The sequence below is a fragment of the Oncorhynchus mykiss genome, chromosome 30, assembly GCF_013265735.2.
Source record: "Oncorhynchus mykiss isolate Arlee chromosome 30, USDA_OmykA_1.1, whole genome shotgun sequence".
Taxonomy (NCBI): Eukaryota; Metazoa; Chordata; class Actinopteri; order Salmoniformes; family Salmonidae; genus Oncorhynchus; species Oncorhynchus mykiss.
Genome location: NC_050570.1, coordinates 3267372 through 3339460, shown reverse-complemented (window position 1 = coordinate 3339460; position 72089 = coordinate 3267372). Strand labels below are relative to the sequence as shown.

Genomic DNA, 72089 nt, shown 5'->3' with positions numbered 1-72089 from the left:
TATAATATAAATTGTATTATTTTGACGTGTCGAATTAAAACAATTATTTAACTATGACGCGTTAAATAACTTTTTTTTTTTGTAGCGTTATCAAAGTGTTATTTGACATGCAAAGCCCCAAACGGCGTTTCATACATACTCAGTAACAGCCTCCTCACTGCCTGATAGTCCGCAGCAGCAAGTCACAGAGAAATTACTATATATATTTTTTTAAGAGAAATGCCATGGCGGCCAAAGTGTAATATAGAAATAGCTCCCCCCCAAAAAACGTACAACCCGCGACCAATACATGTTTTACCTGCAACATAGTTTTCCAAACAGGAAAATATCTGACATGGCAACCCTACAGACGGCTGTGTGTGACATCACGCATTCAGTAAGGCTCAACCAATCAGCCGACGGGGTTCTGTTTCGAATTTGCCACCCTCCTTCTACCGAAGGACATTTTGTGGACGGGAGACAAGTTTACGTTCTCAGCCTGTGTGATGTAGGATATGAAATCTGACACCATTTGAAGCTGGGCTGTCCCTCATTCCATTTAATTTGCTCTTCCGACTGGGAATCGATAGTTTTTTTATTTTAACCATAAACTTTTGACTGAACCTTACGTCACAGCCAATGACAAAGCACATGCCTGCAATCCTTATATCATAGCGCCCGCAGGAGAGTGGTTTCGTCACTTTCAGAGATCGATTTATAGCCAACTTGATTAAAGTAATCTAAAATAATTCATAGATTTTAAAAACAAAACAAAAAACACTTTGTCATAGACGGACAAGATGAATGTGAGAAAGTGTTCCTATCGCGTTCAGGAAGGTAGAGCTCAGTGTTCACAGTGGGGGGGGGGGGGGGGGGGGGGGGGATCTAAAGGAAATATGCACATTTTCTCTAACACTTAAAATACAACACTCTTGGCATTCTCTCTTCATTCCCTTGAATGAGTAGCTGTGTCCAAACTTTTGACTGGTACTGTCAGTTATCACACCCCTTTGCCATGACACGCCAAATTGAGCTGAGGTGCATCCAACTTCCTGTGATCGTCCTTGAGATGATCTATAACATGAAACTAAACTCGGCAAAAAAAGGACCCTGTCTTTAAAAAATTATTCTTAAAAATCCCCAAAAAACTTCACAGATCTTCATTGTAAAGGGTTTAAACACTGTTTCCCGTGCTTGGTCAATGAACCATAAACAATTAATGAACATGCACCTGTGGAACGGTCGTTAAGACACAACCAGCTTACAGACTGTAGGCAATTAAGGTCACAGTTATGAAAACTTAGGACACTAAAGAGACCTTTCTACTGACTCTGAAAAACACCAAAAGAAAGATGCCCAGGGTCCCTGCTCATCTGCGTGAACGTGCCTTAGGCATGCTGCAAGGAGGCATGAGGACTGCAGATGTGGCCAGGGCAATAAATTGCAATGTCCGTACTGTGAGAGGCCTAAGACAGCGCTACAGGGAGACAGGACGGACAGCTGATCGTCCTCGCAGTGGCAGACCACATGTAACAACAGCTGCACAGGATCAGTACATCCGATCATCACACCTGCAGGACAGGTACAGGATGGCAACAACTGCCTGAGTTACGCCAGGAACGCACAATCCCTCCATCAGTGCTCAGACTGTCTGCAACAGGCTGAGAGAGGCTGGACTGAGGGCTTGTAAGCCAGTTGTAAGGCAGGTCCTCACCAGACATCACCGGCAACAACGTCGCCTATGGGCACAAACCCACGTTGCTGGACCAGACAGGACTGGCAAAAAGTGCTCTTCACTGACAAGTCACGGTTTTGTCTCACCAGGGGTGATGGTCGGATTCGCGCTCATCATCGAAGGAATGAGCGTTACACCGAGGCCTGTACTCTGGAGCGGGATCGATTTGGAGGTGGAGGGTCCGTCATGGTCTGGGGCGGTGTGTCACAGCATCATCGGACTGAGCTTGTTGTCATTGCAGGCAATCTCAATGCTGTGTGTTACAGGGAAGACCTCCTCCCTCATGTGGTACACTTCCTGCAGGCTCATCCTGACATGACCCTCCAGAATGACAATGCCACCAGCCATACTGCTCGTTCTGTGCATGATTTCCTGCAAGAGAGGAATGTCAGTGTTCTGCCATGGCCAGCGAAGAGCCCGGATCTCAATCCCATTGAGCACGTCTGGGACCTGTTGGATCGGAGGGTGAGGTCAAGGGCCATTCGCAGTTGACATTGATAGGACGTTTTTGGTGAGTTTACATAATTATCAAAAAGCCGTTGCAATTGATATGCATTGGGAGCTCATTTAAATATTGTTATAGTTAGTCTAAATGCTATCAAAAAATGAATTCTCAAGGAACCCGAGTTGGGGCAGTCTGGATTTCAAGAAGTACGTTTTGTGTTAATAGTTTTAAGTTCTAGAGCGAGGGGGAAAAAAAAAAATAATATCCGGGTATCACCAAGCTCCTATTTCAGAAACAGTAAAAAGGCATCAAAACCTCACCATCATATTCAATCTACACACCATACCCCATAATGACATCACAATACCCCATAATGACATCACAATACCCCATAATGACATCACAATACCCCATAATGACATCACAATACCCCATAATGACATCACCATACCCCATAATGACATCACCATACCCCATAATGACATCACAATACCCCATAATGACTTCACCATACCCCATAATGACATCACAATACTCCATAATGACCTCACAATATCTCATAATGACATCACAATAACCCAATAATGACATCACAATACTCCATAATGACCTCACAATATCTCATAATGACATCACCATACCCCATAATGACATCACAATACCCCATAATGACATCACAATACCCCATAATGACATCACAATACCCCATAATGACTTCACCATACCCCATAATGACATCACAATACCCCATAATGACATCACAATACCCCATAATGACATCACAATACCCCATAATGACTTCACCATACCCCATAGGCTTAAAATCCGAGAAGCAGTCAAGAACAGAAACATAATTACTTCTGCAAAAAGCACCTTGATTCAAACACCCACAGACCCACATGACTCGACTGTATAGTATACAGTACAAACAGGTTGATTCAACCCCTCAACCACCCACAGACCCACATGATTCGACTGTATAGTATACAGTACAAACAGGTTGATTCAACCCCTCAAACACCCACATGATTCGACTGTATAGTATACAGTACAAACAGGTTGATTCAACCCCTCAAACACCCACATGACTCGACTGTATAGTATACAGTACAAACAGGTTGATTCAACCCCTCAAACACCCACATGACTCGACTGTATAGTATACAGTACAAACAGGTTGATTCAACCCCTCAAACACCCACATGATTCGACTGTCTAGTATACAGTACAAACAGGTTGATTCAACCCCTCAAACACCCACATGACTCGACTGTATAGTATACAGTACAAACAGGTTGATTCAACCCCTCAAACACCCACATGATTCGACTGTATAGTATACAGTACAAACAGGTTGATTCAACCCCTCAAACACCCACAGACGCACACGATTCGACTGTATAGCCATGTTTTTTGAGGCATACTGTCACTTGGTTGTCGTCGTCTCCGTTTAATTTAACCAGTCAAAAGTTTGGACACATTCAAGGGTTTTTCTTCGTTTTGAATATTTTCTACATTTGTAGAATACTAAGTGAAGACGTCAAAAAGTATGAAATTACACATATCATGTAGTAACCCCTAAAAAGTGTTAATAAACAAATCAAAACATATTTCATTTCAGATTCTTCAAAGTAGCCACCCTTTGTCTTGACAGTTTTACACACTCTTGGCATTCTCTTAACCAGCTTCATGAAGTAGTCACCTGGAATGGGTTTCAATTAACAGCTGTGCCTTCTTAAAAGTTCATTTGTGGAATTTCTTTCTTTCTTAATGCGTTTCAGCCAATCAGTTGTGTTGTGACAAGGTAGGGGTGGTATACAGAAGACAGCTCTGTTTGGTAAAAGACCAAGTTCATATTACGGCAAGAACAGCTCAAATAAGCAATTAGAAACGACAGTCCATCATTACTTTAAGACATGAAGGTCAGTCAATGCAGAACATTTCAAGAACTTTGAAAGTTTCTTCAAGTGCAGTCGCAAAAACCATCAAGCGCTGTGATGAAACTGGCTCTCATGAGGACCGCCACTGGAAAGGAAGACCCAGAGTTACCTCTGCTGCAGAGGATACCAGCCTCAGTTACCAGCCTCAGAAATTGTAGCCCAAATAAATGCTTCAGAGTTCAAGTAACAGAAACATCTCAACATCAACTCTTCAGAGCAGACTGCATGAAATCAGGCCTTCATGGTCAAATTGCTGAAAAGAAACCACTACTAAAGGACACAGAAGAAGAAGAGACTTGCTTGGGCCAAGAAACATGAGCAATGGACATTAGACCAGTGGAAATCTGTCCTTTGGTTTGATGAGTCCAAATGTGAGATTTTTGGTTCCAACCTCCGTGTCTTTGTGAGACGCAGAGTAGGTGAACAGATGATCTCTGCATGTGTGGTTCCCAACGTGAAGCATGGAGGAGGTGGTGTCATGGTGTGGGGGTGCTTTGCTGGTGACACTGTCTGTGATTTATTTAGAATTCAAGGCACACTTAACCAGCATGTCTACCACAGCATTCTGCAGGAATACGCCATCCCATCTGGTTTGTGCTTAGTGGGACTATCATTTGTTTTTCAGCAGGACAATGACCCAAAACACACCTCCAGGCTGTGAAAGGGCTATTTGACCAAGAAGGAGATTGATGATGCTGCATCAGATGACCTACCCTCCATAATCACCCGACCTCAACCCAATTGAGATGGTTTTAGATGAGTTGGGCCACAGAGTGAAGAAAAAGCATACGTGGGAACTCCCTTCAAGACTGTTGGAAAAGCATTCCAGGTGAAGCTGGTTGAGAGAATGCCAAGAGTGTGCAACGCTGTCATCAAGGCAAAGGGTGGATACTTTGAAGAATCTCAAATCTAAAATTATATTTGGATTTGTTTAACACTGTTTTTGGTTACTAAATGATTCCTTGTGTTATTTCAAAGTGTTGATGTCTTCACTATTATTCTACAAATGTAGAAAATAGTAAAAATAAAATAAAAACTTGTGAATGAGTAAGTGTGTGTACAAATATTTCACTGGCACTGTATACAATTATCAACAGCACAGTAGAATAGCCCTTGATCATGACTCGGTTCCATTACATTTAGCCTTGACCGAGTTCTCAACAACCGGATAATCTGGTTTGCCGTGGAAATGGAAAGAGAGCCTGTGAATAGACTTCTGATTTTTTTTCCCCCTCACTGTGACACTCCATCTTAACTCCTCCTCCACGTGTACTGGATTGGTTGAACAGTGCAGAAGAGAACCTAAGACAGTTTTTTCCCCTTCTCGTCAAGACCAGTATGTAGAGAGGGGGGGGGGGTGGATCTAGTGTCGGTCCAGTATGTAGAGGGGGGGGGGGATCTAGTGTCAGACCAGTATGTAGAGGGGGGGGGGGATCTAGTGTCAGACCAGTATGTAGAGGGGGGGGGGGGGGGGGGGATCTAGTGTCAGACCAGTATGTAGAGGGGGGGGGGGGGGGGGGGGGCTGTAGGATGGAGGCTGTATGGATCTGTACCTGCTACAGTGTAGTTTAGTAGGATGGAGGCTGTATGGATCTGTAACTACTACAGTGTAGTTTAGTAGGATGGAGGCTGTATGGATCTGTAACTGCTACAGTGTAGTTTAGTAGGATGGAGGCTGTATGGGTCTGTAACTACTACAGTGTAGTTTAGTAGGATGGAGGCTGTATTGATCTGTTACTACTACAGTGTAGTTTAGTAGGATGGAGGCTGTGTGGATCTGTAACTACTACAGTGTAGTTTAGTAGGATGGAGGCTGTATTGATCTGTTACTACTACAGTGTAGTTTAGTAGGATGGAGGCTGTGTGGATCTGTAACTGCTACAGTGTAGTTTAGTAGGATGGAGGCTGTATGGGTCTGTAACTACTACAGTGTAGTTTAGTAGGATGGAGGCTGTATGGGTCTGTAACTACTACAGTGTAGTTTAGTAGGATGGAGGCTGTATGGGTCTGTAACTACTACAGTGTAGTTTAGTAGGATGGAGGCTGTATGGATCTGTAACTACTACAGTGTAGTTTAGTAGGATGGAGGCTGTATGGGTCTGTAACTACTACAGTGTAGTTTAGTAGGATGGAGGCTGTATGGGTCTGTAACTACTACAGTGTAGTTTAGTAGGATGGAGGCTGTATGGGTCTGTAACTACTACAGTGTAGTTTAGTAGGATGGAGGCTGTATGGATCTGTAACTACTACAGTGTAGTTTAGTAGGATGGAGGCTGTATGGGTCTGTAACTACTACAGTGTAGTTTAGTAGGATGGAGGCTGTATGGGTGTGTAACTACTACAGTGTAGTTTAGTAGGATGGAGGCTGTATGGGTCTGTAACTGCTACAGTGTAGTTTAGTAGGATGGAGGCTGTATGGATCTGTAACTACTACAGTGTAGTTTAGTAGGATGGAGGCTGTATGGATCTGTAACTACTACAGTGTAGTTTAGTAGGATGGAGGCTGTATGGGTCTGTAACTACTACAGTGTAGTTTAGTAGGATGGAGGCTGTATGGGTCTGTAACTACTACAGTGTAGTTTAGTAGGATGGAGGCTGTATGGGTCTGTAACTACTACAGTGTAGTTTAGTAGGATGGAGGCTGTATGGATCTGTAACTACTACAGTGTAGTTTAGTAGGATGGAGGCTGTATGGGTCTGTAACTACTACAGTGTAGTTTAGTAGGATGGAGGCTGTATGGATCTGTAACTACTACAGTGTAGTCTAGTAGGATGGAGGCTGTATGGATCTGTACCTGCTACAGTGTAGTTTAGTAGGATGGAGGCTGTATGGATCTGTTACTACTACAGTGTAGTTTAGTAGGATGGAGGCTGTATGGATCTGTAACTACTACAGTGTAGTTTAGTAGGATGGAGGCTGTATGGATCTGTAACTGATACAGTGTAGTTTAGTAGGATGGAGGCTGTATGGCTCTGTAACTACTACAGTGTATATTTTTATTGTAAAGATATCTTCTCACTGATGAAAGATAAGGTCCACATGTTACAAAAAGCAGTATCGCAAACAATGACCGACGTTTCTAAACATTAAAACCACAGTGTTGTGTAGTGCACGTGAGCCATTCGTCGGGCAGCGCTGAGCACTGAAAACTGTAGGGAGAAGGCCACCTGCAGTTTGAGAGCCAAGTAGAGCAAGACCCAAAGGGACAGTCAGAAAGCCTCTGTGGTGATATTGACATCGTTCAATAGTCAAAACAGACAGAAGAAAGAAACACAGAACACTGATGCATATCAAGCAGCAAGTGTCTTTTAAATAGCATGAATCATAGAATTACTAAAGCAATATCATATACAATGACTCCACCAACAATAAAAAGGAAAGAAATACTAACCGTGAACACAGGAAGGGGAAAGAGGGGACTACCAGAACTTACACAGGAAGGGGAGAGAGGGGACTACCAGAACTTACACAGGAAGGGGAGAGAGGGGACTACCAGAACTTACACAGGAAGGGGAGAGAGGGGACTACCAGAACTTACACAGGAAGGGAAGAGAGGGGACTACCAGAACTTACACAGGAAGGGAAGGGAAGAGAGGAGACTACCAGAACTTACACAGGAAGTGAAGAGAAGAGAGGGGACTACCAGAACTTACACAGGAAGGGAAGTGAAGAGAGGGACTACCAGAACTTACACAGGAAGGGGAGAGAGGGGACTACCAGAACTTACACAGGAAGGGAAGAGAGGGGACTACCAGAACTTACACAGGAAGAGAAGAGACGGGACTACCAGAACTTACACAGGAAGGGAAGGGAGGAGAGGGGACTACCAGAACTTACACAGGAAGAGAAGAGAGGGGACTACCAGAACTTACACAGGAAGTGAAGAGAAGAGAGGGGACTACCAGAACTTACACAGGAAGGGAAGAGAGGGGACTACCAGAACTTACACAGGAAGAGAAGAGACGGGACTACCAGAACTTACACAGGAAGGGAAGGGAGGAGAGGGGACTACCAGAACTTACACAGGAAGAGAAGAGAGGGGACTACCAGAACTTACACAGGAAGTGAAGAGAGGGGACTACCAGAACTTACACAGGAAGGGAAGAGAGGGGACTACCAGAACTTACACAGGAAGGGAAGAGAGGGGACTACCAGAACTTACACAGGAAGAGAAGAGAGGGGACTACCAGAACTTACACAGGAAGGGAAGAGAGGGGACTACCAGAACTTACACAGGAAGGGGAGAGAGGGGACTACCAGAACTTACACAGGAAGAGAAGAGAAGAGAGGGGACTACCAGAACTTACACAGGAAGGGAAGAGAGGGGACTACCAGAACTTACACAGGAAGAGAAGAGAAGAGAGGGGACTACCAGAACTTACACAGGAAGGGGAGAGAGGGGACTACCAGAACTTACACAGGAAGGGAAGAGAGGGGACTACCAGAACTTACACAGGAAGGGAAGGAAAGAGAGGGGACTACCAGAACTTACACAGGAAGGGAAGAGAGGGGACTACCAGAACTTACACAGGAAGGGAAGAGAGGGGACTACCAGAACTTACACAGGAAGGGAAGAGAGGGGACTACCAGAACTTACACAGGAAGAGAAGAGAGGGGACTACCAGAAATTACACAGGAAGGGAAGAGAGGGGACTACCAGAACTTACACAGGAAGAGAAGAGAGGGGACTACCAGAACTTACACAGGAAGAGAAGAGAGGGGACTACCAGAACTTACACAGGAAGGGAAGAGAGGGGACTACCAGAACTTACACAGGAAGGGAAGAGAGGGGACTACCAGAACTTACACAGGAAGAGAAGAGAGGGGACTACCAGAACTTACACAGGAAGAGAAGAGAGGGGACTACCAGAACTTACACAGGAAGGGAAGAGAGGGGACTACCAGAACTTACACAGGAAGGGAAGAGAGGGGACTACCAGAACTTACACAGGAAAGGAAGGGAGGGGACTACCAGAACTTACACAGGAAGGGAAGAGAGGGGACTACCAGAACTTGCACAGGAAGAGAAGAGAGGGGACTACCAGAACTTATACAGGAAGGGAAGAGAGGGGACTACCAGAACTTACACAGGAAGTGAAGAGAAGAGAGGGGACTACCAGAACTTACACAGGAAGGGAAGAGAGGGGACTACCAGAACTTACACAGGAAGAGAAGAGACGGGACTACCAGAACTTACACAGGAAGGGAAGGGAGGAGAGGGGACTACCAGAACTTACACAGGAAGAGAAGAGAGGGGACTACCAGAACTTACACAGGAAGTGAAGAGAAGAGAGGGGACTACCAGAACTTACACAGGAAGGGAAGAGAGGGGACTACCAGAACTTACACAGGAAGGGAAGAGAGGGGACTACCAGAACTTACACAGGAAGAGAAGAGAGGGGACTACCAGAACTTACACAGGAAGGGAAGAGAGGGGACTACCAGAACTTACACAGGAAGGGGAGAGAGGGGACTACCAGAACTTACACAGGAAGGGGAGAGAGGGGACTACCAGAACTTACACAGGAAGAGAAGAGAAGAGAGGGGACTACCAGAACTTACACAGGAAGGGAAGAGAGGGGACTACCAGAACTTACACAGGAAGAGAAGAGAAGAGAGGGGACTACCAGAACTTACACAGGAAGGGGAGAGAGGGGACTACCAGAACTTACACAGGAAGGGGAGAGAGGGGACTACCAGAACTTACACAGGAAGGGAAGAGAGGGGACTACCAGAACTTACACAGGAAGGGAAGGAAAGAGAGGGGACTACCAGAACTTACACAGGAAGGGAAGAGAGGGGACTACCAGAACTTACACAGGAAGGGAAGAGAGGGGACTACCAGAACTTACACAGGAAGGGAAGAGAGGGGACTACCAGAACTTACACAGGAAGAGAAGAGAGGGGACTACCAGAAATTACACAGGAAGGGAAGAGAGGGGACTACCAGAACTTACACAGGAAGAGAAGAGAGGGGACTACCAGAACTTACACAGGAAGAGAAGAGAGGGGACTACCAGAACTTACACAGGAAGGGAAGAGAGGGGACTACCAGAACTTACACAGGAAGGGAAGAGAGGGGACTACCAGAACTTACACAGGAAGAGAAGAGAGGGGACTACCAGAACTTACACAGGAAGAGAAGAGAGGGGACTACCAGAACTTACACAGGAAGGGAAGAGAGGGGACTACCAGAACTTACACAGAAAGGGAAGAGAGGGGACTACCAGAACTTACACAGGAAGGGAAGAGAGGGGACTACCAGAACTTACACAGGAAGATAAGAGAGGGGACTAGTAGAACTTACACAGGAAGGGAAGAGAGGGGTCTACCAGAACTTACACAGGAAGAGAAGAGAGGGGACTACCAGAACTTACACAGGAAAGGAAGGGAGGGGACTACCAGAACTTACACAGGAAGGGAAGAGAGGGGACTACCAGAACTTGCACAGGAAGAGAAGAGAGGGGACTACCAGAACTTATACAGGAAGGGAAGAGAGGGGACTACCAGAACTTACACAGGAAGGGAAGAGAGGGGACTACCAGAACTTACACAGGAAGGGAAGAGAGGGGACTACCAGAACTTACACAGGAAGGGAAGGGAAGAGAGGAGACTACCAGAACTTACACAGGAAGTGAAGAGAAGAGAGGGGACTACCAGAACTTACACAGGAAGGGAAGTGAAGAGAGGGACTACCAGAACTTACACAGGAAGGGGAGAGAGGGGACTACCAGAACTTACACAGGAAGGGAAGAGAGGGGACTACCAGAACTTACACAGGAAGAGAAGAGACGGGACTACCAGAACTTACACAGGAAGGGAAGGGAGGAGAGGGGACTACCAGAACTTACACAGGAAGAGAAGAGAGGGGACTACCAGAACTTACACAGGAAGTGAAGAGAAGAGAGGGGACTACCAGAACTTACACAGGAAGTGAAGAGAAGGGACTACCAGAACTTACACAGGAAGTGAAGAGAGGGGACTACCAGAACTTACACAGGAAGAGAAGAGAGGGGACTACCAGAACTTACACAGGAAGGGAAGAGAGGGGACTACCAGAACTTACACAGGAAGGGAAGAGAGGGGACTACCAGAACTTACACAGGAAGAGAAGAGAGGGGACTACCAGAACTTACACAGGAAGGGAAGAGAGGGGACTACCAGAACTTACACAGGAAGGGGAGAGAGGGGACTACCAGAACTTACACAGGAAGAGAAGAGAAGAGAGGGGACTACCAGAACTTACACAGGAAGGGAAGAGAGGGGACTACCAGAACTTACACAGGAAGAGAAGAGAAGAGAGGGGACTACCAGAACTTACACAGGAAGGGGAGAGAGGGGACTACCAGAACTTACACAGGAAGGGAAGAGAGGGGACTACCAGAACTTACACAGGAAGGGAAGGAAAGAGAGGGGACTACCAGAACTTACACAGGAAGGGAAGAGAGGGGACTACCAGAACTTACACAGGAAGGGAAGAGAGGGGACTACCAGAACTTACACAGGAAGAGAAGAGAGGGGACTACCAGAAATTACACAGGAAGGGAAGAGAGGGGACTACCAGAACTTACACAGGAAGGGAAGGAAAGAGAGGGGACTACCAGAACTTACACAGGAAGGGAAGAGAGGGGACTACCAGAACTTACACAGGAAGGGAAGAGAGGGGACTACCAGAACTTACACAGGAAGAGAAGAGAGGGGACTACCAGAAATTACACAGGAAGGGAAGAGAGGGGACTACCAGAAATTACACAGGAAGGGAAGAGAGGGGACTACCAGAACTTACACAGGAAGAGAAGAGAGGGGACTACCAGAACTTACACAGGAAGAGAAGAGAGGGGACTACCAGAACTTACACAGGAAGAGAAGAGAGGGGACTACCAGAACTTACACAGGAAGGGAAGAGAGGGGACTACCAGAACTTACACAGGAAGGGAAGAGAGGGGACTACCAGAACTTACACAGGAAGGGAAGAGAGGGGACTACCAGAACTTACACAGGAAGAGAAGAGAGGGGACTACCAGAACTTACACAGGAAGGGAAGAGAGGGGACTACCAGAACTTACACAGAAAGGGAAGAGAGGGGACTACCAGAACTTACACAGGAAGGGAAGAGAGGGGACTACCAGAACTTACACAGGAAGATAAGAGAGGGGACTAGTAGAACTTACACAGGAAGGGAAGAGAGGGGTCTACCAGAACTTACACAGGAAGAGAAGAGAGGGGACTACCAGAACTTACACAGGAAAGGAAGGGAGGGGACTACCAGAACTTACACAGGAAGGGAAGAGAGGGGACTACCAGAACTTGCACAGGAAGAGAAGAGAGGGGACTACCAGAACTTATACAGGAAGGGAAGAGAGGGGACTACCAGAACTTACACAGGAAGGGAAGAGAGGGGACTACCAGAACTTACACAGGAAGGGAAGAGAGGGGACTACCAGAACTTACACAGGAAGGGAAGGGAAGAGAGGAGACTACCAGAACTTACACAGGAAGTGAAGAGAAGAGAGGGGACTACCAGAACTTACACAGGAAGGGAAGTGAAGAGAGGGACTACCAGAACTTACACAGGAAGGGGAGAGAGGGGACTACCAGAACTTACACAGGAAGGGAAGAGAGGGGACTACCAGAACTTACACAGGAAGAGAAGAGACGGGACTACCAGAACTTACACAGGAAGGGAAGGGAGGAGAGGGGACTACCAGAACTTACACAGGAAGAGAAGAGAGGGGACTACCAGAACTTACACAGGAAGTGAAGAGAAGAGAGGGGACTACCAGAACTTACACAGGAAGTGAAGAGAAGGGACTACCAGAACTTACACAGGAAGTGAAGAGAGGGGACTACCAGAACTTACACAGGAAGAGAAGAGAGGGGACTACCAGAACTTACACAGGAAGGGAAGAGAGGGGACTACCAGAACTTACACAGGAAGGGAAGAGAGGGGACTACCAGAACTTACACAGGAAGGGAAGGAAAGAGAGGGGACTACCAGAACTTACACAGGAAGGGAAGGAAAGAGAGGGGACTACCAGAACTTACACAGGAAGGGAAGAGAGGGGACTACCAGAACTTACACAGGAAGGGAAGAGAGGGGACTACCAGAACTTACACAGGAAGGGAAGAGAGGGGACTACCAGAACTTACACAGGAAGAGAAGAGAGGGGACTACCAGAAATTACACAGGAAGGGAAGAGAGGGGACTACCAGAACTTACACAGGAAGAGAAGAGAGGGGACTACCAGAACTTACACAGGAAGAGAAGAGAGGGGACTACCAGAACTTACACAGGAAGGGAAGAGAGGGGACTACCAGAACTTACACAGGAAGGGAAGAGAGGGGACTACCAGAACTTACACAGGAAGAGAAGAGAGGGGACTACCAGAACTTACACAGGAAGTGAAGAGAGGGGACTACCAGAACTTACACAGGAAGAGAAGAGAAGAGAGGGGACTACCAGAACTTACACAGGAAGGGGAGAGAGGGGACTACCAGAACTTACACAGGAAGGGAAGAGAGGGGACTACCAGAACTTACACAGGAAGGGAAGAGAGGGGACTACCAGAACTTACACAGGAAGGGAAGAGAGGGGACTACCAGAACTTACACAGGAAGGGAAGAGAGGGGACTACCAGAACTTACACAGGAAGAGAAGAGAGGGGACTACCAGAACTTACACAGGAAGGGAAGAGAGGGGACTACCAGAACTTACACAGGAAGAGAAGAGAGGGGACTACCAGAACTTACACAGGAAGTGAAGAGAGGGGACTAATACTTTAGGATGGCATAATAGAAGCGGTGACTTCAGGAATAGAAACCAACCTCACCATGGTCCATTCCACGGGGTCAATCTGAGCCAAGCTCTACTGTGTTCTCCTGGTTCCACATCCAGCATAGTTGCTAAACGGGCAATGTGAAAATATAAAAATCAGAGCCAGCACAGTATGGTTCAGGATGACCCCATCAGGATGACCCCATCAGGATGACCCCATCAGGCGTACGATGCTGCCGTCAGGTATTCAACAGTCACATTGAGCAACAATTCATCAGACCCACAAGGGCACGGCATGGCGATTACAGATCCACTGTGGTGACCGAACACGAGAGGCTTTGAGACGGAGAGATGTGTAAAAGGAGAGTACCACTTCTTCCCGATTCGGGCTCACATGGAGCCTCAAACCCAGGACCACTGCCTCACAAAACACACGTGACCCCGTCGTCCTGAAGGGTCGTGACCCCGTCGTCCTGAAGGTTCGTACCCAGTCGTGTTACAGAAAAGCCCGTTTAAAAATATAAAAATAAATTGAAATCGGGCATCGCGAGTTGGGAGACACTTCAAGGAGTGAGTGTTACAGATCCCATCTCCAAAGCATTTAAAAAAGTATGTTTTATTCAACAACAACAAAAAAACAACGTTTGTGAATAGTGAGAAAGTGGAATGATGGCACAAACTGACTGGCACCCAGGCTATACACGGGCTGGTTATAGATCCACTACTGTGGGTTGTTTGTGAATAGTGAGAAAGTGGAATGATGGCACAAACTGACTGGCACCCAGGCTATACACGGGCTGGTTATAGATCCACTACTGTGGGTTGTCTGGTTTGTGCTCCTCTCTCATCTCTATTTGGCTGAGGAAACCTTATTTTCCTGCCGAGTTCATCTTGTAGTTGTTTTCACGTAAGAAATACCATGCTGTATTGTCTGGTAAAAATAGTGTTGAATGGAAGATGCACCTTGCATGAAAAGGTAAAATGCTTCCATTTAATATAATAATAAACTGAATTAAAATCATATTATGTCTTCCTTATCCCCCAAAATGGACGCACGGCGGCTATTTCAACACTATTTTTACCAGACAATACAGCATGGTATTTCTTACGTGAAAACAACTACAAGATGAACTCGGCAGGAAAATAAGGTTTCCTCAGCCAAATAGAGATGAGAGAGGAGCACAAACCAGACAACCCACAGTAGTATATAACCAGCCCGTGTATAGCCTGGGTGCCAGTCAGTTTGTGCCATCATTCCACTCCTCAACCACAGTAGTGGATCTATAACCAGCCCGTGTATAGCCTGGGTGCCAGTCAGTTTGTGCCATCATTCCACTCCTCAACCACAGTAGTGGATCTATAACCAGCCCGTGTATAGCCTGGGTGCCAGTCAGTTTGTGCCATCATTCCACTCCTCAACCACAGTAGTGGATCTATAACCAGCCCGTGTATAGCCTGGGTGCCAGTCAGTTTGTGCCATCATTCCACTCCTCAACCACAGTAGTGGATCTATAACCAGCCCGTGCATAGCCTGGGTGCCAGTCAGTTTGTGCCATCATTCCACTCCTCAACCACTTATTGTTTGGTCATGACGAGGAGTGGAATGATGGCACAAACAGACTTGGTATCCAGGCTAGCCTGTGTAATCCTAGCGACAACAATAACATGTAGAGGGAGGTGGTGGGGGGGGAGAGAAAAGAAGAAGCAATGCTTTTTAAAAAACGGCACACATTGATCTAACATAACTTAAAAGCATCATAAATAATACCTTGAAAATAATAAAAGAAATACAATAGAATTTGACCACAGAATGTTTTGACAGAAAATACAATCCACAGTGATGACGAAAACAGAAAAAAAAAAAAAACGGACAGATTCTCTTTTCGCGCCGAAGCGCAGTAAAAACACGCGTTTTGAGACAAGAAATAATGCCGTTGACAGGGGGTAAATATTGAAATAAAAACAGTGAAAACGAAGTACAAAAAGGTCATATATAATATCATATAATCAAAACGGGGAAAACGTGACGAGGCTGTTTTTTAAAAAACCACAGAAGAAGAAAAAAAAAAAAAAAAAAATCAATTGAAGTTACTCATCATCATCAGGATTTTGTTTACGGTAACATTTAAAATAGATATTTTTTCCTCTCTGTACATAGCACTGTTTCTTTCCCTTTTAGTTGTCTATTTACAAAACAAAACTCCGGTTTCTATTTTCTCCCTCCAGTTGTTTTTCCCGCCGGTTCTGTACGGACAGATGCCCCATCCCTTCAGTCTAGTGAGATCACGTCTGGTACGGAGCCATATATGACTGTCGCCACTGCGTTCGACCTGCTGTCCCTTTCCCTATCCCGATCCCTCTCTCTCAAACTACTTGACGACACCAGACTGGAGCTGCTACCGCTGTTGCTGCCCCCGTTGGCTGCTGCCAGGGCGCTGCTCACACCGCCGGGGGTCCCTGATTGGTCCAGGAACATCTGGGAGGAGCTATAGGGCAGGAAGCGGTTCAGGAGCAAGTCGTGGTCATCGGAGGCTGAGGCCGCCGCAGCTGCGGCCATCACCATGTTGTAATGCTATAGAGAGAGAGAGAGAGAGGAGTGTCAAATAAATCATAATTATTTATTAAGACTTTTTTTTACATCAACAGTTACAGCAATGTGGCCAGACCGCAACGAGCAGAAGCAACTTGGGCCAGACCGCAACGAGCAGAAGCAACTTGGGCCAGACCGAAATGTGGGCCAGACCGCAACGTGGGCCAGACCGCAACGTGGACCAGACCGCAATGAGCAGAAGCAACGTGGGCCAGACCGAAATGTGGGCCAGACCGCAACGTGGGCCAGACCGCAACATGGGCCAGACCGCAATGAGCAGAAACAACGGGGCCAGACCGAAACGTGGACCAGACCGCAATGAGCAGAAGCAACGTGGGCCAGACCGCAACGTGGGCCAGACCACAACGAGCAGAAGCAACGTGGGCCAGACCGCAACGAGCAGAAGAAACGTGGGCCAGACCGCAACGAGCAGAAGCAACGTGGGCCAGACCGCAACGAGCAGAAGCAACATGGGCCAGACCACAACGAGCAGAAGCAACGTGGCCAGACCGCAACGTGGGCCAGACCGCAACGAGCAGAAGCAACGTGGGCCAGACCGCAACGAGCAGAAGCAACGTGGGCCAGACCACACAGAGCAAAAGCAACGTGGGCCAGACCGCAACGAGCAGAAGCAACGTGGGCCGGACCACAACGAGCAGAAGCAACGTGGGGCAGACCGCAACGAGCAGAAGCAACGTGGGCCAGACCGCAACGTGGGCCAGACCACAACGAGCAAAAAGCAATGTGGCCAAACCGTAACGAGCAGAAGCAACGTGGGCCAGACCACAACGTGGGCCAGACCACAACGAGCAGAAGCAACGTGGGCCAGACCACAACGAGCAGAAGCAACGTGGGCCAGACCACAACGAGCAGAAGCAACGTGGGCCAGACCGCAACGTGGGCCAGACCACAACGAGCAGAAGCAATGTGGCCAAACCGTAACGAGCAGAAGCAACGTGGGCCAGACCGCAACGTGGGCCAGACCACAACGAGCAGAAGCAACGTGGGCCAGACCGCAACGTGGGCCAGACCACAACGAGCAGAAGCAACGTGGGCCAGACCGCAACGTGGGCCAGACCGCAACGAGCAGAAGAAACGTGGGCCAGACCGCAACGTGGGCCAGACCGCAACGTGGGCCAGACCACAACGAGCAGAAGCAATGTGGCCAAACCATAACAAGCAGAAGCAACGTGGGCCAGACCGCAACGTGGGCCAGATCGCAACGAGCAGAAGCAACGTGGGCCAGACCGCAACGTGGGCCAGACCACAACGAGCAGAAGCAACGTGGGCCAGACCGCAACGTGGGCCAGACCGCAACGAGCAGAAGCAACTTGGGCCAGACCGAAATGTGGGCCAGACCGCAACGTGGGACAGACCGCAACGTGGACCAGACCGCAATGAGCAGAAGCAACGTGGGCCAGACCGCAACGTGGGCCAGTGAGCAGAAGCAACGCAATGAGCAGAAGCAACGTGGGCCAGACCGCAACGTGGGCCAGACCACAACGAGCAGAAGCAACGTGGGCCAGACCGCAACGAGCAGAAGAAACGTGGGCCAGACAGCAACGAGCAGAAGCAACGTGGGCCAGACCGCAACGAGCAGAAGAAACATGGGCCAGACCACAACGAGCAGAAGCAACGTGGGCCAGACCGCAACGAGCAGAAGAAACATGGGCCAGACCACAACGAGCAGAAGCAACGTGGGCCAGACCGCAACGTGGGCCAGACCACAACGAGCAGAAGCAATGTGGCCAAACCGTAACGAGCAGAAGCAACGTGGGCCAGACCGCAACGTGGGCCAGACCGCAACGAGCAGAAGAAACGTGGGCCAGACCGCAACGTGGGCCAGACCACAACGAGCAGAAGCAATGTGGCCAAACCATAACAAGCAGAAGCAACGTGGGCCAGACCGCAACGTGGGCCAGATCGCAACGAGCAGAAGCAACGTGGGCCAGACCGCAACGTGGGCCAGACCGCAACGAGCAGAAGCAACTTGGGCCAGACCGAAATGTGGGCCAGACCGCAACGTGGGCCAGACCGCAACGTGGACCAGACCGCAATAAGCAGAAGCAACGTGGGCCAGACCGCAACGTGGGCCAGTGAGCAGAAGCAACGCAATGAGCAGAAGCAACGTGGGCCAGACCGCAACGTGGGCCAGACCACAACGAGCAGAAGCAACGTGGGCCAGACCGCAACGTGGGCCAGACCACAACGAGCAGAAGCAACGTGGGCCAGACCGCAACGAGCAGAAGAAACGTGGGCCAGACCGCAACGAGCAGAAGCAACGTGGGCCAGACCGCAACGAGCAGAAGCAACATGGGCCAGACCACAACGAGCAGAAGCAACGTGGCCAGACCGCAACGTGGGCCAGACCGCAACGAGCAGAAGCAACGTGGGCCAGACCGCAACGAGCAGAAGCAACGTGGGCCAGACCACACAGAGCAAAAGCAACGTGGGCCAGACCGCAACGAGCAGAAGCAACGTGGGCCGGACCACAACGAGCAGAAGCAACGTGGGGCAGACCGCAACGAGCAGAAGCAACGTGGGCCAGACCGCAACGTGGGCCAGACCACAACGAGCAAAAAGCAATGTGGCCAAACCGTAACGAGCAGAAGCAACGTGGGCCAGACCACAACGTGGGCCAGACCACAACGAGCAGAAGCAACGTGGGCCAGACCACAACGAGCAGAAGCAACGTGGGCCAGACCACAACGAGCAGAAGCAACGTGGGCCAGACCGCAACGTGGGCCAGACCACAACGAGCAGAAGCAATGTGGCCAAACCGTAACGAGCAGAAGCAACGTGGGCCAGACCGCAACGTGGGCCAGACCACAACGAGCAGAAGCAACGTGGGCCAGACCGCAACGTGGGCCAGACCACAACGAGCAGAAGCAACGTGGGCCAGACCGCAACGTGGGCCAGACCGCAACGAGCAGAAGAAACGTGGGCCAGACCGCAACGTGGGCCAGACCACAACGAGCAGAAGCAATGTGGCCAAACCATAACAAGCAGAAGCAACGTGGGCCAGACCGCAACGTGGGCCAGATCGCAACGAGCAGAAGCAACGTGGGCCAGACCGCAACGTGGGCCAGACCACAACGAGCAGAAGCAACGTGGGCCAGACCGCAACGTGGGCCAGACCGCAACGAGCAGAAGCAACTTGGGCCAGACCGAAATGTGGGCCAGACCGCAACGTGGGCCAGACCGCAACGTGGACCAGACCGCAATGAGCAGAAGCAACGTGGGCCAGACCGCAACGTGGGCCAGTGAGCAGAAGCAACGCAATGAGCAGAAGCAACGTGGGCCAGACCGCAACGTGGGCCAGACCACAACGAGCAGAAGCAACGTGGGCCAGACCGCAACGAGCAGAAGAAACGTGGGCCAGACAGCAACGAGCAGAAGCAACGTGGGCCAGACCGCAACGAGCAGAAGAAACATGGGCCAGACCACAACGAGCAGAAGCAACGTGGGCCAGACCGCAACGTGGGCCAGACCACAACGAGCAGAAGCAATGTGGCCAAACCGTAACGAACAGAAGCAACGTGGGCCAGACCGCAACGTGGGCCAGACCACAACGAGCAGAAGCAACGTGGGCCAGACCGCAACGTGGGCCAGACCACAACGAGCAGAAGCAACGTGGGCCAGACCGCAACGTGGGCCAGACCGCAACGAGCAGAAGAAACGTGGGCCAGACCGCAACGTGGGCCAGACCACAACGAGCAGAAGCAACGTGGGCCAGACCGCAACGTGGGCCAGACCGCAACGAGCAGAAGCAACTTGGGCCAGACCGAAATGTGGGCCAGACCGCAACGTGGGCCAGACCGCAACGTGGACCAGACCGCAATGAGCAGAAGCAACGTGGGCCAGACCGCAACGTGGGCCAGACCGCAACGTGGGCCAGACCGCAATGAGCAGAAACAACGTGGGCCAGACCGAAACGTGGACCAGACCGCAATGAGCAGAAGCAACGTGGGCCAGACCGCAACGTGGGCCAGACCACAACGAGCAGAAGCAACGTGGGCCAGACCGCAACGAGCAGAAGAAACGTGGGCCGGACCACAACGATCAGAAGCAACGTGGGGCAGACCGCAACGAGCAGAAGCAACGTGGGCCAGACCGCAACGTGGGCCAGACCACAACGAGCAAAAGCAATGTGGCCAAACCGTAACGAGCAGAAGCAACGTGGGCCAGACCACAACGTGGGCCAGACCACAACGAGCAGAAGCAACGTGGGCCAGACCACAACGAGCAGAAGCAACGTGGGCCAGACCACAACGAGCAGAAGCAATGTGGGCCAGACCGCAACGTGGGCCAGACCACAACGAGCAGAAGCAATGTGGCCAAACCGTAACGAGCAGAAGCAACGTGGGCCAGACCGCAACGTGGGCCAGACCACAACGAGCAGAAGCAACGTGGGCCAGACCGCAACGTGGGCCAGACCACAACGAGCAGAAGCAACGTGGGCCAGACCGCAACGTGGGCCAGACCGCAACGAGCAGAAGAAACGTGGGCCAGACCGCAACGTGGGCCAGACCACAACGAGCAGAAGCAATGTGGCCAAACCATAACAAGCAGAAGCAACGTGGGCCAGACCGCAACGTGGGCCAGATCGCAACGAGCAGAAGCAACGTGGGCCAGACCGCAACGTGGGCCAGACCACAACGAGCAGAAGCAACGTGGGCCAGACCGCAACGTGGGCCAGACCGCAACGAGCAGAAGAAACGTGGGCCAGACCGCAACGTGGGCCAGACCACAACGAGCAGAAGCAATGTGGCCAAAACGCAACGTGGGCCAGACCACAACGAGCACAAGCAATGTGGCCAAAACGCAACGTGGGCCAGACCACAACGAGCACAAGCAATGTGGCCAGACCACAACGAGCAGAAGCAATGTGGCCAGACTGCAACGTGGGCCACACCGCAACGAGCAGAAACACAATGATAAAAAAAATTTAAAAACGCTCCAGAGAAGAAAGCAGACTGGCCGCACCAGGACCAGCTGTAGAAGTGACTAAAAGCAGTACATGATCCTGTTCTACGATGGTTGTCTCCCAGTGTGTTGTCTGGTTCTATCCTGTGAAGTCGTTACCTGACGGTTCTATCTTGTGAAGTCATTACCTGACGGTTCTATCCTGTGAAGTCATTACCTGACGGTTCTATCCTGTGAAGTCATTACCTGACGGTTGTCTGGTTCTCTCCTGTGAAGTCATTACCCTACGGTTCTATATTGTGAAGTCGTTACCTGACGGTTCTATCGTGTGAAGTCGTTACCTGACGGTTCTATCGTGTGAAGTCGTTACCTGACGGTTCTATCGTGTGAAGTCGTTACTTGACGGTTCTATCGTGTGAAGTCGTTACCTGACGGTTCTATCTTGTGAAGTCATTACCTGACGGTTGTCTGGTTGTCTCCTGTGAAGTCATTCCCTGACGGTTCTATCTTGTGAAGTCGTTACCTGACAGATCTAACGTGTGAAGTCGTTACCTGACGGTTCTATCGTGTGAAGTCATTACCTGACGGTTCTATCGTGTGAAGTCAATACCTGACGGTTCTATCCTGTGAAGTCGTTACCTGACGGTTCTATCGTGTGAAGTCGTTACCTGACGGTTCTATCGTGTGAAGTCGTTACCTGACGGTTCTATCTTTTGAAGTCGTTACCTGACGGTTGTCTGGTTGTCTCCTGTGAAGTCATTCCCTGACGGTTCTATCTTGTGAAGTCGTTACCTGACAGTTCTATCGTGTGAAGTCGTTACCTGACGGTTCTATCGTGTGAAGTCGTTACTTGACGGTTCTATCGTGTGAAGTCGTTACCTGACGGTTCTATCTTGTGAAGTCATTACCTGACGGTTGTCTGGTTGTCTCCTGTGAAGTCATTCCCTGACGGTTCTATCTTGTGAAGTCGTTACCTGACAGATCTAACGTGTGAAGTCGTTACCTGACGGTTCTATCGTGTGAAGTCATTACCTGACGGTTCTATCGTGTGAAGTCAATACCTGACGGTTCTATCCTGTGAAGTCGTTACCTGACGGTTGTCTGGTTGTCTCCTGTGAAGTCGTTACCTGACGGTTCTATCGTGTGAAGTCGTTACCTGACGGTTCTATCGTGTGAAGTCGTTACCTGACGGTTCTATCTTGTGAAGTCGTTACCTGACGGTTGTCTGGTTGTCTCCTGTGAAGTCATTCCCTGACGGTTCTATCTTGTGAAGTCGTTACCTGACGGTTGTCTGGTTGTCTCCTGTGAAGTCATTCCCTGACGGTTCTATCTTGTGAAGTCGTTACCTGACAGTTCTAACGTGTGAAGTCGTTACCTGACGGTTCTATCGTGTGAAGTCATTACCTGACGGTTCTATCGTGTGAAGTCATTACCTGACGGTTCTATCGTGTGAAGTCAATACCTGACGGTTCTATCCTGTGAAGTCGTTACCTGACGGTTCTATCGTGTGAAGTCGTTACCTGACGGTTCTATCTTGTGAAGTCATTACTTGACGGTTGTCTGGTTGTCTCCTGTGAAATCATTCCCTGACGGTTCTATCTTGTGAAGTCATTACCTGACGGTTCTAACGTGTGAAGTTGTTACCTGACGGTTCTATCATGTGAAGTCGTTACCTGACGGTTCTAACGTGTGAAGTCGTTACCTGACGGTTCTATCGTGTGAAGTCGTTACCTGACGGTTCTATCGTGTGAAGTCGTTACCTGACGGTTCTATCTTGTGAAGTCATTACCTGACGGTTGTCTGGTTGTCTCCTGTGAAATCATTCCCTGACGGTTCTATCTTGTGAAGTCATTACCTGACGGTTCTAACGTGTGAAGTTGTTACCTGACGGTTCTATCGTGTGAAGTCGTTACCTGACGGTTCTAACGTGTGAAGTCGTTACCTGACGGTTCTATCGTGTGAAGTCGTTACCTGACGGTTGTATCGTGTGAGGTCGTTACCTGACGGTTCTATCATGTGAAGTCGTTACCTGACGGTTCTATCGTGTGAAGTCGTTACCTGACGGTTCTATCGTGTGAAGTCGTTACCTGACGGTTCTATCCTGTGAAGTCACTACCTGACGGTTCTATCCTGTGAAGTCATTACCTGACGGTTGTCTGGTTGTCTCCTGTGAAGTCGTTACCTGACGGTTCTATCGTGTGAAGTCATTACCTGACGGTTCTATCGTGTGAAGTCGTTACCTGACGGTTCTATCGTGTGAAGTCGTTACCTGACGGTTCTATCATGTGAAGTCGTTACCTGACGGTTCTATCGTGTGAAGTCGTTACCCGACGGTTCTATCTTGTGAAGTCATTACCTGATGGTTGTCTCCCTGGAGGAATGAGAAGAAGTTGAGGTCCAGGTCATTGGGGGTGTGGTAGTAGTGGCTGTAGTCCTGTATGAGGGGGGGTGGAGGGGGGATATAGCTGGTCTCAACAGGAGGCATGCTGGGAGCTCTGGCCACCGGAGATACCTGGCTGTGGAGGTTCAACACGCTGTAGAGAGAAGACGACAATGAAGAAGATTACGCATTGAACAAAATGTCCGACGGAAATTAGCGTTCTCAAATTTATCCCAACTCCTCAAAACACACATACAGGTTCCAAAACACACATACAGGTTCCACAACACACATACAGGTTCCAAAACACACATACAGGTTCCACAACACACATACAGGTTCCACAACACACATACAGGTTCCACAACACACATACAGGTTCCAAAACACACATACAGGTTCCAAAACACACATACAGGTTCCACAACACACATACAGGTTCCAAAAACACACATACAGGTTCCACAACACACATACAGGTTCCAAAACACACATACAGGTTCCAAAACACACATACAGGTTCCACAACACACATACAGGTTCCACAACACACATACAGGTTCCACAACACACATACAGGTTCCAAAACACACATACAGGTTCCAAAACACACATACAGGTTCCAAAACATAAACGCCCCAGGAACAGTTCAAGGGGTTAGCAGGACGTGACATCGGAGGTGACGTACCCCTTGCTGATAGGCGGTGAGGCAGGGGACAAGGAGGAGGAGGAGGGACAGGGTCTCTTGAGAGGAGGCTCATCGTCCAGATCGTCGTCCGAAGAGCTGTCCAGAGTCAGATCAATCACCACCACCTTATTGGTACTGCTGTGGGATGAGCTGTTCCTGTGGGGCTCCGATTCTACTGTCCGACACGACTCTGCAAGAGGGTGAATCCTTCTGTCAGTCCATCCACAATAGCACAAAAAGACTGTGTGCATGCATTGAGTGCTATGAAACTTCAAAGTGGATTGAAACTAAGGCAGTGGGGTCCTCGAGCCTGTTTCCCGGAGAGCCAACCAGTACTATCCCAGAGCTAGCACACAGCAAGGATAAGATAAACCAATTTTTAAAACGAGTCCTTTTTTGGCTATCCACAGCAGTCAACTAGCTAGGTAGCTGTTTCATTTTCTAGCCTCAGCAGTCAACTAGCTAGGTATCCTCAGCAGTCAACTAGCTAGGTAGCCACAGCAGTCAACTAGCTAGGTATCCTCAGCAGTCAACTGGCTAGGTAGCCACAGCAGTCATCTAGCTAGGTAGCCACAGCAGTCATCTAGCTAGGTAGCCACAGCAGTCATCTAGCTAGGTAGCCACAGCAGTCATCTAGCTAGGTAGCCACAGCAGTCAACTAGCTAGGTAGCCTCAGCAGTCAACTGGCTAGGTAGCCACAGCAGTCATCTAGCTAGGTAGCCACAGCAGTCAACTAGCTAGGTAGCCTCAGCAGTCAACTGGCTAGGTAGCCACAGCAGTCAACTAGCTAGGTAGCTGTTTCATTTTCTAGCCTCAGCAGTCAACTAGCTAGGTAGCCACAGCAGTCAACTAGCTAGGTAGCCTCAGCAGTCAACTGGCTAGGTAGCCACAGCAGTCATCTAGCTAGGTAGCCACAGCAGTCAACTAGCTAGGTAGCCTCAGCAGTCAACTGGCTAGGTAGCCACAGCAGTCATCTAGCTAGGTAGCCACAGCAGTCATCTAGCTAGGTAGCCACAGCAGTCATCTAGCTAGGTAGCCACAGCAGTCATCTAGCTAGGTAGCCACAGCAGTCAACTAGCTAGGTAGCCTCAGGGGTCAACTAGCTAGGTAGCCTCAGCAGTCAGCTAGCTAGGTAGCCTCAGCAGTCAACTAGCTAGGTAGCCACAGCAGTCAACTAGCTAGGTATCCTCAGCAGTCAACTGGCTAGGTAGCCACAGCAGTCATCTAGCTAGGTAGCCACAGCAGTCATCTAGCTAGGTAGCCACAGCAGTCATCTAGCTAGGTAGCCACAGCAGTCATCTAGCTAGGTAGCCACAGCAGTCAACTAGCTAGGTAGCCTCAGCAGTCAACTGGCTAGGTAGCCACAGCAGTCAACTAGCTAGGTAGCTGTTTCATTTTCTAGCCTCAGCAGTCAACTAGCTAGGTAGCCACAGCAGTCAACTAGCTAGGTAGCCTCAGCAGTCAACTGGCTAGGTAGCCACAGCAGTCATCTAGCTAGGTAGCCACAGCAGTCAACTAGCTAGGTAGCCTCAGCAGTCAACTGGCTAGGTAGCCACAGCAGTCATCTAGCTAGGTAGCCACAGCAGTCATCTAGCTAGGTAGCCACAGCAGTCATCTAGCTAGGTAGCCACAGCAGTCATCTAGCTAGGTAGCCACAGCAGTCAACTAGCTAGGTAGCCTCAGGGGTCAACTAGCTAGGTAGCCTCAGCAGTCAGCTAGCTAGGTAGCCTCAGCAGTCAACTAGCTAGGTAGCCTCAGCAGTCAACTAGCTAGGTAGCCACAGCAGTCAGCTAGCTAGGTAGCCACAGCAGTAATCTAGCTAGGTAGCCACAGCAGTAATCTAGCTAGGTAGCCACAGCAGTCATCTAGCTAGGTAGCCACAGCAGTCATCTAGCTAGGTAGCCACAGCAGTCAGCTAGCTAGGTAGCCACAGCAGTAATCTAGCTAGGTAGCCACAGCAGTAATCTAGCTAGGTAGCCACAGCAGTAATCTAGCTAGGTAGCCACAGCAGTCATCTAGCTAGGTAGCCACAGCAGTAATCTAGCTAGGTAGCCACAGCAGTCATCTAGCTAGGTAGCCACAGCAGTCATCTAGCTAGGTAGCCACAGCAGTAATCTAGCTAGGTAGCCTCAGCAGTCAACTAGCTAGGTAGCCACAGCAGTCAGCTAGCTAGGTAGCCACAGCAGTAATCTAGCTAGGTAGCCTCAGGGGTCAACTAGCTAGGTAGCCTCAGCAGTCAACTAGCTAGGTAGCCACAGCAGTCAGCTAGCTAGGTAGCCACAGCAGTCATCTAGCTAGGTAGCCTCAGCAGTAATCTAGCTAGGTAGCCTCAGCAGTCAACTAGCTAGGTAGCCACAGCAGTCATCTAGCTAGGTAGCCTCAGCAGTCATCTAGCTAGGTAGCCTCAGCAGTAGTCTAGCTAGGTAGCCTCAGCAGTCAACTAGCTAGGTAGCCACAGCAGTCAGCTAGCTAGGTAGCCACAGCAGTCAGCTAGCTAGGTAGCCTCAGCAGTAATCTAGCTAGGTAGCCTCAGCAGTCAACTAGCTAGGTAGCCACAGCAGTCAGCTAGCTAGGTAGCCACAGCAGTCAGATAGCTAGGTAGCCTCAGCAGTAATCTAGCTAGGTAGCCTCAGCAGTCAGCTAGCTAGGTAGCCACAGCAGTCAGCTAGCTAGGTAGCCTCAACAGTAATCTAGCTAGGTAGGAGGCGGTGGTGGTTTGGGAACTACTGCAACAGAGGATTAAGTTGGCCACGTACCGCCATCGCCGTTGAATGAAGCAGATACCTCTGTGACCTCCTTCTTCGACCTCATGGGATACCAGTTCCCGTCCTCTTTAAACTGGATCTCATCACAGTCCTCACAGCTGTTCAGGATCTCCATGAACAACCTGCAGAGAGAGAGACAGAGAGACAGAGAGACAGACAGACAGACACATGCACGAGGAGGAGATTAGAAATAGGTGCTACTGTACTGCTATGCATTGGATGATAGAATAAAGACACGTGTTTGGAGTTTTCCCTTGTCAGAGAGACGGAGAGAGAGACGGAGAGAGACGGAGAGAGAGACGGAGAGAGACAGAGAGAGACGGAGAGAGAGACGGAGAGGGAGACGGAGAGAGACAGAGAGAGAGACGGAGAGAGAGACGGAGAGAGAGACGGAGAGAGAGACGGAGAGAGACAGAGAGAGAGACGGAGAGAGAGACGGAGAGAGACAGAGAGAGAGACGGAGAGAGAGACGGAGAGAGAGACGGAGAGAGAGACGGAGAGAGACGGAGAGAAAGACGGAGAGAGACAGAGAGAGACGGAGAGGGAGACGGAGAGGGAGACGGAGAGAGACAGAGAGAGAGACGGAGAGAGAGACGGAGAGAGAGACAGAGAGAGAGACGGAGAGAGACAGAGAGAGAGACGGAGAGAGAGACGGAGAGAGAGACGTAGAGAGAGACGTGGAGAGACGTAGAGAGACGTGGAGAGAGACGGAGAGAGAGACGTAAGAGAGACGTGGAGAGAGAGACGGAGAGAGAGACGGAGAGAGAGACGGAGAGAGAGACGTAGAGAGAGACAGAGAGAAAGTGAGAGAGAGACGGAGCAAGAGATAGTTCCACGAAAAGAGGGCCTTTTTGGGTCTCTGATATTTTTTTTGTAGAACTTGGGCACAAACGTTTAATTTTAAAAGCCTGTTATATTAAATAAAGTGCCCTTTAATATTGAACACACGAAGAACTCCATAAATATGCCTTTTTTTTTTGTATGAATAAATGATGTATTTTGACATGAACTGTGTAAATTCATGGAAGATTTTAACCCATCATTGTAAAGCTTTAGCTATTTGGTTGCTTATTAAAACAGTCATTTCTGAAGATGCTTATTTAATTAATGTGATTGTTTTATTTGTTTTATTTTATATGATTGATTAGTGATTCATTTACATATGTCCCTCATTTTAAAAAGGTCAACCCCCCCCTGTTACGTGAACTGAACTCAAACAACAATTTTATTATTGTGACACTATTCCTTTAAAAAATAAATAATAATAATTTAAAAAATAAACATTGACCATATAAAGCCTTGTTCACATTGGAAGTTTGAAGTGACTCGGATCCTATTGTTTTGCATATCTAATTTGAATCAGTTGTTTTTCCCAGCAGTCTGAACAGCCAAAAAAGGACATGGAATAGGATATTTCCGGCCACAATTCAAACCACATTTGCAGGTGGTTTTAAAATCAGATACAAATCTGATTCCTAGCCATGTGACTTGTGTCTGAACGGTCAAATCTGATGTAAGTGGTTTTTAGACTGTTATTTGGCATATTGCTTGCCAGCTGCTCTGTTGACAGTTTGACAAGAACATGTTCTAGCTAACTAGCTGGTTAATCGTTTACAAAAAAATTAGTGAACGTGGTCGAAAACTAAACAGCTACCTAGCTAGTTGACTGGTGTGGCTAGAAAACTAAACAGCTAGCTAGCTAGTTGACTGGTGTGGCTACCTAGCTAGTCGACTGGTGTGGCTACCTAGCTAGTTGATTGCTGTGGCTAGAAAACTAAACAGCTAGCTAGCTAGATGACTGCTGTGGCTTCCTAGCTAGTTGACTGCTGTGGCTAGCTAGCTAGTTGACTGCTGTGGCTAGAAAAACTAAACAGCTAGCTAGCTAGATGACTGCTGTGGCTAGCTAGCTAGTTGACTGCTGTGGCTAGAAAACTAAACAGCTAGCTACCTAGCTAGTTGACTGGTGTGGCTACCTAGCTAGTTGATTGCTGTGGCTAGAAAACTAAACAGCTAGCTAGCTAGATGACTGCTGTGGCTTCCTAGCTAGTTGACTGATGTGGCTACCTAGCTAGTTGACTACTGTGTCAAGAAAACTAAACAACTAGCTAGCTAGATGACTGATGTGGCTAGAAAACTAAACAGCTAGCTAGCTAGTTGACTGCTGTGGCTACCTAGCTAGTTGACTGCTACGGCTACCTAGCTAGTTGACTGCTGAGGCTCGAAAACGAAACAGCTAGCTAGCTAGATGACTGCTGTGGCTAGAAAACTAAACAGCTAGCTAGCTAGATGAGTGCTGTGGCTAGAAAACTAAACAGCTAGCTAGCTAGATGAGTGCTGTGGCTAGAAAACTAAACAGCTAGCTAGCTAGATGAGTGCTGTGGATAGCCAAAAAAAGGACTCGTTTTAAAAGTTGGTTTATCTTATCCTTGAAGAATTAAAATATATTTAGATTTGGTTGACACTTTTTTGGTTACTACATGATTCCACATGTGTTATTTCATAGTTGATGTCTTAACTATTATTTTAGAAAATTATAGAAAATTGTAAAAAATAAACTTTTGACTGGTACTGTATGTGACGTGGGCCTGTGGACGGGAGGGTAAGGGGGGGGTGGGGGTAGCAGCAGAACGAACCCGTCGATGATGAGGTGTTGGTAGGGGGCCTTCTGATCACAGACAGGACACACCCACGTGGGTTTCTTCTCATTCATCTGGATGTAAAGCGTAGCGTCGAAACACTGGAGGTGGGAACACGTCAGCGCTCTGCACGGGATCATCAGACGCATCTTCCCCAGCTAGACAGGAAACAGGAAACAGAAGGATGAGTATTGTGCTGTTTGTAGCAGAACTTCTGATTGTGATGTGGTTGTTTTACCTAATCTACCTACTTTTACCCAAGTTGATCACTGATTGATCGATTCTGATTAAGAACGTCTGCTATATAACTAAAACGTAAATGAGTGTACGTACCGGACAGAGCAGAGAGACTCGTAGACTGGTGGTCGCAATCTCACTGTCCGGGTCAGCTGTTAACTTCTCTTTGACTGTGGAGAGAGAGAGAGACAACACAATCTCACTGTCAGGGTCAGCTGTTAACTTCTCTCTGACTGTGGAGAGAGAGAGACAACACAATCTCACTGTCCGGGTCTGCTGTTAACTTCTCTCTGACTGTGGAGAGAGAGAGAGACAACACAATATCACTGTCCGGGTCAGCTGTTAACTTCTCTCTGACTGTGGAGAGAGAGAGACAACACAATCTCACTGTCAGCTGTTAACTTCTCTCTGACTGTAGAGAGAGAGACAACACAATCTCACTGTCAGCTGTTAACTTCTCTCTGACTGTGGAGAGAGAGAGACAACACAATATCACTGTCCGGGTCAGCTGTTAACTTCTCTCTGACTGTGGAGAGAGAGAGACAACACAATCTCACTGTCCGGGTCAGCTGTTAACTTCTCTCTGACTGTGGAGAGAGAGAGACAACACAATCTCACTGTCAGGGTCAGCTGTTAACTTCTCTCTGACTGTGGAGAGAGAGAGAGACAACACAATCTCACTGTCAGCTGTTAACTTCTCTCTGACTGTGGAGAGAGAGAGACAACACAATCTCACTGTCAGGGTCAGCTGTTAACTTCTCTCTGACTGTGGAGAGAGAGAGAGACAACACAATCTCACTGTCAGGGTCTGCTGTTAACTTCTCTGACTGTGGAGAGAGAGACAACACAATCTCTGCTGTTAACTTCTCTGACTGTGGAGAGAGAGAGAGACAACACAATCTCTGCTGTTAACTTCTCTGACTGTGGAGAGAGAGACAACACAATCTCTGCTGTTAACTTCTCTGACTGTGGAGAGAGAGAGAGACAACACAATCTCTGCTGTTAACTTCTCTGACTGTGGAGAGAGAGAGAGACAACACAATCTCTGCTGTTAACTTCTCTGACTGTGGAGAGAGAGAGAGACAACACAATCTCTGCTGTTAACTTCTCTGACTGTGGAGAGAGAGAGAGACAACACAATCTCTGCTGTTAACTCCTCTGACTGTGGAGAGAGAGAGAGACAACACAATCTCTGCTGTTAACTTCTCTGACTGTGGAGAAAGAGAGACAACACAATCTCTGCTGTTAACTTCTCTGACTGTGGAGAGAGAGAGAGACAACACAATCTCTGCTGTTAACTTCTCTGACTGTGGAGAGAGAGAGAGACAACACAATCTCTGCTGTTAACTTCTCTGACTGTGGAGAGAGAGAGAGACAACACAATCTCTGCTGTTAACTTCTCTGACTGTGGAGAGAGAGAGAGACAACACAATCTCTGCTGTTAACTTCTCTGACTGTGGAGAGAGAGAGAGACAACACAATCTCTGCTGTTAACTCCTCTGACTGTGGAGAGAGAGAGAGACAACACAATCTCTGCTGTTAACTTCTCTGACTGTGGAGAAAGAGAGACAACACAATCTCTGCTGTTAACTTCTCTGACTGTGGAGAGAGAGAGAGACAACACAGAGACAACACAGAGACATAATGAGCTGGATGGCACCAATAAAGATGACGTTCCCAATCCCCCAGCTTGGTGCCTTAAGAGTCAGCTCCTATGGTCCATTAGGGTCTTGGGTTCACAGTACCAACAGATCTGGGACGAGGCCTGGCAGCACAGTCTAATACCAGAGAGCCACCTACTGAGAGCTCTGGAGTGGTCTGGGTTGCGGATGCCTTTGGCTCGTAGTCTCTGTAGCAGGGTTGTGGATGTCTGCTGTCTCGCCAGGTAGACTGCCATGGAGAAATTCTGAGAGAGGAGGCAGGACAACAGGGAGGGAGGTTATCACAGTGAACCACCATGACACAAAACAATGTAACAGAATAGAATAACATTCTCCATGCTCTGTGGGGCTTCGCAGCAGCAGCCACATGGTACATAAACACTGGTCTATATCTTTATGCCACAGCTTTATCCAACAGTCTTTGCTAACATCTATTTCAGTAGTTTGCCAGCCAGCCAGCCTGCCAGCCTGCCTTAGGGTTGCAAAATACTGGTCATGTTCCCAAATTTCCCAGGTTTCCAGAAATCCTGGTTGGTGGATTCTGGATTTCTTGCTTAATCCTATCTGATCCCGGGAATCTTCCAATCGGGATTCTAAATAACCTGCCTAACTCTGAGGTCCATGACATCACAATAGATTCCTTACCCTGCCTATCTCTGAGGTCCACGACATCACAATAGATTCCTTACCCTGCCTATCTCTGAGGTCCACGACACCACGATAGATTCCTTACCCTGCCTAACTCTGAGGTCCATGACATCACAATAGATTCCTTACCCTGCCTATCTCTGAGGTCCATGACATCACAATAGATTCCTTACCCTGCCTATCTCTGAGGTCCATGACATCACGATAGATTCCTTACCCTGTCTATCTCTGAGGTCCATGACATCACAATAGATTCCTTACCCTGCCTATCTCTGAGGTCCACGACACCACGATAGTGTTGGGCACTGTGGTGGACAGTCTGACCAGTGACGTGATGTTGATGGGGCGACTCGGCCGTTTGGGTTCCACTCCGTTTTTGGTTGGAGGAAGGTAGCTCTGAGGAAGAGGTGAGACAACATGGGTCAATGTCAAGTTGGGAAGAGCAGGACGCTAGGCTAACAAATCCAAGAATGGTGGGTTCAAGTCCCACAGGGATAACATACACTGAACACAAACACAACTGAGTTACAGTTCAGATAAGGAAATCAGTCAATTGAGAAATGTATTGGGCCCTAATCTATGGATTTCACATGACTGGGAAAACAGATCTGCATCTGTTGGTCACAGATACCTTAACAAAAAGGTAGGGGTGTGATCAGAAAACCAGTCAGTATCTGGTGTGGATCAGAAAACCAGTCAGTATCTGGTGTGATCAGAGAACCAGTCAGTATCTGGTGTGGATCAGAAAACCAGTCAGTATCTGGTGTGGATCAGAAAACCAGTCAGTATCTGGTGTGATCAGAAAACCAGTCAGTATCTGGTGTGGATCAGAAAACCAGTCAGTATCTGGTGTGGATCAGAAAACCAGTCAGTATCTGGTGTGATCAGAAAACCAGTCAGTATCTGGTGTGATCAGAAAACCAGTCAGTATCTGGTGTGATCAGAAAACCAGTCAGTATCTGGTGTGATCAGAAAACCAGTCAGTATCTGGTGTGATCAGAAAACCAGTCAGTATCTGGTGTGGATCAGAAAACCAGTCAGTATCTGGTGTGGATCAGAAAACCAGTCAGTATCTGGTGTGGATCAGAAAACCAGTCAGTATCTGGTGTGGATCAGAAAACCAGTCAGTATCTGGTGTGATCAGAAAACCAGTCAGTATCTGGTGTGATCAGAAAACCAGTCAGTATCTGGTGTGGATCAGAAAACCAGTCAGTATCTGGTGTGATCAGAAAACCAGTCAGTATCTGGTGTGGATCAGAAAACCAGTCAGTATCTGGTGTGGATCAGAAAACCAGTCAGTATCTGGTGTGATCAGAAAACCAGTCAGTATCTGGTGTGATCAGAAAACCAGTCAGTATCTGGTGTGATCAGAAAACCAGTCAGTATCTGGTGTGATCAGAAAACCAGTCAGTATCTGGTGTGATCAGAAAACCAGTCAGTATCTAGTGTGGATCAGAAAACCAGTCAGTATCTGGTGTGGATCAGAAAACCAGTCAGTATCTGGTGTGGATCAGAAAACCAGTCAGTATCTGGTGTGGATCAGAAAACCAGTCAGTATCTGGTGTGATCAGAAAACCAGTCAGTATCTGGTGTGATCAGAAAACCAGTCAGTATCTGGTGTGGATCAGAAAACCAGTCAGTATCTGGTGTGGATCAGAAAACCAGTCAGTATCTGGTGTGGATCAGAAAACCAGTCAGTATCTGGTGTGGATCAGAAAACCAGTCAGTATCTGGTGTGGATCAGAAAACCAGTCAGTATCTGGTGTGGATCAGAAAACCAGTCAGTATCTGGTGTGGATCAGAAAACCAGTCAGTATCTGGGGTGGATCAGAAAACCAGTCAGTATCTGGGGTGGATCAGAGAACCAGTCAGTATCTGGTGTGGATCAGAAAACCAGTCAGTATCTGGTGTGGATCAGAAAACCAGTCAGTATCTGGTGTGATCAGAAAACCAGTCAGTATCTGGTGTGATCAGAAAACCAGTCAGTATCTGGTGTGATCAGAAAACCAGTCAGTATCTGGTGTGGATCAGAAAACCAGTCAGTATCTGGTGTGGATCAGAAAACCAGTCAGTATCTGGTGTGGATCAGAAAACCAGTCAGTATCTGGTGTGGATCAGAAAACCAGTCAGTATCTGGTGTGGATCAGAAAACCAGTCAGTATCTGGTGTGGATCAGAAAACCAGTCAGTATCTGGGGTGGATCAGAAAACCAGTCAGTATCTGGGGTGGATCAGAAAACCAGTCAGTATCTGGGGTGGATCAGAGAACCAGTCAGTATCTGGTGTGGATCAGAAAACCAGTCAGTATCTGGTGTGGATCAGAAAACCAGTCAGTATCTGGTGTGATCAGAAAACCAGTCAGTATCTGGTGTGATCAGAAAACCAGTCAGTATCTGGTGTGATCAGAAAACCAGTCAGTATCTGGTGTGATCAGAAAACCAGTCAGTATCTGGTGTGGATCAGAAAACCAGTCAGTATCTGGTGTGATCAGAAAACCAGTCAGTATCTGGTGTGATCAGAAAACCAGTCAGTATCTGGTGTGATCAGAAAACCAGTCAGTATCTGGTGTGATCAGAAAACCAGTCAGTATCTGGTGTGGATCAGAAAACCAGTCAGTATCTGGTGTGATCAGAAAACCAGTCAGTATCTGGTGTGATCAGAAAACCAGTCAGTATCTGGTGTGGATCAGAGAACCAGTCAGTAGCTGGTGTGATCAGAAAACCAGTCAGTATCTGGTGTGATCAGAAAACCAGTCCGTATCTGGTGTGACCATTTGCCTCATGCAGCTCCTCATACATCTCCTTCACATAGAGTTGATCAGGCTGTTGATTGTGGCCTGTGGAATGTTGTCCCACTCCTCTTCAACGGCTGTGTGAAGTGGCTGGATATTGATGGGAACTGGAACACGCTGTCCAACATGTCGATCCACAGCATCCCCAACATGCTCAAATGGGTGACATTTCTGGTGAGAATGCAGGCCATGGAAGCTTCCAGGAATTGTGTCCAGATCCTTGCGACATGGGGCCGAGTATCGTCGTGCTGAAACATGAGGTGACGGCGGCGGATGAATGGCCCGACAATGGGCCAAAAGGATCTCGTCACGGTATCTCTGTGCACTCAAATTGCAAATCGATAAAATGCATTTGTGTTTGTTGTCCGTAGCTTCTGCCTGCCCCATACCATAACCCCACCACCACCATGGGGCACTCTGTTCACAACGTTGACGTCAGCAAACACCATAACCCCACCACCACCATGGGGAACTCTATTCACAACATTGACATCAGTAAACACCATAACCCCACCACCACCATGGGGAACTCTATTCACAACATTGACATCAGTAAACACCATAACCCCACCACCACGGGGCACTCTATTCACAACATTGACATCAGTAAACACCATAACCCCACCACCACCATGGGGCACTCTATTCACAACATTGACATCAGTAAACACCATAACCCCACCACCACCATGGGGAACTCTATTCACAACATTGACATCAGTAAACACCATAACCCCACCACCACCATGGGGAACTCTATTCACAACATTGACATCAGTAAACACCATAACCCCACCACCACCATGGGGAACTCTATTCACAACATTGACATCAGTAAACACCATAACCCCACCACCACCATGGGGAACTCTATTCACAACATTGACATCAGTAAACACCATAACCCCACCACCACCATGGGGAACTCTATTCACAACATTGACATCAGTAAACACCATAACCCCACCACCACCATGGGGAACTCTATTCACAACATTGACATCAGTAAACACCATAACCCCACCACCACCATGGGGCACTCTGTTCACAACGCTGACATCAGCAAACCGCTCGCCCACACGGCGCAATACACGCTGTCTGCCATCTGCCCGGTACACGTGAAACCGGGATTCATCCGTGAAGAGCACACTTCTCCAGCGTGCCAGTGACCATCGAAGGTGAGCATTTGCCCACGGAAATCGGTTACGACGTCGAACTGCAATCAGGTCAAGACGACGGGCCCACAGATGAGCAGTTTCTGCAGAAATTATTTTGGTTGTGCAAACCCAGTTTAATCAGCTGTATGAGGGACTGGTCTTAAGACGATGTGGAGATCCTGGGTTGGCGTGGTTACACGTGGTCTGCGGTTGTCAGGCCCGGTTAAACGTACTGCCAAATTCGCTAAAATGATGGAGGTGGCTCATGGTAGAGAAATTAAACATTACATTCTCTGGCTACTGCTCTGGTGGACATTCCTGCAGTCAACATGCCAAATGTGTTGTGCGACAAATCTGCACATTTTAGAATGGCCTTTTATTGTCCCCAGCACAAGGTGCACCTGTGTAATGATGATGGTGTATTAATCAGCTTCTTGATATGCCACACGTGTCAGGTGGATGGATTATATTGGCAAAGGGAGAAATGCTCACTAACAGGGATGTAAACAAATTTGAAAGAAATATGATTTTTTTGCGCGTTTGGAACATTTCTGGGATCTTTTATTTCAGCTCATGAAACGTGGGACCAACACGTGGGACCAACACGTGGGACCAACACGTGGGACCAACACTTGGGACCAACACGTGGGACCAACACTTGGGACCAACACGTGGGACCAACACGTGGGACCAACACTTGGGACCAACACTTGGGACCAACACTTGGGACCAACACGTGGGACCAACACGTGGGACCAACACTTGGGACCAACACGTGGGACCAACACGTGGGACCAACACGTGGGACCAACACTTGGGACCAACACGTGGGACCAACACGTGGGACCAACACGTGGGACCAACACTTGGGACCAACACGTGGGACCAACACGTGGGACCAACACTTGGGACCAACACGTGGGACCAACACGTGGGACCAACACGTGGGACCAACACTTGGGACCAACACGTGGGACCAACACGTGGGACCAACACTTGTCATGTTGAGTCTATATTTTTTCCTGGGTGTACTAAAATAAAAGGTATTACTGTCAAGCACTTTGGATAAAAGTGTCATTACTTGAGCATTGCTTAATGCAGCGTTTCCCAATCCTGGTCCCAGGGAACAAAAGGAGTGCAAACTAACACATTTGATTCAATGAAAGGCTTGATGAGGAGCTGATGAGTGCAATAATGTGTTTTAGTATGAGGGCAAATACACACCATGTAGGGCCAGGATAATGTTTTAGTACCAGAGCACCATATAGGACCAGGATAATGTTTTAGTACCAGGGCACCATATAGGACCAGGATAATGTTTTAGTACTAGAGCACCATATAGGACCAGGATAATGTTTTAGTACCAGACCACCATATAGGACCAGGATAATGTTTTAGTACCAGACCACCATGTAGGGCCAGGATAATGTTTTAGTACCAGACCACCATATAGGACCAGGATAATGTTTTAGTACCAGACCACCATATAGGACCAGGATAATGTTTTAGTACCAGACCACCATGTAGGGCCAGGATAATGTTTTAGTACCAGACCACCATATAGGACCAGGATAATGTTTTAGTACCAGACCACCATATAGGACCAGGATAATGTTTTAGTACCAGACCACCATGTAGGACCAGGATAATGTTTTAGTTCTAGAGCAAAGATACACCATGAAGGACCAGGATAATGTTTTAGTACTAGAGCACCATGTAGGACCAGGATAATGTTGTAGTACTAGACCACCATATAGGACCAGGATAATGTTTTAGTACCAGGGCAAAGACACACCATGTCGGATCCCAGCACTAGGACTGAGAAACAAATGGTTTAATGAGTAAGGTATTGGTTATGAAATGTCACGTATTTATGCTATAAAATACATTTTACCAAGACAAATATGATAATTCATGTTCTGAATCGTTCAATGAGGTGTTTCTATAACATATTGTATGTATTGTGCCTTGTCTTGTTGTCTCTAACCTTCTTACCCGTTGTGCTGTTGTCTGTGCCCAATAATGTTTGTACCATGTTGTGTTGCTACCATGTTGTTGTCATGTTGTGCTGCTACCATGTTGTGTGGCTACCATGTTTTTGTTATGTTGTATTGCTACCACGTTGTTGTCATGTTGTGTTGCTACCATGTTGTGTTGCTACCATGTTGTGTCGCTACCATGTTGTTGTCATGTTGTGTTGCTGCCGTGCTGTTGTCATGTGTTGCTGCCGTCATGTTGTGTTGTTGTCTCTCTTTATGTAGTGTTGTGTTGTCTCTGTATTTTTCCTTATTTAAAAAATAAAATAAAAAACCACAGGAATCCATGGATTTACTCAGTAATTTTGGCCATCCTAAAGGGGTAAAATGCTTTGAATGAATTATGATAGAGACATGAGGTTTGGCCCACAGCTTTTCTTAGAGAATTATGTACATAATTAACACGTTCATTTTTACCCATTGGTCAAAACATGGGTTTTTGATTGGCCACCCTAGAAAAGGTTAGTCGGCTGTCAGACCGACTCACCGGGAGGTTGCAGGGCTTGCTGTTGACTTTCACACACAGGTTGGACGGGAAATGATCCTCCTGGGCACAGCTCGTCTCTGACAAACAAAACCTGGGAGAAAGACCACGGATCAATAACAAATAACAGAGATTAATAAAATCGATAGGAATACCACAGAGATGAATAACCAATTCAAAAATCACAGACACATCCATAAACAACTGACAGGCAGTCATATTTATTTTATTATTTTCTTGTTTTTTTTTTAAAGAGAGAGTGATCCCCCAAAAAGACCACAACAAAATACTTTCCGTCTTTGGGAGATGATATATATACACAAAAAAATATCTACACACAATACCCCCCATAACGACAAAGTGAAAATATGCTTTTTTTTTCAGCTAATGAAATACAGAAATCTAATTTACATCTAACACCATACACCCCTCAGTCAATACTTTGTAGAAGCACCTTTGTCAGCGATTACAGCTGTGAGTCTTTCTGGGTGAGTCTCTAAGAGCGGTGAGTCTTTCTGGGTAAGTCTCTAAGAGCTGTGAGTCTTTCTGGGTGAGTCTCTAAGAGCTGTGAGTCTTTCTGGGTGAGTCTCTAAGAGCTGTGAGTCTTTCTGGGTGAGTCTCTAAGAGCTGTGAGTCTTTCTGGGTAATTATCTAAGAGCGATTACAGCTGTGAGTCTTTCTGGGTAAGTCTCTAAGAGCTGTGAGTCTTTCTGGGCAATTATCTAAGAGCTGTGAGTCTTTCTGGGTAAGTCTCTAAGAGCTGTGAGTCTTTCTGGGTGAGTCTCTAAGAGCTGTGAGTCTTTCTGGGTAATTATCTAAGAGCTGTGAGTCTTTCTGGGTGAGTCTCTAAGAGCTGTGAGTCTTTCTGGGTAATTATCTAAGAGCGATTACAGCTGTGAGTCTTTCTGGGTAATTATCTAAGAGCTGTGAGTCTTTCTGGGTAAGTCTCTAAGAGCTGTGAATCTTTCTGGGTAAGTCTCTAAGAGCTGAGAGTCTTTCTGGGTGAGTCTCTAAGAGCTGTGAGTCTTTCTGGGTGAGTCTCGAAGAGCTGTGAGTCTTTCTGGGTGAGTCTCTAAGAGCTGTGAGTCTTTCTGGGTGAGTCTCTAAGAGCTGTGAGTCTTTCTGGGTGAGTCTCTAAGAGCTGTGAGTCTTTCTGGGTGAGTCTCTAAGAGATGTGAGTCTTTCTGGGTGAGTCTCTAAGAGCTGTGAGTCTTTCTGGGTGAGTCTCTAAGAGCTGTGAGTCTTTCTGGGTGAGTTTCTAAGAGCTGTGAGTCTTTCTGGGTGAGTCTAAGAGCTGTGAGTCTTTCTGGGTGAGTCTCTAAGAGCTGTGAGTCTTTCTGGGTGAGTCTCTAAGAGCTGTGAGTCTTTCTGGGTGAGTCTAAGAGCTGTGAGTCTTTCTGGGTGAGTCAAAGAGCTGTGAGTCTTTCTGGGTGAGTCTCTAAGAGCTGTGAGTCTTTCTGGGTGAGTCTCTAAAAGCTGTGAGTCTTTCTGGGTGAGTCTCTAAGAGCTGTGAGTCTTTCTGGGTGAGTCTCTAAGAGCTGTGAGTCTTTCTGGGTAATTATCTAAGAGCTGTGAGTCTTTCTGGGTGAGTCTCTAAGAGCTGTGAGTCTTTCTGGGTAATTATCTAAGAGCGATTACAGCTGTGAGTCTTTCTGGGTAATTATCTAAGAGCTGTGAGTCTTTCTGGGTAAGTCTCTAAGAGCTGTGAATCTTTCTGGGTAAGTCTCTAAGAGCTGTGAGTCTTTCTGGGTAAGTCTCTAAGAGCTGAGAGTCTTTCTGGGTGAGTCTCTAAGAGCTGTGAGTCTTTCTGGGTGAGTCTCGAAGAGCTGTGAGTCTTTCTGGGTGAGTCTCTAAGAGCTGTGAGTCTTTCTGGGTGAGTCTCTAAGAGCTGTGAGTCTTTCTGGGTGAGTCTCTAAGAGCTGTGAGTCTTTCTGGGTGAGTCTCTAAGAGCTGTGAGTCTTTCTGGGTGAGTCTCTAAGAGCTGTGAGTCTTTCTGGGTGAGTCTCTAAGAGCTGTGAGTCTTTCTGGGTGAGTCTCTAAGAGCTGTGAGTCTTTCTGGGTGAGTCTCTAAGAGCTGTGAGTCTTTCTGGGTGAGTCTAAGAGCTGTGAGTCTTTCTGGGTTAGTCTCTAAGAGCTGTGAGTCTTTCTGGGTGAGTCTCTAAGAGCTGTGAGTCTTTCTGGGTGAGTCTAAGAGCTGTGAGTCTTTCTGGGTGAGTCTAAGAGCTGTGAGTCTTTCTGGGTGAGTCTCTAAGAGCTGTGAGTCTTTCTGGGTGAGTCTCTAAAAGCTGTGAGTCTTTCTGGGTGAGTCTCTAAGAGCTGTGAGTCTTTCTGTGAGAGTCTCTAAGAGCTTTATACACCAGGATTGTGCAACATTTGTCCATTCTTTTTTTTAAATCTTCAAGCTCTGTCAAATTGACAACCATTTTCAGGTCTTAGATTTTCAAGTAGATTTAAGTCAAAACTGTAACTTGGTTACTCAGGAATATTCTCTGTCTTCTGGGTGAGTCTCTAAGAGCTGTGAGTCTTTCTGGGTAATTATCTAAGAGCGATTACAGCTGTGAGTCTTTCTGGGTAAGTCTCTAAGAGCTGTGAGTCTTTCTGGGTAATTATCTAAGAGCTGTGAGTCTTTCTGGGTGAGTCTCTAAGAGCTGTGAGTCTTTCTGGGTAATTATCTAAGAGCGATTACAGCTGTGAGTCTTTCTGGGTAAGTCTCTAAGAGCTGTGAGTCTTTCTGGGTAAGTCTCTAAGAGCTGTGAATCTTTCTGGGTAAGTCTCTAAGAGCTGTGAGTCTTTCTGGGTGAGTCTCGAAGAGCTGTGAGTCTTTCTGGGTGAGTCTCTAAGAGCTGTGAGTCTTTCTGGGTGAGTCTCTAAGAGCTGTGAGTCTTTCTGGGTGAGTCTCTAAGAGCTGTGAGTCTTTCTGGGTGAGTCTCTAAGAGCTGTGAGTCTTTCTGGGTGAGTCTCTAAGAGCTGTGAGTCTTTCTGGGTGAGTCTCTAAGAGCTGTGAGTCTTTCTGGGTGAGTCTCTAAGAGCTGTGAGTCTTTCTGGGTGAGTCTCTAAGAGCTGTGAGTCTTTCTGGGTGAGTCTAAGAGCTGTGAGTCTTTCTGGGTTAGTCTCTAAGAGCTGTGAGTCTTTCTGGGTGAGTCTCTAAGAGCTGTGAGTCTTTCTGGGTGAGTCTAAGAGCTGTGAGTCTTTCTGGGTGAGTCTAAGAGCTGTGAGTCTTTCTGGGTGAGTCTCTAAGAGCTGTGAGTCTTTCTGGGTGAGTCTCTAAAAGCTGTGAGTCTTTCTGGGTGAGTCTCTAAGAGCTGTGAGTCTTTCTGTGAGAGTCTCTAAGAGCTTTATACACCAGGATTGTGCAACATTTGTCCATTCTTTTTTTTAAATCTTCAAGCTCTGTCAAATTGACAACCATTTTCAGGTCTTAGATTTTCAAGTAGATTTAAGTCAAAACTGTAACTTGGTTACTCAGGAATATTCTCTGTCTTCTTGTTTAGCAACTCCAGTGTAGATTTGGCCTTGTGTTTTAGGTTATTGTCCTGCTGAAAGGTGAATTCATCTCCCAGAGTTAGGTGGAAAGCAGACTGAAGCAGGGTTTCCTCTAGGATTTTGCCTGTGTTTAGCTTCAGTCCATTTAATTTTTATCCTGAAAAACTCCCCAGTCCTTAATTACAAGCATACCCTTAACATGATGCAGCCACCACTATGCTTGAAAATATGGCAAGTGGTACTCAGTAATGTGTTGTATTGGATTTGCCCCAAACATAACACTTTGTATTCAGGACATAAAGTTAATTGCAGTATTACTTTAGTGCCTTTTTGCAAACGGGATGTTATTGAAAAAAATATATTCTCCCTTCTTTCACTCTGTCATTTAGGTTAGTATTGTGGAGTAACTACAATGTTGTTGATCCATCCTCAGTTTTCTCCAATCACAGCCATTGAACTCTGTAACTGTTTTAAAGTCACCATTGGCCTCATGGTGAAATCCCTGAGCAGTTTCCTTCCTCTCCGGCAACTGAGTTAGGAAGGACGCCTGTATCTTTGTAGTGACTGGGTGTATTGATACACCATCCAAACTGGAATGAATAACTTCACCATGCTCAAAGTTATATGCAAATGCCTGTAAGGTGCTCTTTGCAAGGCATTGGAAAACCTCCCTGGTCTGTGGTTGAATCGGTGTTTGTTCAACTGAGGGACCTTACAGATAATTGTATGTGTGGGGGTACAGAGATGATGTGTTCATTTAAAATGAATGCAACTTATGTGATTTGTTAAGCAAATGTTTACTCCCAAACTTATTTAGGCTTGATATAACAAAGGGGTTGAATGCTTATAGGCTCAATATATTTTGAATCTTTTACATTTAAAAAAAAAAAAAAAAATTGTAAAAGTTTTTAAAAACATAATTCCACTTTGACATTATGGGTTATTGTGTGTAAAGCAGTGACCCCATAACCCCCCCCCAAAAAATAAATAAATAAATGTAATCAATTTTATTTCAGTCTGTAAACCAACAAAATGTGGAAAAAGCCAAGGGGTGTGAATACTTGCTCTGTAAGAAGACAGGAAAGCCTTTTACCTTAACTGAACCTGCACCGCAAAGTCACACTTGGTCCCAGAGATGTCCCTGTAGAGACAGAGAGACATACGCTTTAGGTGAGAAGGCAGGTTGACAGTGTTTTGGAGAGTAAATGGCAGCGAGCAAAAAATAACCATATAATTAAAACTAGCTGGGAAGGCTATCCAATGGGAAGGCATTGTTATCCCGTTATCCAATGGGAAGGCATTGTTATCCAATGGGAAGGCTATCCAATGGGAAGGCATTGTTATCCCGTTATCCAATGGGAAGGCATTGTTATCCAATGGGAAGGTATTGTTATCCAATGGGAAGGCACTGATATCCCGTTATCCAATGGGAAGGCATTGTTATCCAATGGGAAGGCATTGTTATCCAATGGGAAGGCACTGTTATCCCGTTATCCAATGGGAAGGCATTGTTATCCAATGGGAAGGCATTGTTATCCAATGGGAAGGCATTGTTATCCAATGGGAAGGCATTGTTATCCAATGGGAAGGCATTGTTATCCCGTTATCCAATGGGAAGGCATTGTTATCCCGTTATTCAATGGGAAGGCATTGTTATCCCATTATCCAAAGGGAAGGCATTGTTATCCCGTTATCCAATGGGAAGGCATTGTTATCCCGTTATCCAATGGGAAGGCATTGTTATCCCGTTATCCAATGGGAAGGCATTGTTATCCCGTTATCCAATGGGAAGGCATTGTTATCCCATTTTCCAATGGGAAGGCATTGTTATCCCATTATCCAATGGGAAGGCATTGTTATCCCATTATCCAATGGGAAGGCATTGTTATCCCATTATCCAATGGGAAGGCATTGTTATCCCGTTATCCAATGGGAAGGCATTGTTATCCCGTTATCCAATGGGAAGGCATTGTTATCCCATTATCCAATGGGAAGGCATTGTTATCCCATTATCCAATGGGAAGGCATTGTTATCCCGTTATCCAATGGGAAGGCATTGTTATCCCATTATCCAATGGGAAGGCATTGTTATCCCGTTATCCAATGGGAAGGCATTGTTATCCCGTTATCCAATGGGAAGGCATTGTTATCCCGTTATCCAATGGGAAGGCATTGTTATCCCGTTATCCAATGGGAAGGCATTGTTATCCCGTTATCCAATGGGAAGGCATTGTTATCCCGTTATCCAATGGGAAGGCATTGTTATCCCGTTATCCAATGGGAAGGCATTGTTATCCCGTTATCCAATGGGAAGGCATTGTTATCCCGTTATCCAATGGGAAGGCATTGTTATCCCGTTATCCAATGGGAAGGCATTGTTATCCCGTTATCCAATGGGAAGGCATTGTTATCCCATTATCCAATGGGAAGGCATTGTTATCCCATTTTCCAATGCGAGTTCCAAATATTGTTACTAGCAATAGGATCACGTGTACTGCATGCATCGATTTGCAGTTTATTAAAACGGTATTATTTTTGTACATATCTATCGAAAATGACACCCAGTGCGTGTATAAATTGAAACCAGTCACATCCTGTTTCTGACAGCCCACCCCTATCTAGACCGCTGAGGACACACCCCACCCCTATCTAGACCGCTGAGGACACACCCCACCCCTATCTAGACCGCTGAGAGAGACTGACGACACAGACGTTCTAGTGGTCTAGATAGGGGTGGGGTGTGTCCTCAGCGGTCTAGATAGGGGTGGGCTGTGTCCTCAGCGGTCTAGATAGGGGTGGGGTGTGTTCTAGTGGTGTAGATAGGGGTGTGTTCTAGTGGTGTAGATAGGGGTGTGTTCTAGTGGTGTAGATAGGGGTGTGTTCTAGTGGTGTAGATATGGGTCGGTTGTGTCCTCAGCGGTCTAGATAGGGGTGGGGTGTGTCCTCAGCGGTCTAGATAGGGGTGGGCTGTGTCCTCAGCGGTCTAGATAGGGGTGGGGTGTGTTCTAGTGGTGTAGATAGGGGTGTGTTCTAGTGGTGTAGATAGGGGTGTGTTCTAGTGGTGTAGATAGGGGTGTGTTCTAGTGGTGTAGATAGGGGTGTGTCCTAGTGGTGTAGATTGGGGTGTGTCCTAGTGGTGTAGATAGGGGTCAGTCTTACATGGAGCTGCTGATCTGCTGGACCTGCTGGGGCGTCAACGCAAAGGCATAACACGTCTCCTGAAACCGCTGACTGTTGTCTGAGGCTGAGGATGAGAGAGAGAGAGAACTAGAACAATCTCATCATACCAACCCCCCTCCCACAAGAAAGAACACAGTCAGTACGAAAATGGAGAAGTTCACAACTGAAAACTAGACATACTTCAGTTACAGCCGTTACAATGCCGGTTACGCTGTGGGTTACCAAGAGATGGGACAGATATGAATATGATATGAATATATGATATGGATATGATAATAATATATGAATATGATATGAATATGATATGAATATGATATGAATGTGATATGATATGAATACGATATGGATATGATATGAATAGGAATATGCTATGACTATGATATGCATATGATATGATATGGATATGAATATTAAATGAACATGATATGAATATGATATGAAGATTATATGAATATGATATGAATATGATATGGATATGAATATTAAATGAATATTCAATTAATATGAATATGATATGAATATGATATGAACCATACACCCTTTATTCTATGGACCTATAACACACAGGATAGACAGACATGCATCTAATTATATGTTTAGAAACAACTGTTAAATAACAATCATTCACCGGTTAAAGCCTTATAGCTTTAATAAAACACAACGTATATGATTATGATTATGAAAACTAGACATACTTCAGTTACAGCCGTTACAATGCCGGTTACGCTGTGGGTTACCAAGAGATGGGACGGATATGAATATGATAATGATATGATAATAACATGAATATGATATGAATGTGATAATAATATGAATATGATATGAATATGATATGAATGTGATATGAATATGATAATAATATGATATGAATATGATAATAATATGAATATGATAATAATATGAATATGATATGATAATAATATGAACATGATATGAATATTATAATAATATGAATATGATATGAATATGACAATAATATGAATATGACAATAATATGAATATGATATGAATACGATATGAATATGATAATAATATGAATATATGATATGAATATGATAATAATATGAATATGATAACGATATGAATACGATATGGATATGATAGGAATAGGAATATGCTATGAAATTAATATGATATGAATATGATATGAAATTAATATTAAATGAATATTACATGAATTTCATATGAATATGATTATGATATGGATATGATATGAATATTAAATGAATATGATATGAATATGACTATGATATGGATATGAATATTAAATGAATATATACTGTCTGTACAAACCAGGTGAATCCAGGTGAAAGCTATGATCCCTTATTGATGTCACTTGTTAAATCCACTTCAATCAGTGTAGATGAAGGGGAGGAGATGGGTTAAAGAAGGATTTTTAAGCCTTGAGACAACTAAGACATGGATTGTGTATGTGTGACCATTCAGAGGGTGAACGGGAAAAACAAACATTTAAGTGCCTTTGAACGAGGGAATGGTAGTAGATGCCAGGCGCACCGGTTTGAGTGTGTCAAGAACTGCAATGCTGCTGTTTTTTTTTTAAAGCTTGTGTATCAACAATGGTCCATCACCCCAAAAGAACATCCAGCCAACTTGACACAACTGTGGGAAGCATTGGAGTCAACATGGGCCAGCATCCCTGTGGAAGCATTAGAGTCAACATGGGCCAGCATCCCTGTGAAAGCATTAGAGTCAACATGGGCCAGCATCCCTGTGGAAGCATTAGAGTCAACATGGGCCAGCATCCCTGTGGAAGCATTGGAGTCAACATGGGCCAGCATCCCTGTGGAAGCATAAGAGTCAACATGGGCCAGCATCCCTGTGGAAGCATTAGAGTCAACATGGACCAGCATCCCTGTGGAAGCATTGGAGTGAACATGGGGCCAGCATCCCTGTGGAAGGCTTTCGACACCTTGTAGAGTCCATGCCCAGTACTAATTGAGGCTGTTCTGAGGACAAACGGTGAGCAAATCAAAATTAGGAAGGTGTTCTTAAATGTTTTGTACACACAGTGTGTGTAAGTCCAAGCACCACTTACCCAGGCTGGTGGGTTTGATGAGCTCATCCAACATGTCGTAGAAGGGCAGCCTCTGGAGCTTCACGTCAGGGTGTACGGGGTGAAGGCCCAGCTCGTGTTTGGGCACCAGCAGAGAGCCAGGCGAGGGGGATCCGTGGCTGTCGAACCCCAGCGAGGTGAGGCCTCCGGGCAGGCTGGAGGTGGAGTGGACACTGGGCAGGGCCAGATCCACCGGAGACAGCATCTTGGCGGGGAAGCGGCGTCTGTACAGCTCCTTCACCTTCATCTGGACAGCGGGGCTGCAGCCGGCCTTAAGGAGGTGCAGGGCTTTGGTCAACAGTTGATGTTTGCGGCCGTGTTTGTTGCGTCCTGCGTAGCCTAGTAACACTTGTAGCTCTGAAACACGAAGGCTCATCACCATTTGCTTTGGGAGGAGGAAAGACAAAAAAAATGTAATTACAAATCAGCATAATTACTTCACAGTACTATAAACATGGAAGATAATAGGATACACGAGTAGAACAACTAAAATTAATTTACATCATATTTTACCCACTTCTTATGTATATACTGTATTCTAGTCAAGGCCTGTCCTATTTAACTACTACTGTCCACTTCATATGTATATACTGTATTCTAGTCATGATTCATCCTATATAACTACTACTGTCCACTTCATATGTATATACTGTATTCTAGTCAAGGCCTGTCCTATTTAACTACTACTGTCCACTTCATATGTATATACTGTATTCTAGTCATGATTCATCCTATATAACTACTACTGTCCACTTCATATGTACATACTGTATTCTAGTCAAGGCCTGTCCTATATAACTACTACTGTCCACTTCATATGTATATACTGTATTCTAGTCAAGGCCTGTCCTATTTAACTACTACTGTCCACTTCATATGTATATACTGTATTCTAGTCAAGGCCTGTCCTATTTAACTACTACTGTCCACTTCATATGTATATACTGTATTCTAGTCATGATTCATCCTATATAACTACTACTGTCCACTTCATATGTATATACTGTATTCTAGTCATGATTCATCCTATATAACTACTACTGTACATATACTATTATATACACGTATTCTTCATAGATATGTGACTCATTTCAGGAAAACTGTTGCGTGTCCCAGGAGAGCCATTTGAAATGCCTTCTGGGACAGAAATGCCTTCTGGGACTAGAGTATGATTGCTAAGGAGATGGAGAAGGTTCTGGCGTTTGATTGCAAATATGCAGACAGAGTCGAAAAGCGAACACACAGAAGAAGGCTGTTGTGTAAAACCTCCGGATTACATCTTCAAACTTAAGGGCAACCGTGGCAACCTGACAGAGGGAGAAGCGTCCATCCAAGTAAACAAGGATGAGAGTCTAGCTAGCTACATTTTTCAGAAATTACACGTTTCTAATTTTGGTCAGAAAGTCGTTTTCATTTCAAGTTAAAGTGTACTGTTAGCTTGCTAGCTAAAGTTAGCCGGCTGGCTTGCTAAAGTTACGTGTACGATCTGTGTAGGAAAATTATTAGTATCTGAGAGCAATTTGCATTGCTAGTTATAGCCTAAGGTTAGCTAGCTAACATTGAACCTGGTTGGTTAGCAGATTCATGCAGGGTAGTAACATTATGAGTTGGGATTATGGGTCATTGTTTAGCTAGCTAGCTACATGTCTAAACCAAAAGACTTCACTATGCAAATAACTATTTCAATAGAATGTTCATGATGTCTCTGCGGTACATGATGTCTCTGGCTATCTACTCTGATTTCAGAGTTGTTTAGTACATGGCTTCACACGTGGCTAAAGCTTAATAAGAAGGAACGATGCTGAATGGGTGAAGACAAAGAAGAGTTCTCCAGCAGTAGGTACCAAAACATTCCAAGGGCCATTTTCTCAAAAGCAAGGTTACAAGTTCATCAACTTACTAAGCAGAAGTACTTTCCCCATTGTTCCTCAACTGTAGTGTATGATATAACATTTTCTCTACTTTTCATCCAATGTAAAAAAAAAAAAAACACAACTTCAAATTTTGCTACATAAAACCGAACCAGTCGGTCACATATTCTATTCGTATAGTCTACATCATTCCCAGCCATCCATTTACACACAGTACCAATCAAAAGTTAACACCTACTCATTCCAGGGTTTTTCTTTATTTGTACTATTTTCTACATTGTAGAATAATAGTGAAGACATCAAAACTATGAAATAACACATATGGAATCATGTAGTAACCAAAAAAGTGTTAAATCTAAATATAATTTATGTTCTTCAAAGTAGCCACATTTTGCATTGACGACGTCTTTCCATATTCTTGGCATTCTCTCAACCAGCTTCATGAGGTAGTCACCTGGAATGCATTTCAATTAACATGCGTCTTGTTAGGATTTGTGAAATTTCTTTCCTTCTTATTGCATTTGAGCCAATCTGTTGTGTTGTGACAAGGTAGGAGTGATATACAGAAGATAGCCCTATTTGGTAAAAGACCAAGTCCATATTATGGCAAGAACAGCTCAAATAAGCAAAGAGAAACGACAGCCCATCATTACTTTAAGACATGAAGGTCAGTCAATACGTAACGTTTCAAGAAATTTGAAAGCTCCTTCAAGAGCAGTCGCAAAAAAAACATCCAGCTCTATGATGAAACTGTCTCTCATGAGGACCGCCACAGGAATGGAAGACACAGAGTTACCTCAGAGGAGAAGTTTAGAAACTAAAGCTTTGGTTGTCTTCCTCTCAGACTTCCATGTCTTCTCCCTGGACATGATGACGCTTCACTGAGACACGGTAGTGATGACACCGTGGGCCTTGTTGATCTCTGCAACAGACAGGATGCTCTATTTTTTAAAATGTTATTTATCCGTTATCTTGCCAGCATACTTGGGCTTCAGGCAGAACTCTTCGCTTTTTGATGTATTTCAGAACTGCAGTTTCCTCTGCTTGGAGCAACAGTGAAGTGGGCAGGGCAGTACAGATTTCTTCTCTTACATCTGTAAGCAGAGTCTGAACATCAGACAGGATGGCATTGTCTCCCTCAATCCGTGCAATGGCTACTGCTATAGGTTTCAGGAGTTTCAGGCTGCTTACCACTCTCTCCCAAAATACATCATCCAGGAGGATCCTCTTGATGGGGCTGTCCATAATCGGCAGACTGTGATATGGCCATTTCTTAGAGAGACTCCTTCTCCTCAGGAGACTGTCACCACCCCAACTGGTGTTGCTGGGCAGCCTCAACATTTTCTTCTCACTTTGCTTGGTGAGGACTGCTATAACTTGATGACCCTTCACCTACCTAACCATTCCCTTGGCTCTCTTGTAGATTCTATCCATTGTTTTCAGTGCCATGATGTCCTTGAGGAGCAGATTCAATGCATGAGCAGCACAGCCAATGGGTGTGATGTGAGGGTAGGACCCCTCCACTTTAGACCAATCAGTCTTCATGTTCCCAGCATTGTTTGCCACCAGTGCAAATACCTTCTGTGGTCCAAGGTCATCGATGACTGCCTTCAGCTCATCTGCAATGTAGAGACCGGTGTGCCTGTTGTCCCATCTGTCTCACACTCCTCAGCTAGCAGGCTCAAGCAAGCTAAAACCCACCTGGTAGTTTTTTTGCTAACTAACAGAAATTGTTAACAAGTTAGAAATGATTTAAACACACTTTGCTGTAGGCTACTATTTACTAGTTAACAAAAAAAATAAATAATGTATGTATGTCATAATATATTCACCCCCACCCAGTATTGTAATCAAAACTCACCAGAAAGCATGTGAGCCCTTGGCTCAGACAGTGTAGTAGTGTGGCCTCAATAGCATCTCGTTAGTGTGCAAGATGTTGAGAATCAGCTGTACATGTGATGGAAGAATGCACTGTGAGGGTTGCAATTCCATTGAATTGGGGATAGTTTGACCAAAAAGGTTAACTGTTATAAGCTAACTTTTTAAATTAAATTATCCCAATTCCAGGGTTTAACTTCCTATGAAAATTCAGGACATTTTTTTGACCCTTTGCAACCCTAGAGGTGACCAAGAACCAGATGGTCACTCTGACAGAGCTCCTGAGTTCCTCTGTGGAGATGGGAGAACCTTCCAGAAGGACAGCCATCTCTGCAGCACTCCACCAATCAGGCTTTTATGGTAGAGTGGTCAGACGGAAGCCACTCCTCAGTAAAAAGGCACATGACAGCCCGCTTGGAGTTTACCAAAAGGCTCCTAAAAGACTCTCAGACCATGAGAAACAAGACTCTGATGAAACCAAGATTGAACTCTTTGGACCTGAAAGCCAAGAGTCACACCTGGAGGAAACCTGGCACCATCCCTACGGTGAAGCATGGTGGTGGCAGCATCACGTCTGGAGGAAACCTGGCACCATCCCTACGGTGAAGCATGGTGGTGGCAGCATCACGTCTGGAGGAAACCTGGCACCATCCCTACAGTGAAGCATGGTGGTGGCAGCATCACGTCTGGAGGAAACCTGGCACCATCCCTACAGTGAAGCATGGTGGTTGCAGCATCAAGCTGTGGGGACGTTTTTTAGTGACAGGGACTGGTAGACTAGTCAGGATCGAGGGAAAGACGAACAGAGTAAAATACAGAGAGAGACGCTTGATGAAAACCTGCTCCAGAGCACTCAGGACCTCAGACTGTGGTGAAAGCTCACCTTTCCAACAGGACAACGACACTAAGCACACAGCCAAGACAACGCAGGAGTGGTCTCTGAATATCCTTGGCCGGGACTTGATGTGACCATTTGCCGAAACATTTCCTTCAAATAGAGTTGATCAGGCTGTTGATCCTCTTCAATGGCTCTGCATACCTCAGTGGTAAACAGTCAGGACAGGATGCTATGGGTTCCTCCCTACTACCTCAGTGGACTGGTAGACAGCTAGTCAGTGGACTGGTAGACAGCTAGTCAGTGGACTGGTAGACAGCTAGTCAGTGAACTGGTAGACAGCTAGTCAGGACAGGATGCTATGGGTTCCTCCCTACTACCTCAGTGGACTGGTAGACAGCTAGTCAGTGGACTGGTAGACAGCTAGTCAGTGAACTGGTAGACAGCTAGTCAGGACAGGATGCTATGGGTTCCTCCCTACTACCTCAGTGGACTGGTAGACAGCTAGTCAGTGGACTGGTAGACAGCTAGTCAGTGGACTGGTAGACAGCTAGTCAGTGGACTGGTAGACAGCTAGTCAGTGGACTGGTAGACAGCTAGTCAGTGGACTGGTAGACAGCTAGTCAGTGGACTGGTAGACAGCTAGTCAGTGGACTGGTAGACAGCTAGTCAGTGGACTGGTAGACAGCTAGTCAGTGAACTGGTAGACAGCTAGTCAGGACAGGATGCTATGGGTTCCTCCCTACTACCTCAGTGGACTGGTAGACAGCTAGTCAGTGGACTGGTAGACAGCTAGTCAGTGGACTGGTAGACAGCTAGTCAGTGGACTGGTAGACAGCTAGTCAGTGGACTGGTAGACAGCTAGTCAGGACAGGATGCTACTTAGACAGCGTAGAAGGAGCCTCAGATTATTATTATTTTTTTTTAAATGTTGTTGATTGCAAAGTATAATTGTATTGGGATAGTTCCCAATGCAATTATACTTTGCAATCAACAAAAGCAAATCAATCAGCCCCACCCTGACCAACTCTTAACACTTTGTTTGGATTTGCATCAGATAGTTAATGAATGATGAATGGAACAAAAGATAACCGTAGATTCATTGTGATCTAATACACAGGATTAAGCATTTATTTACATAGAACCATGTTCCCACATTGTATTACATAAAGTTACTACACTAGAGTCGGGGGGGGGGTGGCAGCGTAGCCTGGTGGTTAGAGCGTTGGACTAGCAGCCGAAAGGTTGCAAGTTCAAATCCCCGAGCTGACAAGGTACAGTCAGTGCAGTCGTTCTGCCCCCCCCCCTGAACAAGGCAGTTAACCCCACTGTTCCCCGCTAGGCCGTCATTGAAAATAAGAATTTGTTCTTAACTGACTTGCCGAGTTAAATAAAAGGTTAAATAAATACACTTGAAAAATAACAAGAGTCACAAAAGAAGAAGCTTTCTGCAGAAAATAAAAATAAAATAAATCCCTAACAGATTCCGTTTGGGAATCAAATGGGTTCATAGTTATTAAGTCCAAACATAGACGTAGCAACTGCTGATTGGCCAGCCATTAACCTTAAGCTAACTTTAGCTAGCTAAAAACATAGACGTAGCAACTGCTGATTGGCCAGCCATTAACCTTATTAGCTAACTTTAGCTAGGTAAAAACATAGACGTAGCAACTGCTGATTGGCCAGCCATTAACCTTAAGCTAACTTTAGCTAGGTAAAAACATAGACGTAGCAACTGCTGATTGGCCAGCCATTAACGTTAAGCTAACTTTAGCTAGCTAAAAACATAGACGTAGCAACTGCTGATTGGCCAGCCATTAACGTTAAGCTAACTTTAGCTAGCTAAAAACATAGACGTAGCAACTGCTGATTGGCCAGCCATTAACCTTAAGCTAACTTTAGCTAGCTAAAAACATAGACGTAGCAACTGCTGATTGGCCAGCCATTAACCTTAAGCTAACTTTAGCTAGCTAAAAACATAGACGTAGCAACTGCTGATTGGCCAGCCATTAACCTTAAGCTAACTTTAGCTAGCTAAAAACATAGACGTAGCAACTGCTGATTGGCCAGCCATTAACCTTATTAGCTAGCTAAAAACATAGACGTAGCAACTGCTGATTGGCCAGCCATTAACGTTAAGCTAACTTTAGCTAGGTAAAAACATAGACGTAGCAACTGCTGATTGGCCAGCCATTAACCTTAAGCTAACTTTAGCTAGGTAAAAACATAGACGTAGCAACTGCTGATTGGCCAGCCATTAACCTTATTAGCTAGCTAAAAACATAGACGTAGCAACTGCTGATTGGCCAGCCATTAACCTTATTAGCTAGCTAAAAACATAGACGTAGCAACTGCTGATTGGCCAGCCATTAACCTTATTAGCTAGCTAAAAACATAGACGTAGCAACTGCTGATTGGCCAGCCATTAACCTTATTAGCTAGCTAAAAACATAGACGTAGCAACTGCTGATTGGCCAGCCATTAACCTTATTAGCTAGCTAAAAACATAGACGTAGCAACTGCTGATTGGCCAGCCATTAACGTTAAGCTAACTTTAGCTAGGTAAAAACATAGACGTAGCAACTGCTGATTGGCCAGCCATTAACCTTATTAGCTAGCTAAAAACATAGACGTAGCAACTGCTGATTGGCCAGCCATTAACGTTAAGCTAACTTTAGCTAGCTAAAAACATAGACGTAGCAACTGCTGATTGGCCAGCCATTAACCTTAAGCTAACTTTAGCTAGCTAAAAACATAGACGTAGCAACTGCTGATTGGCCAGCCATTAACGTTAAGCTAACTTTAGCTAGCTAAAAACATAGACGTAGCAACTGCTGATTGGCCAGCCATTAACCTTAAGCTAACTTTAGCTAGCTAAAAACATAGACGTAGCAACTGCTGATTGGCCAGCCATTAACCTTAAGCTAACTTTAGCTAGCTAAAAACATAGACGTAGCAACTGCTGATTGGCCAGCCATTAACCTTAAGCTAACTTTAGCTAGCTAAAAACATAGACGTAGCAACTGCTGATTGGCCAGCCATTAACCTTATTAGCTAGCTAAAAACATAGACGTAGCAACTGCTGATTGGCCACCTTATTAGCTAGCTAAAAACATAGACGTAGCAACTGCTGATTGGCCAGCCATTAACTTTAGCCACCGCTAGCTAAAAACATGTGTTTTAAAAATGGACAAAATATGGAGTTGATTTCTGGTAATTTCTGGTGATTTAGACAACAACAAAAAAATTCCCCCATCAAATCCATTAATGCTTTCATTAGCAGTTACCTGAAGTTTAATGTCGGTTTATAGAAAACAAAATCTAGTGGTTCAGTTTCTCTTAGCCCCATAGACTACATTGAGGAACCATCGAACATCAAGTTGTAAAATATTGAACTAGACACTTTAGAGTAGCAGAGACAGCTTGTGAATCAGGAGGATTCAGACTCCAGAGATCAGGGCCCAGACCCATCAAGCATCTTAGGGTTAATTAAACGGATCTTATCCTCAAAGACTCTTGCTTTATGGATAGTGAGGCCCTGAGCACATGTGTGATACGATGAACTACAGATGGGTGGGATTACAGGGAAGCAGAAGCCCCTGGTGAACTACAGATGGGTGGGATTACAGGGAAGCAGAAGACCCTGGTGAACTACAGATGGGTGGGATTACAGGGAAACAGGATGAGAAGCCCCTGGTGAACTACAGATAGGTGGGATTACAGGGAAACAGGATGAGAAGCCCCTGGTGAACTACAGATAGGTGGGATTACAGGGAAACAGGATGAGAAGCCCCTGGTGAACTACAGATAGGTGGGATTACAGGGAAACAGGATGAGAAGCCCCTGGTGAACTACAGATAGGTGGGATTACAGGGAAACAGGATGAGAAGCCCCTGGTGAACTACAGATAGGTGGGATTACAGGGAAACAGGATGAGAAGCCCCTGGTGAACTACAGATGGGTGGGATTACAGGGAAGCAGAAGCCCCTGGTGAACTACAGATGGGTGGGATTACATGGAAGCAGAAGACCCTGGTGAACTACAGATGGGTGGGATTACAGGGATCAGAAGCCCCTGGTGAACTACAGATGGGTGGGAGTACAGGGAAACAGGATGAGAAGCCCCTGGTGAACTACAGATGGGTGGGATTACAGGGAAGCAGAAGACCCTGGTGAACTACAGATGGGTGGGATTACAGGGATCAGAAGCCCCTGGTGAACTACAGATAGGTGGGATTACAGGGAAACAGGATGAGAAGCCCCTGGTGAACTACAGATGGGTGGGATTACAGGGAAGCAGAAGACCCTGGTGAACTACAGATGGGTGGGATTACAGGGAAGCAGAAGCCCCCGGTGAACTACAGATGGGTGGGATTACAGGGAAGCAGAAGACCCTGGTGAACTACAGATGGGTGGGATTACAGGGATCAGAAGCCCCTGGTGAACTACAGATAGGTGGGATTACAGGGAAGCAGAAGACCCTGTGAACTACAGATGGGTGGGATTACAGGGATGAGAAGCCCCTGGTGAACTACAGATAGGTGGGATTACAGGGAAACAGGATGAGAAGCCCCTGGTGAACTACAGATGGGTGGGATTACAGGGAAGCAGAAGACCCTGGTGAACTACAGATGGGTGGGATTACAGGGATCAGAAGCCCCTGGTGAACTACAGATAGGTGGGATTACAGGGAAACAGGATGTGAAGCCCCTGGTGAACTACAGATGGGTGGGATTACAGGGAAGCAGAAGACCCTGGTGAACTACAGATGGGTGGGATTACAGGGAAGCAGAAGACCCTGGTGAACTACAGATGGGTGGGATTACAGGGATCAGAAGCCCCTGGTGAACTACAGATAGGTGGGATTACAGGGAAACAGGATGAGAAGCCCCTGGTGAACTACAGATGGGTGGGATTACAGGGAAGCAGAAGACCCTGGTGAACTACAGATGGGTGGGATTACAGGGAAACAGAAGCCCCTGGTGAACTACAGATGGGTGGGATTACAGGGAAACAGAAGACCCTGGTGAACTACAGATAGGTGGGATTACAGGGACGTACTGGGGATCAGAAGCCAACCCCCAAAACCAACATCATGTAATATTCATACTTAATCAACTACAGAGAAACAAGCACTTCTTTACAGCCCACACAACATATCCTAGAATGGTTATTTAAAATTGCATTAAATATAAAGTCATAACTCTGGCTCACAACAATTTATTCCAGTTTCGTATTTAGCTTTACATTAAAATAGGATGGGCTTGCCATCTTCAACCTAGACTTTAGAGAAAGACCGAATTTCAAAACGGGCACATTCTGCATAATAGTTTGCTAAATGTTTTGGCTAAAAATAGCTTGCTACTTTGCTAGTTAGCTGTGGCTAACCGTGATAGCTAGCTATCTTTTTTGACACCCTTGTAATAACCATATTTTTAACGTCAATCTCGTAATTAGCTAGCTAAGCAGCTATTAGCCACTTAGCCAACTGCTAAACGTGGGAGAGAGAAAATTAACAAATTCAACTGGAAGGTATCAGCTAGCTAGTTAGCTACAAATCTTCAGGGCTGTCTGGTCCAGGCTAATTCTCCCGGTCAGACTGTAGATAGCTAATTTAGGTAACTGTACTCCAATTTTATTTATCACACTGATACATCAAGCCAACTGACATTTACTCATGAGGTGCTGACTTGTTGCACCCTTGACAACTACTGTGATAATTATTATTTGACCATGCTGGTCATTTATGAACATTTGAACATCTTGGCCCCATGTTCTGTTATAATCTCCACCCGGCACAGCCAGAAGAGGACTGGCCACCCCACATAGCCTGGTTCCTCTCTAGGTTTCTTCCTAGGTTCTGGCCTTTCTAGGAGAGTTTGTCCTTGCCACCCCTCATAGCCTGGTTCCTCTCTAGGTTTCTTCCTAGGTTCTGGCCTTTCTGGGGAGTTTTTCCTAGCCACCGTGCTTCTACATCTGCATTGCTTGCTGTTTGGGGTTTTTTCAGGCTGGGTTTCTGTATAAGCACTTTGTGATATCAGCTGATAATCAGCTCCTATGTTGTTCAACTTTCCAAGATATGACTGTGGCTACCACTAACTAGCATGATGATGAAAAAGGGCAGTTTTCCCCCCAAAAAACGAGCAGTATTTCCATCTTTTCAACGAAGCCATGTGGATTAAGGTAACATTCGGAGTACAGTGGTATATCCCATTCCTGAATTGAGGTACGTTTCCCAACCCCACATCTCACACCGGCTCCACGGTGTCTTTATGTAAAGACATGATAGCGTTCCGATCCAAGTGCAGCTCAGTGTAAACACTCCGAAATTATATGATTTGGGTATTTTTCTGGTAAATTAGCATTACTAGTTTCCTGGATAACATTGGGCTCTTTGGCTGGAAAATGATCACTGGCGGATAGAGAACATTAGTATAACAGGGTTCTGGTAAGTATAACAGGGTTCTGGTAAATATAACAGGGTTCTGGTAAGTATAACAGGGTTCTGGTAAGTATAACAGGGTTCTGGTAAATATAACAGGTGTCTGGTAAGTATAACAAGGTTCTGGTAAGTATAACAGGGTTCTGGTAAGTATAACAAGGTTCTGGTAAGTATAACAGGGTTCTGGTAAGTATAACAAGGTTTTGGTAAGTATAGCAGGGTTCTGGTAAGTATAACAGGGTTCTGGTAAGTATAACAGGTGTCTGGTAAGTATAACAAGGTTCTGGTAAGTATAACAGGGTTCTGGCAAGTATAACAGGGTTCTGGTAAGTATAACAGGTGTCTGGTAAGTATAACAAGGTTCTGGTAAGTATAACAGGGTTCTGGTAAGTATAATAAAGGTTCTGGTAAGTATAACAGGGTTCTGGTAAGTATAACAGGTGTCTGGTAAGTATAACAGGGTTCTGGTAAGTATAACAAGGTTATGGTAAGTATAACAGGGCTCTGGTAAGTATAACAAGGTTCTGGTAAGTATAACAAGGTTCTGGTAAGTATAACAGGGTTCTGGTAAGTATAACAAGGTTCTGGTAAGTGTAACAGGGTTCTGGTAAGTGTAACAGGGTTCTGGTAAGTATAACAGGGTTCTGGCAAGTATAACAGGGTTCTGGTAAGTATAACAGGGTTCTGGTAAGTATAACAAGGGTTCTGGTAAGTATAACAAGGTTCTGGTAAGTATAACAAGGTTCTGGTAAGTATAACAAGGTTCTGGTTAGTATAACAGGGTTCTGGTTAGTAGAACAAGGTTCTGGTAAGTATAACAAGGTTCTGGTTAGTATAACAGGGTTCTGGTAAGTATAACAAGGTTCTGGTAAGTATAACAGGGTTCTGGTTAGTATAACAAGGTTCTGGTAAGTATACCAAGGTTCTGGTAAGTATAACAGGGTTCTGGCAAGTATAACAAGGTTATGGTAAGTATAACAAGGTTCTGGCAAGTATAACAAGGGTTCTGGCAAGTATAACAAGGGCTCTGGTAAGTATAACAGGGTTCTGGTAAGTATGACAAGGGTTCTGTTAAGTATACCAGGGTTCTGGTTAGTATAACAGGGTTCTGGTAAGTATAACAAGGGTTCTGGTAAGTATAACAGGGTTCTGGTAAGTATAACAAGGTTCTGGTTAGTATAACAAGGTTCTGGCAAGTATAACAAGGGTTCTGGCAAGTATAACAGGGTTCTGGTAAGTATAACAAGGTTCTGGTTAGTATAACAAGGTTCTGGCAAGTATAACAAGGTTCTGGTAAGAATAACAAGGTTCTGGTAAGAATAACAAGGGTTCTGGTAAGAATAACAGGGTTATGGTAAATATTAAAAGGTTCTGGTAAGTATAACAATGTTCTGGTAAGTATAACGAGGTTCTGGTTAGTATAACAATGTTTTGGTAAGTATAACAGGGTTCTGGTAAGTATAACAAGGGTTCTGGCAAGTATAACAGGGTTCTGGTAAGTATAACAAGGTTATGGTAAGTATAACAGGGCTCTGGTAAGTATAACAAGGTTCTGGTAAGTATAACAAGGTTCTGGTAAGTATAACAGGGTTCTGGTAAGTATAACAAGGTTCTGGTAAGTGTAACAGGGTTCTGGTAAGTGTAACAGGGTTCTGGTAAGTATAACAGGGTTCTGGCAAGTATAACAGGGTTCTGGTAAGTATAACAGGGTTCTGGTAAGTATAACAAGGGTTCTGGTAAGTATAACAAGGTTCTGGTAAGTATAACAAGGTTCTGGTAAGTATAACAAGGTTCTGGTTAGTATAACAGGGTTCTGGTTAGTAGAACAAGGTTCTGGTAAGTATAACAAGGTTCTGGTTAGTATAACAGGGTTCTGGTAAGTATAACAAGGTTCTGGTAAGTATAACAGGGTTCTGGTTAGTATAACAAGGTTCTGGTAAGTATACCAAGGTTCTGGTAAGTATAACAGGGTTCTGGCAAGTATAACAAGGTTATGGTAAGTATAACAAGGTTCTGGCAAGTATAACAAGGGTTCTGGCAAGTATAACAAGGGCTCTGGTAAGTATAACAGGGTTCTGGTAAGTATGACAAGGGTTCTGTTAAGTATACCAGGGTTCTGGTTAGTATAACAGGGTTCTGGTAAGTATAACAAGGGTTCTGGTAAGTATAACAGGGTTCTGGTAAGTATAACAAGGTTCTGGTTAGTATAACAAGGTTCTGGCAAGTATAACAAGGGTTCTGGCAAGTATAACAGGGTTCTGGTAAGTATAACAAGGTTCTGGTTAGTATAACAAGGTTCTGGCAAGTATAACAAGGTTCTGGTAAGAATAACAAGGTTCTGGTAAGAATAACAAGGGTTCTGGTAAGAATAACAGGGTTATGGTAAATATTAAAAGGTTCTGGTAAGTATAACAATGTTCTGGTAAGTATAACGAGGTTCTGGTTAGTATAACAATGTTTTGGTAAGTATAACAGGGTTCTGGTAAGTATAACAAGGGTTCTGGCAAGTATAACAGGGTTCTGGTAAGTATAACAAGGGTTCTGGTAAGCATAACAGGGTTCTGGCAAGTATAACAGGGTTCTGGTAAGTATAACAGGGTTCTGGTAAGTATAACAAGGGTTCTGGTAAGCATAACAGGGTTCTGGCAAGTATAACAGGGTTCTGGTAAGTATAACAGGGTTCTGGTAAGTATAGCAGGGGTCTGGTGAGTATAACAGGGTTCTGGTGAGTATAACAGGGTTATGGTGAGTATAACAAGGTTCTGGTAAGAATAACAAGGGTTATGGTAAGTATTAAAAGGTTCTGGTAAGTATAACAAGGTTCTGGTAAGTATAACAAGGTTATGGCAAGTATAACAATGTTCTGGTAAGTATAACAGGGTTCTGGTAAGTACAACAGGGTTCTGGTGAGTATAACAGGGTTCTGGTAAGTATAACAGGGTTATGGTAAGTATAACAGGGTTATGGTAAGTATAACAGGGCTCTGGTAAGTATAACAAGGTTCTGGTAAGTATAACAGGGTTCTGGTAAGTATAACAGGGTTCTGGTGAGTATAACAGGGTTCTGGTGAGTATAACAGGGTTATGGTAAGTATAACAGGGTTATGGTAAGTATAATAGGGTTATGGCAAGTATAACAAGGTTCTGGCGAGTATAACAGGGTTCTGGTAAGTATAACAAGGTTCTGGCAAGTATAACAGGGCTCTGGTAAGTATAACAAGGTTCTGGTAAGTATAACAGGGTTCTGGTGAGTATAACAGGGTTCTGGTGAGTATAACAGGGTTCTGGTGAGTATAACAGGGTTCTGGTAAGTATAACAGGGTTATGTAAGTATAACAAGGTTCTGGCAAGTATAACAAGGTTTCTGGTTAGTATAACAAGGTTCTGGTAAGTATAACAAGGTTATGGCAAGTATAACAAGGTTCTGGCGAGTATAACAGGGTTCTGGTAAGTATAACAGGGTTCTGGTAAGTATAACAGGGTTATGTAAGTATAACAAGGTTCTGGCAAGTATAACAGGGTTCTGGTAAGTATCACAGGGTTATGGTAAGTATAACAGGGTTCTGGTAAGTATAACAAGGTTCTGGCAAGTATAACAGGGTTCTGGTAAGTATAACAGGGTTATGTAAGTATAACAAGGTTCTGGCAAGTATAACAGGGTTCTGGTAAGTATAACAGGGTTCTGGTAAGTATCACAGGGTTATGGTAAGTATAACGGGGTTCTGGTAATTATAACAAGGTTCTGGCAAGTATAACAAGGTTCTGGCAAGTATAACAGGGTTCTGGCAAGTATAACAAGGTTCTGGCAAGTATAACAGGGTTCTGGTAATATATATTAACTACCAGTCTGATCTATTAACCAACATAACTACCAGTCTGATCTATTAACCAACATAACTACCAGTCTGATCTATTAACCACATAACTACCAGTCTGATCGATTAACCCACATAACTACCAGTCTGATCGATTAACCCACATAACTACCAGTCTGATCTATTAACCAACATAACGTTAGCTATCAGCTAACAATAACAATACTAGCTTACGACTTCCACTGTACCGTTTTCGTACACAAATGAAATTCATTCCCTACAACAAATCAAGTAAATCTTCAAAATAAATTCGATTTCAACTATATGTAAACAGCGGAGATTAGTTTAATACATAAATACGTCATTTTATTTTAGTTTTTTTTGTTATTATTTCGGGATACGCTTTACCTTCAGTTGCGCACTCTCCGCCATCTTGTAACTTTTAGCGCATGCGTGATCAGGGTTGCCAGCCCCCTCCAGGTCTAACACATGTATAGATATCAATGACCACTCAAAACCAGCCCACAAATAACTGAAAACTAGTCCAAAATTGTTTTTTTTTAGCAGCAAGCTACGATTTGCCACATCTATCTAATAGGTTTCTCAGAAGATGATAATCTACAGCAAATAGAGTCCCACAGTGGTGGTGTCTTAATACCAATGAAACCATTTCTCTCTTGACTGTTTTCTATCGTTTTTTCTACCATACATTTTTTTCCCCCATGGGGGATTTTAGAAACACTTCCCACAAGAGCTATGTTTCATGTAGGCTTACCCTGGCGTGACGTTTTGATAACCATGTAAATCTCTCTTAAGACAAGGTGACGTTTATCAATACATTCATCTCTATTTACTCTCAGATTCGAAAATGCTAATTGGCAGCAAAGTAGACGTCATTGAAAACTACAAATCCCAGCATGCTCCTTGCACGTCATCTCTAGCTGACACCTTTATTAACAAGTAGTGTCAATTTAAACTTGCACAAGACAGTTCACAGAATTGTCAATTTTAAAGAAATGTAGCCAATTTATTTGTTACTACATTTAGCTAACATGAGATAGTTAATCCAGAGATTCTTACCCTTGCCTCCATCCGACAGTCTTTTCCAGATCATCATGGCATTTGTAGTTCTTTGTGATAGCAGCTAATTAGCGTTTCATTTTTGGGAAGGGGGAGGGGTAAATACAGGCGAATATATGGATAAAAGTCACCTTGTCCTTACATGCCAGGGGCCTTCCGAGTGGCACAGGGGTCTACAGCCACTGCATAGCAGTGCTTGAGGTGTCACTACAGACCCGGGTTGATCCCAGGCTGTGTCGCAACTGGCTGTGACCGGGGTCCCATAGGGTGGTGCACAATTAGCCCAGCCTCGCCCGGGTTAGGGGAGGGTTTACTTGGCTCATCGTGTTCTCGTGGCAGGCCGGGTACCTGCAGGCTGACATCGGTTGTTAGTTGTGGACGACAGGAAAAGGAGGGCCGAGCACGCCCCCTTTCTCATCGACGGGGCTGCGGTGGAGCAGGTCGAGAGCTTCAAGTTACTTGGTGTCCACATCACCAAACAAGCAAAGAGAAATGACAGTCCATCATTACTTTAAGACATAGTTAGGTATGTGAAGGGTCATCCATTTATAGCAGCCATCTACCTCACCAAGCAAAGTAGGAAGAATAAGAGACCACGTTGAAGCATCCCAGCAACACCCGTCTGCCGATATGGACAGCAGCACCTGTTGGGGTGGTGATGTCATCATGTTTGACAGTCTCCTGGAGGGGAAGGAGCCTCTCTAAGAAATGGCCATATCACAGTCTAGAATCTACAAGGCACTGAAAACAATGGATACACTCGTTGGGGTGATGTTGTCATCATGTTTGATGGATCATAAAAACGTAATTGCAAATGATTAAATCTTTCCAATAAAAAAAAAATAAAAAAATGTAGTTACAAATTTAACTTTAATTAAATGAGTTGACTCTTCACAATGGATAATTTCACTGAACAACCGAAGGGAATATTGAATGATTCATAGCATCTCCCAAAAATATTTTCAACTTACATCAGTAAAATGATAGTCTACAAACTAAAGCTTTGGTTGTCTTGCTCTCAGGCATCCATGTTTTTTTCCCTGGACCTCCTCAATGTCCACCTCTTGAACATCAGACTCTGAGGCCTCATCTTCACTATCACTTTCCAACCTTGTTTAGGATAGCTCGTTGTCAGGCTCAAAAAAGCCTCAAATTTGCCCAGATGGCCACCAAATTTTCTAAACTTGTGTTGGTCAGCCTGTTGCGTGCGTTGGTGTGTGTGTTCCCAAACAAGGACCAGTTACGCTCTGAGGCGGCTGATGTCGGTGGGATTTGGAGGATGATGGAGGCAACAGAGGAAAGAACCTCAGATCCATAAAGTCCCTTCCACCCGGTGGCTGATGAGATATGTTGGCACGACTGCCATATTGCATCTCCATCCCAAAGCCCTTGCTTGGAAGTGTACTTTGTCAGACTGCCAAGAACCTCGCCCTCATCCAGGCCAAGGTGGCGAGACACGGTAGTGATGACTTCCATGTCTTCTCCCTGGACATGATGACGCTTCACCGAGACACGGTAGTGATGACACCGTGGGCCTTGTTGATCTCTGCAACAGACAGGATGCTCTATTTTTTTTAAATGTTATTTATCCGTTATCTTGCCAGCATACTTGGGCTTCAGGCAGAACTCTTCGCTTTTTGATGTGTTTCAGAACTGCAGTTTCCTCTGCTCTGAGAAACAAGTGAAGTGGGCTGGGCAGTACGGATTTCTTCTCTTACATCTGCAAGCAGAGTCTGAACATCAGACAGGATGACAATTTCTCCCACAATCTGTGCAATGGCTACTGCTATAGGTTTCAGGCTGCTTTACCACTCTCTCCCAAAAATACATCATCCAGGAGGATCCGCTTGATGGGGCTGTCCATAAAATAAGTCAGAATCATGAGTGTCTGCTGCAGCGCTCTCTCTCAACACCAATGACTGTGCTCAACACATACACACCCTTCACGGCCCTAATCTTCCCTGCCCATGTATCACTCACTCACTCATTTACTCAGTAACAGCCACACTGCCTGATAGTCAGCAGGAGTGGGGCACAGTGAAATGTATTGCTCTCACAATTGACCAGAAGATGGCACTCTCACACCACATAAATCAAAAGACTGTAGCCTAAATCAATAGACTGTAGCCTGTATATAAATCAATAGACTGTAGCCTGTATATAAATCAATAGACTGTAGCATGTATATAAATCAATAGACTGTAGCCTAAATCAATAGACTGTAGCCTGTATATAAATCAATAGACTGTAGCCTGTATATGAATCAATAGCCTGTAGCCTGTATATAAATCAATAGACTGTAGCCTGTATATGAATCAATAGCCTGTAGCCTGTATATAAATCAATAGACTGTAGCCTGTATATAAATCAATAGACTGTAGCCTGTATATAAATCAATAGACTGTAGCCTGTATATAAATCAATAGACTGTAGCATGTATATAAATCAATAGACTGTAGCATGTATATAAATCAATAGACTGTAGCCTATATATAAATCAATAGACTGTAGCCTAAATCAATAGACTGTAGCCTGTATATGAATCAATAGCCTGTAGCCTGTATATAAATCAATAGACTGTAGCCTGTATATAAATCAATAGACTGTAGCCTGTATATAAATCAATAGACTGTAGCCTGTATATAAATCAATAGACTGTAGCCTGTATATAAATCAATAGACTGTAGCCTGTATATAAATCAATAGACTGTAGCCTGTATATAAATCAATAGACTGTAGCATGTATATAAATCAATAGACTGTAGCCTATATCTAAATCAATAGACTGTAGCCTAAATCAATAGACTGTAGCCTATATATAAATCAATAGACTGTAGCCTAAATCAATAGACTGTAGCCTATATATAAATCAATAGACTGTAGCCTAAATCAATAGACTGTAGCCTATATATAAATCAATAGACTGTAGCCTAAATCAATAGACTGTAGCCTATATATAAATCAATAGACTGTAGCCTAAATCAATAGACTGTAGCCTGTATATAAATCAATAGACTGTAGCCTAAATCAATAGACTGTAGCCTGTATATAAATCAATAGACTGTAGCCTGTATATAAATCAATAGACTGTAGCCTAAATCAATAGACTGTAGCCTGTATATAAATCAATAGACTGTAGCCTAAATCAATAGACTGTAGCCTGTATATAAATCAATAGACTGTAGCCTGTAAATAAATCAATAGACTGTAACCTGTATATACAGTATATACATCCGTACATCTGAGAGGATATATTGCACATTGTGGTAATAGCTTCATTTAAGCATGGATAGGCATTTAGGCATGGATTTCCCCCCAAGAAGGTACCACTATGACAAGCTATAGCCCCACTATTACCAGTCTGTCACCACTACGACAAGCTATAGCCCCACTATTACCAGTCTGTCACCACTACGACAAGCTATAGCCCCACTATTACCAGTCTGTCACCACTATGACAAGCTATAGCCCCACTATTACCAGTCTGTCACCACTACGACAAGCTATAGCCCCACTATTACCAGTCTGTCACCACTATGACAAGCTATAGCCCCACTATTACCAGTCTGTCACTACTATGACAAGCTATAGCCCCACTATTACCAGTCTGTCTCCACTATGACAAGCTATAGCCCCACTATTACCAGTCTGTCTGCACTATGACAAGCTATAGCCCCACTATTACCAGTCTGTCTCCACTATGACAAGCTATAGCCCCACTATTACCAGTCTGTCTGCACTATGACAAGCTATAGCCCCACTATTACCAGTCTGTCACCACTATGACAAGCTATAGCCCCACTATTACCAGTGCATTTGTATAATTTCAATCGTTATAACACATCCATGATATTGTGTTATGTTATTATTTCACGAAAATATCAGCGTGAGAATCACCAAACAAGGTATTTTATTACACGTTGAAGTCATTTAGGGGTTTAAAGTTTAAAGTGCATTACATCGAGAGAATAGAAAGTTGTGGATGAACAAAGAGCAAACCGTGGTAATGAATAAACAACGTTAGGAAATGAAATCAAAACGTAAACTACTCACATTCAAATGATAACATAGTACTTCCATAAAGACATTTGACTAACAACTATCACAGGATACAGATTCATTGCACTTTGCCTCTAAATATATATATATATATATATATATATAAATGCTTAATAAAAGTTATGGTATAAATAAAATGTATTTGATGTGGTGTTTTATAATTTTATATAAATTATACATTGAGTCTGAATTCACACGCCCCCAATATGTTAATTACAGACCAGTGACGTCTTACAGACCAGTAACAATGCTGATCTAGGATCAGGTCCGTCCATGTCCAGTCATTCAAAGTCATAGAAGCATCTGAGTAGCAGTGCTGATCTAGGATCAGGTCCGTCCATGTCCAGTCATTAAAAGTCATAAAGCATCTGAGTAGCAGTGCTGATCTAGGATCAGGTCCGTCCATGTTCATAATAATATTATGTATTTTGATCTGAAATGCGAAACTGATCCTAGATCATTACTCAGTTGCAAAATTATTTCCCAAAATACCCATCATTTCCAGAGATCCCGTTTGGAAGATTGATGGAATCAGGATGGAATAAAGCAGGTAATCCAGGAATCGTCCAACCGGGATTACTGGAGAACCTTGGAATTTTGGGGAAAGTCACTGGAAATGTGCTACCCTAACTCAGACACTTCCTCTTTCGTATTTAGGCAGCTGTAGTCTTCAGGTTGGTTTGTAGTCTTGGGGGTGGTAGTAGTCTTCGGGGTAATAGTAGTCTTGGGGGTGGTAGTAGTCCTCAGGGTGGTAGTAGTATTGGGGGTGGTTGTAGTCTTGGGGGTGGTAGTAGTCTTTGGGGTGGTAGTAGTCTTGGGGGTGATAGTAGTCTTGGGGTTGGTAGTAGTCTTGGGGTTGGTAGTAGTATTGGCGGTGGTAGTAGTCTTCGCGGTGGTAGTCGTCTTTGGGGTGGTAGTAGTCTCCGAGGTGGTAGTAGTCTTTGGGGCAGTAGTAGTCTTGGGGGCGGTTGTAGTCTTGGGGGTGGTAATAGTCTTGGGGGTGGTAGTAGTCATGGGGGTGGTAGTAGTCATGGGGGTGGTAATAGTCTTGGGGGTGGTAGTAGTATTGGGGGTGGTAGTAGTCTTGGGGGTGATGGTAGTCTTGGGGGTGGTAGTAGTCTTGGGGGCGGTAGTAGTCTTGGGGGTGGTAGTAGTCTTGGGGGTGGTAGTAGTCTTGGGGGCGGTAGTAGTCTTGGGGGTGATAGTAGTCTTGGGGTTGGTAGTAGTCTTGGGGGTGGTAGTAGTCTTCGCAGTGGTAGTCGTCTTTGGGGTGGTAGTAGTCTCCGAGGTGGTAGTAGTCTTTGGGGCGGTAGTAGTCATGAGGGCGGTAGTAGTCTTGGGGGTGGTGGTAGTCATGAGGGCGGTAGTAGTCTTGGGGGTGGTAGTAGTCTTGGGGGTGGTAGTAGTCTTTGGGGGTTTAGTAGTCTTGGGGGCGGTAGTAGTCTTCTGGGTGGTAGAAGTCTTCTGGGTGGTAGTAGTCTTCGAGGTGGTAGTAGTCTTTGGGGGTTTAGTAGTCTTGGGGGCGGTAGTAGTCTTGGGGGCGGTAGTCTTTGGGGCGATAGTAGTCTTCGGGGTGGTGGTAGTCCTGTGGGTAGAAGTAGCCTTGCTTTCCAGACTGACGGAGCTCCACGGCAGACTGTGGGAAGGGACTAGGGTGGTATAGTCTTGCTTTCCAAACGGATGGGGCTCCACGGTGGACTGTGGGAAGGGACTAGGGTGGTAGAAGAGGAGGTTTGAAGGAGCAGGTTCCAGTGCAGTGTCGAGGAGTCAGCATCTTACAGGAGAAATGTTGTAGCGCGTTGTGAGCTTCTGGGAAGAAAGAGAATAGATCAATAAATAGATCCACTAGACAAAGAAAGGGAATAGATCACTAAATAGATCCACTAGATGAAGAAAGAGAATAGATCCACTAAATGAAGAAAATAGATCACTAAATAGATCCACTAGATGAAGATTGGGAATAGATCACTAAATAGATCCACTAGATGAAGAAAGGAAATAGATCACTAAATTGATCCACTAGATGAAGTAAGGGAATAGATCCACTAGATGAAGAAAGGGAATAGATCACTAAATAGATCCACTAGATGAAGAAAGGGAATAGATCACTAAATAGATCCACTAGATGAAGAAAGGGAATAGATCCACTAGATGAAGAAAGGGAATAGATCACTAAATAGATCCACTAGATGATGGGGGGAATAGATCCACTAGATGAAGAAGGGAATAGATCCACTAGATGAAGAAAGGGAATAGATCCACTAGATGAATAAAGGGAATAGATCACTAAATAGATCAACTAGATGAAGAAAGGGAATAGATCACTAAATAGATCCACTAGATGAATAAAGGGAATAGATCCACTAGATGAAGAAAGGGAATAGATCCACTAGATGAATAAAGGGAATAGATCCACTAGATGAAGAAAGGGAATAGATCCACTAGATGAATAAAGGGAATAGATCACTAAATAGATCAACTAGATGAAGAAAGGGAATAGATCACTAAATAGATCAACTAGATAAAAAGGGAATAGATCACTAAATAGATCCACTAGATGAAGAAAGGGAATAGATCACTAAATAGATCCACTAGATAAAAAGGGAATAGATCACTAAATAGATCCACTAGATGAAAAAAGGGAATAGATCCACTAGATGAATAAAGGGAATAGATCACTAAATTGATCCACTAGATGAAGAAAGGGAATAGATCACTAAATAGATCCACTAGATGAATAAAGGGAATAGATCACTAAATAGATCAACTAGATGAAGAAAGGGAATAGATCACTAAATAGATCCACTAGATAAAAAGGGAATAGATCACTAAATAGATCCACTAGATGAAGAAAGGGAATAGATCACTAAATAGATCAACTAGATGAAGAAAGGGAATAGATCACTAAATAGATCAACTAGATGAAGAAAGGGAATAGATCACTAAATAGATCCACTAGATAAAAAGGGAATAGATCACTAAATAGATCCACTAGATGAAGAAAGAGAATATAATACACTAGATGAAGGAAATAGATCACTAAATAGATCCACTAGATGAAGTAAGGGCATAGATGCACTAGATGAAGGATGGGAATAGATCACTAAATAGATCACTAAATAGATCCACTAGATGAAGAAAGGAATAGATCACTAAATAGATCCCCTAGATGAAGAAGGGAATAGATCACTAAATAGATCCACTAGATGAAGAAAGGGAATAGATCACTAAATAGATCCACTAGATGAAGAAAGGGAATAGATCACTAAATAGATCCACTAGATGAAGATTGGGAATAGATCACTAAATATATCCACTAGATGAAGATTTGGGAATAGATCACTAAATAGATCCACTAGATTAAGATTTGGGAATAGATCACTAAATAGATCCACTAGATGAAGATTTGGGAATAGATCACTAAATATATCCACTAGATGAAGAAGGGAATAGATCACTAAATAGATCCACAAAGGTGTATGTGTGTTTCAGTGTCGTGGTCCTCACAATGCACATTAAATGGACTTTGCTATTGATGTGTATTCAAATGTTTATAGTCATTTCTCTTTTCAATTGTATATATATATATATACATTGAAATTTAACTAGGCAAGTCAGATAAGAACAAATTCTTATTTACAATGACGGCCTACCGGGGAACAGTGGGTTATTAACTGCCAAGGTCAGGGGCAGAACGACAGATTTTTACCTTGTCAGCTCAGGGATTCGATTTAGCAACCTTTCAGTTACTGGCCCAACGCTCTAACCACTAGGCTACTTGCCGTATATAGGCCAAAGTCAGTTCTCTTTTCAAATGTATGTAGGCCTAAATCAAATATATTTTCAAATGTATATAGGCCTAAATCAAATCTCTTTTCAAATGTATATAGGCCTAAATCAAATCTATTTTCAAACGTATATAGGCCTAAATCAAATCTCTTTTCAAATGTATATAGGCCTAAATCAATACTCTTTTCAAATGTATATAGGCCTAAATCAAATCTCTTTTCAAACGTATATAGGCCTAAATCAATTCTCTTTTCAAATGTATATAGGCCTAAATCAAATCTCTTTTCAAATGTATATAGGCCTAAATCAATTCTCTTTTCAAATGTATATAGGCCTAAATCAATTCTCTTTGGGTTCAAATATAGTATTAAAGGCAGTTGTGGGTCAATTGAATCAAGGCCATGCTCTAAAATGAATTTAAACTTTAACTAAGCAATAAGGCACGAGGGTGTATGGTATATGGCCAATATACCACGACTAAGGGTTGTTCTTCAGCGTGACAAGTGCCTGGACACAGCCTTTAGCCGTGGTATATGGGCCATATACCACAACCCCCCGAAGTGCCTTATTGCCATTAGAAACTGGTTTTGAGCAGTAAAAATACATGTTTTGTCATAACCGTTGTACACGGTCTGATATACCACAGCTGTCAGCCAATCAGCATTCAGGGCTCGAATATTCCAGTTTATAAAATGTACTATATTGGCCATAA

The 72089-nt window shown here is 45.1% G+C and overlaps 3 protein-coding genes across 4 annotated transcripts in view; all 3 read right to left on the bottom strand.

The window, feature by feature from the left end:
* Positions 1 to 14426: 14426 nt before the first annotated feature.
* LOC110521158 (E3 SUMO-protein ligase PIAS1-like) lies at positions 14427 to 63020 on the bottom strand. Its single transcript, XM_036969029.1, has 13 exons — positions 62858 to 63020; positions 47593 to 47995; positions 45516 to 45600; positions 43450 to 43497; positions 38877 to 38967; positions 32668 to 32802; positions 31898 to 32003; positions 30194 to 30267; positions 29858 to 30018; positions 27216 to 27346; positions 24460 to 24649; positions 23748 to 23925; positions 14427 to 16447 (listed from the first exon to the last, which is right to left on the bottom strand). The coding sequence occupies exons 1-13, from the start codon at positions 62879 to 62881 to the stop codon at positions 16145 to 16147; spliced, it is 1929 nt and encodes a 642-aa protein (XP_036824924.1). The 5' UTR covers positions 62882 to 63020; the 3' UTR covers positions 14427 to 16144.
* Positions 63021 to 68209: 5189 nt separating this feature from the next.
* Positions 68210 to 68944, bottom strand: LOC118945764 (integumentary mucin A.1-like). The gene has a single exon (XM_036968561.1). It carries the CDS (start codon positions 68942 to 68944, stop codon positions 68210 to 68212), a length of 735 nt encoding a protein of 244 aa, XP_036824456.1.
* An 8-nt stretch (positions 68945 to 68952) lies between these two features.
* The window catches only part of LOC110522690 (SKI family transcriptional corepressor 1 homolog-B-like), a 14114-nt gene continuing 10977 nt past the window's right edge, over positions 68953 to 72089 (bottom strand). Inside the window, exon 7 of one of the 2 annotated variants that reach the window (XM_036969279.1) lies at positions 68953 to 69397. In XM_036969279.1, the coding sequence (XP_036825174.1) occupies positions 69300 to 69397 (98 nt within the window). In that variant the 3' untranslated portion in view covers positions 68953 to 69299. The remainder of the gene's footprint in view (positions 69398 to 72089) is intronic. The other variant, XM_036969280.1, reaches the window with a different exon arrangement.

What these genes read in the sequence shown, in the direction of transcription:
- LOC110521158 (XM_036969029.1), bottom strand. Translation starts at nt 62,881, where the DNA reads ATGGCGGAGAGTGCGCAACTGAAG. An exon ending in CGGAGAGTGCGCAACTGAAG is followed by an intron (nt 47,996 to 62,857) that starts GTAAAGCGTATC and finishes CTCCTCCCAAAG; the next exon opens with CAAATGGTGATGAGCCTTCG. An exon ending in AGACCACTCCAGAGCTCTCA is followed by an intron (nt 30,268 to 31,897) that starts GTAGGTGGCTCT and finishes CTCTCTCCACAG; the next exon opens with TCAAAGAGAAGTTAACAGCT.
- LOC118945764 (XM_036968561.1), bottom strand. Translation starts at nt 68,944, where the DNA reads ATGACTACCACCACCCCCAAGACTACTACCGCCCTCATGACTACTACC.